Source organism: Hesperophylax consimilis, chromosome 20 (genome assembly GCF_061612785.1).
Source record: "Hesperophylax consimilis isolate HC1 chromosome 20, BYU_Hcon_1.0, whole genome shotgun sequence".
NCBI lineage: Eukaryota > Metazoa > Arthropoda > Insecta > Trichoptera > Limnephilidae > Hesperophylax > Hesperophylax consimilis.
Genome location: NC_142855.1, coordinates 6014377 through 6086465, shown reverse-complemented (window position 1 = coordinate 6086465; position 72089 = coordinate 6014377). Strand labels below are relative to the sequence as shown.

The window sequence follows — 72089 nt, the reverse complement described above, 5'->3', positions numbered from 1 at the left end:
TTTACACAAACAATTTGTTCCTAGCACGAATAAGTACCTACATAATTGTCTCAACCAATTAACAAACTGTACGTTTTTGTCTGACATGTGGAAGTCAATGTAGGTAATTAAACTCGATCATTAAGTAACTACAAATGTCTGTTAGTATTGAATGATTATTTCATTTCGTACGTACTTTTAAATACTAACGTGACACGAAATTATTATTATTATATTTTAATAACAGCTGACAGCTGTCACAAATATTTTATCGTCGGTTGTTTAAAATCAAATGTCAAATTTGTTAATAGACGAAGTAGCATGCGGTCGTCTACTTACTTAAATTTTAAAAACGGGTTTGGAAACGAAATACTTTGAATAAATCGTTACATATTATTTTTCGTTCAAAAATTGACTACCAAAAGTTAAGTCATTGAATAGTCAATTATCTGTATACTTAGATGTGAATTATCTTTGTAATTATTAAAAACATAAGGGCAGGGTTGCCACCAAAATTTTGTTTTAAATTGAAATCAAGGTTGTCTCAAATCAATAAAAAATAAACAATTTTCTTTTTTAAAAATAAATCAGGGTTGCCAGAATTTTTTTTTTAAAATTGAAATCAAGGTTGTCCCAAATCAATAAAAAATAAAAAAATAAATTCTTTTTCAAAATAAATCAGGGTTGCCACAAAGTTGAAAGTTTATTCAACTTAAAATATTTATAATTTTTTTTTTTCAAAAATCAGGGTTGTCAAAAAAAAAATTTTTTTTTTTTAAGAGATTTTTTTTTCTTTTTTAATTTATTTTCCATCCCCGCGCATAACTTTCATCATGTCTGGGCCAATAGAGAACGTCAACGGGAAATCAAAGGATGATTTAAGTATAGAATTAACTACAAGGAATTTAATACCGGCTAACACGTTAGAAGAAATGCGTCTTCAGGCTAGAAACCATAATAAATCTTTAAAAGTAGCTCAAATCGTAAAACAAGTTGAAGACAATACAAATACAGATGAGGACAGTGAATCCAGTGCCAAGGTCATCAAATATACTAAGATCATTTATAATGAATCGCATGCTCCAACAGTCACTATTAATAATTGGAATATAAAATTCAACGGTTCAACGTGTGTTTGGGAATTTATTCAACAAATCGATGAGAAATGTAGGACAAGAAACGTCGATCATAAAGATATTGTTAGGTGTTTTCCGGATATTTTAGAAGGCCTAGCTCTATTATGGTTTAGGTCCATTTATACCCCTGACCTAACCTGGGATAACCTGAAATTACTCTTGATCAGACAATGCGAAGGGAGCAATAGACAGATAGCACTTAAAATAGATCTGTTCAATATGAAGCAATCGTCCGGAATGTCGGCTTTTGCATTTATTCTTAGAATGAAGGCGCATAACAATATGCTCGACTCTAAATTATCGGATAGTGAGTTGCTCCAATTAGCAATGAGAGCCTTGTTACCTATGTACACCACCTTACTCGCATCTCGGGAAATAAATACCTTCGAAGAGTTGAATGATGCAACAAAAAAATTCGAATCATTCTCAACATCCGATACAGTAAAGCAACCTACTCCTTCGTCTTCTTACGCAAGCAAGATCTTTCCAAATGATAATTCGAAATTCAATAGACAACATTACAATAAATATTCTAATAATAATAAGTTTAAGAACAATCAAGATCCTCCTTTGTATAATAATAGATATTATAACCGATCGACAAATAACAACCAAACTAATTTTGGTCATAATACAAATCCTGCAAAACAGTACCAACAGGGACCTTCTACTAATAATAAACAAAAAGAGACGGTCCATGCACCGCAAGCTCCTTTAAACAATAGGATTATTTGTAACTATTGCAAGAAATTAGGGCACAAAATGTCGGATTGTAGGAAGAAAGCTTCCGACAGTTTTAATTCCAAAGTAGGGTCTCTTGGAAGCAATAATAAAAATAATAAAAACAAGGATGCGGAAAACTAGGATGGAGTCGCTCTAGACACGCACCTTCCCATGCGCAAAGGAAGCGTGAGTGGCGGAGTTGGCTCCAACTGGTTAGACAGTTTCTTTCTGTCTCCGATTCTAACGTAGTGGGCCCACTGCCACAGAATTCTGAGATAGAAGGAGATAATCGACCGTACGCCAAAATTTTTATTATTAATAAAACCTGCAGGGCGTTACTTGACAGTGGCGCTACTCTTTCTTGTATAGGGGGGAATTCTTATAAATATTTTCTAAATCTAGGTATTAATTTAGTCAAAGTAGATTTTAGTGTCTCAACAGCAGACGGTACAAGACAAAAGGTGCTAGGGACAGTGACGTTGCCAGTGACGTACAAGGGAATCACTCAGGACATTCTTTTTTACGTCATTCCGTCTTTGTCGCCTGATTACATTTTGGGGGTGAACTTTTGGAAGCAGTTCCAAATCGCGCCGGAACTTTTTTCAGGAGTGCCCAGCCAAACACGGGCAGAACAAATTAACGAGGTAAGGGCAATCCGGCCAGCCTCATCGTTGACTCCTATGGAAAATAGAAGTCTATTAGAAATAATTAAAAAATTTGAATCGATTTCTTTTGAGAAAAAAGGCTTAGGTGAAACTCATCTTGTAAAACATAAAATTGTTACCACAGGTCCTCCAATAAAACAGAGGTATTACCCTTTGTCGCCCGCTAGACAGAAACAGCTTGAAGCAGAAGTGGATGAGATGTTGAAATTAGGAGTTATCCGTCCCTCGCGTTCTCCTTGGTCTAGTCCGGTATTGATTGTAACTAAAAAAGACGGTACGGGTCGTTTTTGTTTGGACTCGCGGAAAACCAACAACGTAACAATTCGCGATTCCTATCCCTTGCCATATATATCAAGGATCCTAGATAAGCTTGGCGGAGCTAGGTACGTCTCGTCCATTGACCTCTCCAAGGCGTTCTGGCAGATTGCCTTGGATAAAGACTCCTGTCAGAAGACTGCATTCGTAGTTCCTGGTCGAGGACTATTCGAATTCACTCGCATGCCTTTTGGACTCAAAAACGCACCAAGCGAGCTCCAAAGACTGGCTGACGCCTTGTTCGGACCTGAATTTGACGAAAACGCTTTCTGCTACTTAGACGACCTAATTTTGGTGTCAGAAGATTTACAGTCTCATTTCAAATTATTAAACCGTGTCTATGAACGACTACGAGACGCAGGTCTAACCATAAACCTAAAAAAATCTGAGTTCTGCAAAGCCGAGCTCAAATACCTTGGCTATATGGTTGATTCTCAAGGTCTTCGTACGGACCCTATAAAGATAGAAAGTATTCAGAACTTCCCTGTACCCAAAAACGCAAAGCAAATACGAGCCTTCGTTGGTTTATGTGGGTACTTCAGGAGATTTATAAAGGGCTTTTCAAGCATTGCCGCCCCTCTTACAAGACTCACGGGTTCCAAGAACGGTATCAGTAATTTTGCGTGGTCACCAGAAGCCGAGACCGCCTTTGGTGATTTAAAAAAAAGCTTTAACTACAGCTCCGGTTTTAAGTTGCCCGGATTTCACAAAACCCTTTGCAATACATTGCGATGCCAGTTCGGCTGGGATAGGCGGAGTTTTGATCTAAACCATAGATGGACTAGAACACCCCATCGCTTATTATTCGCGTTGTTTAAATACTCACGAACGCAACTATGGTATTACGGAACGTGAACTTTTGGCTGTGTTAGATTCGGTTACACACTTCAGACCGTATATAGAAGGTGCACATTTTAAGGTTGTCACCGACCACTCGAGCTTGAAGTGGTTGGGGTCTTTATCTAACCCTAGTGGCCGTCTCGCACGGTGGAGCTCACGATTATCACAATTTTCTTTCGATGTAGTTCACCGTAAGGGAACTCAACACGTTGTACCGGACGTTCTTTCGCGAATGAACTTAGCTATACTATCAGGAACTGTTCCTAACCACACCACTGAAGAATGGTATATAAAAGCTTGGGAAGGTTGTGTGACAAAATCACGTTAACATCACAATGGCATCTAGCTCAGAATAATACTTAAATATATTGCTGTTCTTATACTTACCAATTCGTATATTCTGCCTTCTCGCCAATTCGTGTCGCTTGGATGGGGACAAGGGAGGTGAATTTAATTAATAACATCTATTAATTATGAGTCTCTATTATAATTAGGTTTGTCAAGTGTTAATACTAAATCTAAATTATACTTAGATCTACTTACATCTATAACTTAACTAGTTGTCATATGGTTCGGATTACTTCTTCACTATTCGCATTGTCATTGTTCACTGTAGCTACACTGTTGTCACTGAGTTGATTTTGTTCGATGGCCTTAGTAAGGCCGAAGTCCTAGGTGGCAGCTTCTGCAGTTCTGCAGCTCAGGCCCTCCCGGCCGCGTCTGATCACCGCACTTTCTTCGTCTCCCGCCCAACATTACGTCGCCGGGCGGAGGATAACACTTGAAAATCACTTTCTCTAACTCGACTGTAACTTCTTCATCCGCCGCCCAGCATCACACCGCTGGGCGGGGAGCGCGTACTTCACCACCACTCCTGTCTCGGTCTCCTCTCTCTCCCGCCTCGATCTTGAATGTCTTTCTTTCTTGAGCTCGTAGGACCTGTCGCCCTACCCCGCACTTCTCACTTCTTTCTTTACAACCCCCGTCTGTCAACACTTTCTTTGTCTTTGGGCGCACACTGCGGGACATACTTAGTTTAACGTTCAAATTTATTTGTGACGAAATTTGATTCGTCACAACACCCCCTTCGTTACAAAAGAAAATTATGGTTTCCTACAAACATAATTTTCTATTTCCCTTTTCCCATATGACAACCTTCTTAACTCTAAACATGGTAAATCTTAAATTATAAACAATTCAATATTCTAAATTTAACATTTCTTATCATTACTTATCCTCATCATTTTTTTCTCTTTTTCATCATATCTCATTTTCAACGACAATCCTTTTCGCTACACGCTCTTTCAAACCCACAACAAAACTCCAGTCAAAACATTTAGCCTATCAACATAAAATAACATGAAAACAATAAAAGTGACAATAAAACACATTAAAATCAACGATGAATACTAACACCTCGACTAACATAACACTTCTTATTTTAACCAAGCGATCCAATCCTCTCCAGACACTTGAGGATATAAACCCTTTCAATTTTTGTTTACAAATTTCTTCACAAGCATGTGACCAAAAACTAATGACAAGATTTTAAATGACAACATGAAATGACAACATAATTAATGACAATATTAATGACAACATAAAATTTTCAAAGAATCAGGATAGGGAAGGAGTTGGGAATTCATACCTACCACTTCAGTTTAATCTCCCCTCAGTTCTGCTGGCATGTCTGAAGTATAATAGAATTCCATACTTACATACGCGTAACTCCTTATCAATACACGTTGATCACTTTAACCTAAACCTTAGTTGTACTTTGCAAAAGAGGCCGTTACTAATCTTTATTCACTCCTCATTTACCTAAATCTATTAACGCCTACATCGTCGATAACAAAAACGAGAAATCTTGTGTACATACAAAGTACATCTGAAATGAAATGAATGATAAAAAACTAAACAATATATGGTAACAGAGTTGTAGTGTATCTCCCGACGTGGAAATACACAATGGAAAATTGAGCGCCAGATAGTTTCTATTACACGGAGAAACCACCAAAACCGGATACTCTGTCTCTCATTCAACCGCTTTTAAGATGCAACCTCAACATGTCACATTTTATCATTCCTGCTGGCTAATGCTTCAATGCATCATCCCATTTTATTTAAATTTTTCGCACTTTTACATTTTTTACGGTCTTTTATCACGCGCGCAGAATTCTTTTCAGATATCGAGACTTTTAGGTACACACATACTAATTTCAACGAACGCGCGTATTTGTTCCACTCGAATCATGGAACGTTCAGTGCTCGCTTTCGTTTTCGCATTTTCGCTTGTGGACGCACTTCTACCAATACCGGTCTTTTATCACGCATGCAGACTATTCAGATATGGAGACATTTAGGTACTCTCATAGTAATTTCGTCAAACATGCATATTTGTACCACTCAAATCGTGGGACGTTCAGTGCTCCTTTACGTTTCCGTTCGCATTTCACATTTTTTAACTTGTGGACGCACCTCTACCAACACCGGTCTTTTATCACGCACGCAGATTACTTTTTAGATATGGAGACATTTAGGTACTCTCATACTAAGTTCATCAAACGTAAGTATTTGTACCTCACAAATCGTGTCGGTGGTAAGTGCTCCAATTCGTAACTAACGCAGTTCGTCATCACATTCGCACGCGCCCTTTTATTTTCTCATCTGCGCAGACTACTATCCGAAACATTGCGAGACTTTAGATACAAGATAATGTACGGTTTCGCCGAACGAAGATATTTGTTTTCCTCAAATCGCGTAAAGTGAATGCGCCTAACCCTTTCTCTCCCCTCTCTATCGGTCGCCTTCTGCCATCAATTTTTAATTATCGGATTTTTACCGAACACATAAAATTGATCGAAATTGTGGTATGAAAATGAATTTCTCCGAATGACATATAGAAAATACATCGTTATTCTTATGCCGTTCATACACAGCAATTCTAGATTTGCTGACTCAGCTCACCTCACCTCTTTGATTTGATGACCTTTGTCAACGGGACAAATATATAATCCTTACTCGGGGTCAAACACCCCTGCCTAAAACTCAACAAAAAATGAACTCGAATGGGTACCCTAAAATCACTATCATTAATACATTTTAACAACAAAAAAATTAGCCACTTGACATCTCCGGACTTACTTGTTTTCTAAAAAATATAACATTCCTGAAAATATCTATCGGTGATGAGAGGATTAACGATCTCCAGGTACCTACAGTCCCGAATGTGTCAAAATGAGAGTTTGTTTTATAATGATTTAACTGCCCCCCGACAAAAAATAGCACTTGACATGAGACTTCATCACAGAACATTTGTTTACGCTATACAAAAACGAAACACCCAAACATCGGTAGACTCGAGACAAAACATGACAAGGGCGAGAAACAGTGCAGAAGATTAAATATAATAAGAACATGCAAATATTTACCTTGTTTTCAGGGATGGGTTTTAACTCTTAAACCCTACCTGGGGTACTGAAGTACCCCCCTGGTGTTTAAAATATCAACAATTTTAACAATATCGCACTGTTGCAAAAATCGCTCTAGCTAATCTACTCTCGATAATTGGAGCGTAAGTACGTCTGAAAGCCGTGACCGCCCGGCAAGTGCAGTCGCGTCCACAGGTGTTCCGGGGTACCCCAGTACCCCGTGGTAGGAATAGTGTTACTTCTTCCTTCCAGTTATACTTGAAGTACTGAAGTTGTTTTTCGACATCTCTCTGGTAAGTTTACACATTATTTATGATTTACTTTATTTTGTGATAATGGTTAGAGTACAGTGTTGATAGGGAGGGCCTGCGCCCAATAACGAGACATTCATGGACTAATAATGTGTTATGAATGTAATGACAATGTATGCAGTGTAATGAGATATGACAATTAATAATTGGTTCACGTCTATACCCACAGCCAAGAAATTACTGGAAAAAGGGATAACATTAGTTGGAACTGTAATGAAAAATAAACCAGAAATTCCTCCGGTTTTCTTGGACACTAAAAATCGAGAAAGATGCACATCAATGTTTGCCTACGACGGACCATTCACACTTTTGACGTATTGTCCTCTGAATTCAACTAAGAAGAAAGTTGTAATCATGCTGTCCACCATGCATGACAGCCCTGACAAGGATAATGAAGTGTACCTTCCAGAAATAATACATTTCTATAATTCAACCAAATGCGGAGTGGATGTTCAACCAACTTTGTAAGAAGTACTCGACGTCCAGGAAGACCAAAAGGTAGACCATGTATCTCTTCTACGGGTTGCTAAATGCTGTTGATGTCAACTCTTGGGTCTTATTCAAGCTGTCAACTAACATTGATAAAGAGAAAATCACCAAGCGGCGTGAATTTCTAAGAGTTTGACAATGGAACTCATAAAGCCTCATATGAGAGCAAAATTACAAAGGCCAAGTTTACCCCGGGATTTCAGAGAAACTATACGTGCAGTCTTGAATATTTATATTGAAGATCATAGGCCGGTCCCTGATAATCCCAAACCTGGTCGCTGCTGCTTTTGTCGGCGCACATAGGACATAAAATCTTGATCTGTCTGTAACACTTGTCGCCGCCATATTTGTGCTGACCATCTTTACAAAATCAGTCCTTCATGTAAAGGCAAATATGTCTATTAGTTTTTATTAATAAATTTTATTGTCTTTTCATATTGTTTTGCCATAATAAAAATAATATTTAAAGAAATATCAAAAACTTCTATTTTATTAATTTTTTTTGCGCGGGGTACTTCAGTACCCCGTGGTAGGAATAATTACATTCCCAGAGTGGTAGGGTTTAAGAGTTAAGAATGTCAATAACATTAGTGATAGATATAATAAAATATCTAAAACCGCCCCACGTTGGGCGCCATTGTGACAAAAATCACGTTAACATCTCCTCCGGCATCTAGCTCAGAATAATACTTAAATATATTGCTGTTCTTATACTTACCAATTCGTATATTCTGCCTTCTCGCCAATTCGTGTCGCTTGGATGGGGACAAGGGAGGTGAATTTAATTAATAACATCTATTAATTATGAGTCTCTATTATAATTAGGTTTGTCAAGTGTTAATACTAAATCTAAATTATACTTAGATCTACTTACATCTATAACTTAACTAGTTGTCATATGGTTCGGATTACTTCTTCACTATTCGCATTGTCATTGTTCACTGTAGCTACACTGTTGTCACTGAGTTGATTTTGTTCGATGGCCTTAGTAAGGCCGAAGTCCTAGGTGGCAGCTTCTGCAGTTCTGCAGCTCAGGCCCTCCCGGCCGCGTCTGATCACCGCACTTTCTTCGTCTCCCGCCCAACATTACGTCGCCGGGCGGAGGATAACACTTGAAAATCACTTTCTCTAACTCGACTGTAACTTCTTCATCCGCCGCCCAGCATCACACCGCTGGGCGGGGAGCGCGTACTTCACCACCACTCCTGTCTCGGTCTCCTCTCTCTCCCGCCTCGATCTTGAATGTCTTTCTTTCTTGAGCTCGTAGGACCTGTCGCCCTACCCCGCACTTCTCACTTCTTTCTTTACAACCCCCGTCTGTCAACACTTTCTTTGTCTTTGGGCGCACACTGCGGGACATACTTAGTTTAACGTTCAAATTTATTTGTGACGAAATTTGATTCGTCACAGTTGTCAAAAGTTTCCACAACGGTTTCAAAATTTTCAAGTTCGTGACAACGAATTATTTCGTCATACTAAGACTGATTCAGCTCTCTGCGAAGATACAGCGTGGAAAAAAGTTATCCCTCAAGAACTTAGACAGGAAATTTTATCAAATATACACGAATCTTCTCTAGCTTGTCATCCTGGTATCTTTAAAACGTATAAAAAATTGCAGTTACGTTACTATTGGCCTAATATGTATAGAGACGCCAAACAATTTGTGAATCGTTGTCAAACCTGTAAAGCACATAAGATTAGTACGGCCCCTCCTAATGGTATATCCTCAAACCATAAACGAGTTACAAGACCTATGCAAATGTTGTCCTTAGATTTGGTAGGTCCTTTACCTAGAAGCTACTCCGGTTTCACAGTAATATTGTCATGTGTGGACGTCTTTACTAAGTATACTTGGCTATTTCCGCTGCGCAACGGCTCCGCAAAAAGCATCGTAAAAAATTTAGAAGAGAACGTCTTCCTTGTTCATGGAGTACCGCGTACAGTAGTCTGCGATAATGGCCGTCAATTCATCGCGAAGGAATTTAAGGAATTACTACGTAATTATAACGTACCACAACCTTTTTACAACTCACTGTATACTCCTCAAAATAATGTAGTAGAGCGTTATAATCAAACATTGGGAACAGCACTCTCTATTTTAGTTGAATCGGATCACAGGAATTGGTCTAAGTTTCTTCCTCAAGTTCAATCGGCTATGAACAATACTGTCAACTGCGCTACAGGATATACTCCTTTCTTTTTGATGCATGGTAGGGAGCAGATAATTGACGGAGATCTCCACCGTAATCCGCTAGCAGATGGAGATATCAGTTCCCGGAATGATGTTCAACCTGAAGCGTATGCTCAAAGGTTAGATAAATTATCGGCAGTGTATGAACAAGTCTCGGATGCACTTCTTAAAGCCTACCAAAAGGGAGCTAATCATTACAACCTACGTAGAAAACACGTTACTTACCAGGTTGGGGATGTGGTTTGGCGTAGAAACTTCGTCCAGTCGAATGCATTGAATTACTTTGCACAGAAGTTAGCTCCGCGATTTGTTAAAAATATAGTTGTGAGAAAGAAATCAGATCTTATATATACGCTGGCAGACCTTAAGGGTAAAGAAACCGGAGACTTTCACGTGAAAGACATCGTGAAATCGGACAATATTCCTTTATAGTCCTCTTATCTTCAGTACCTTGTAGGGTCTGGCCATCCTTGCAAGGGCTGACATCGTTAACCGATTACAAAGTGCTCAGACCATTCAATTCGACCTGATCAATCGAATTGTTGTGGTCAGTATTTTGTCAATATGTCAAATTCTATAAAATACTTCAAATTTTATGCCTCCTAAAGAGTACATAATTATTTTTTTTAACTCTGGTTTAAAACCCGAGTTGGGAAAGGAACATTGGTTCTGTATACACATCTAAAATTAAATTTAAGTTAAATATATATTTATATACCTCTAGAATTAGGATTGTGGATGCTTGCACATGGAAACAATCTCGTTATTTTAATTTTAAACTTGGCACATTTTAATTTTATCTTGTTTTTACCTCTGTCTAGTTTTAAGTTTTGTCAACTTGGAATATACGACGATATTGTATATATACCCTCTTGTATTCCAAGCATATTTTTTTTGGTTATATAGTAAGCTTATGAAACTATAATTGGAACATGCAGAAGTGACGGCCCATCATTTCTTCATGTTCCATATTGTAAACCTAGGGAAACTATTATTGGAGCATACAGAAGTAACAGCCCATTATTTCTTTGTGTTCTGATTTTCTGTTTTTAAGAATTATGAGATATCATGTTATAAGAATATTCAGCATTTCTTGCTCAGTTGCCTGTTTTGGCACTACTCGTATCAATTTCCTAAAAATTTTGTATTACATAAAATTTTGAAATATGTTATTACCGCATAAGCTAGTATTAGAATAATATTATGTTAAATGATATTTGTTTTCTCCTTCTCATTTCCCTTGTTTGGGGATATTATTATCACGTCTAATTTTGATTAGCGTCGTGAGCGGCGCATAACAATCTACTCATATGTATAGGTTTGTATGAAACCTTAATATTTGTATATATCAAACAATTAACCTTACCAGTTGCACCCTCCATCAAGGGTCTACATTACTTACTATTGGCACCATTCATTGGCAATGGTTGTTTACTTTTTGGCACCATTCATTGGCAATGGTTGTATACTTTTTGGCACCATTCATTGGCAATGGTTGTTTACTTTTTGGCACCATTCATTGGCGATGGTTGTTTACATTGTTTCATTTAAGTATGATCCAACCTATATTCTTTATATAAAACTAAGGTATAGTGATTAAACTGCTGTATAATAGGTGTAATAATCATCACCCCCAAAAAGACCGAAGTTAGGAAGTATAGTTAGGGATACTCTTCGAAGGAAGTTTTTTTTTTCCCAAAGTGGAAGTAAATTCAGTGTAAAGTGTAGATGGTTTACCATCTGAAAGTGTTGCCTGTTGAGGCTCTTAAAAAAAAAAACAAAAAGTGTTTCCGTAATTAGTGACGCCTAGTGCATATTTAATGTTATATTACATTAATGTCATAGTATATAAATAAATTTATAAGGTATTTTAGTATTAAGTATTATAACCACTATATTTATAAGTTGATGCCCTGTTACAGATGCTACGTGTACGGTAGTCCTTGAGGAAATCAGTATTACAGCACCCAGCATCTTATATGCTGAGGGTGTTTGTAGACCCCGTCCACGTATCACCTTATTGAAGTATGTTTATTTTTAAGTTTTATAATATTAAGCTTTGTTTTTTTCTGTTTACCAGCACTTCTAATGGTTGCGTCGCGAATTCATCCACCATGCCTTGCGCATGATGGGCGCGAGTGACGTTGCTACACAATCATTTGCAAGTTGTCTGTACGAATTTCATGCTTATTAATCTGTTATATGTTTATATATATGTACTTCGCTTTACATTATGCATTTCTTTTTACACATGTATGCTGTTTGTTTCAGTAGCCCCCATCAGACCAAGTTACTAGTCAATAGTATAGAGATTTTTCTTTTTAGTTTGTTTTGGTTTTGTTGTGTGTTCGAGGGCAAATACGTTCGGAGCGAGCGGGGTATTGTTATGAAAATATCTAGAAACATAACAATTATAATTAGGTACTAATTATTATTTTGATTTTTGTCTATGGTTATTTTGACAGCCATAAAATCGGCGCAAAATAACGGGAAAGGGTTATTCTTGCAAGGTTCCACACTTTCCAACGGAGCCCAGTTGGGCGAGGACTCAGTTGAAACGTCAGGTGCCAAGTTTAGATGGAGCAATTTAAAAAAACGTTCGGAGCAAGTACGCGACGAATCTTAAAAGTAAAATCAGGCATCCGATCCTGAGATACGCGGAGTAATGGTTAAATGTAAAAAAACCCCGCGCCGAAATACGCGCAATGTCGGTCGACAATTTTAAAACCCGCGTGAATTAAACGAGTACCAAAGTGCACCGGGCCGCGTGTTCCGTTTGGGATGTAATCCACGTTTAAAGAGACAATCCTCTCTCGCTTCGTACATGCAAACCTTGAGTACGCTGAGGAATACTAGATCGTTCGGATGAGTATTGTATTTGGGTGCGTGAACGCCGCCTACCGCCATTCACACGCGCGCCTTGAAAGGATCCGTAATAATCGGGTGGATGGACACCGGAGACTGGTTTCCTGGCTGGAGACTGGACGAGAGGCGGAGCTGGTGGGCCGGTCGCCCGCGCCGAAGCAGACGTTCCCCTGGGAGGAAGGCATCTCCACTCATCCGCGTTTAGATAGTTAGATAGGATAGAATCGGTCTGATAGGGGGTAAGTCCTTTAAAATCCCTTGCTTAATGTTTACCCTGTTATCATGAAATAGAGTTCAACTTATATGTACAGAAACTTGTCTTTTACTCTGATTTACTTGTGAATAAGCCCATATGCCCACCACCCTGAGAAGGGTTCTTATGTCTCACCGCAGAGCTCGGCATATCTTGCCCCCGGCAAGATTTGGCGTCCAAAGGTTCCACATCGGAACCAAAGCCGACCACTGTGATGATGACCAATCCTTATATGCACCCATTTAACAAGAGGTGTTGACCGGCTACTACCCCTAGCCTCACAAAGTAGGTACAACCCCACTCACCAGCATATCAAGCTGCAGAACGAACATGAATATGGTTTTTCTTCAGTATGGGTAAGCATGTGACGTTTTAAATTTCCCTTTTCCAAACATGAAATGCTGCCGAAGGAACATGAATAAACCTTTTCTCCAGTATGGGATAGCATGTGAAGTTTTAAATTTCCTTTTTGAGAACGTGAGTAGCTGCAGAAGGAACATGAATAAGACTTTTCACCAGCATGGGTTAGCATGTGACGTTTTAAATTTCCATTTTCCGAACATGAAATGCTGCCGAAGGAACATGAATAAACCTTTTCTCCAGTATGGGTTAGCATGTGAAGTTTTAAATTTCCTTTTTGAGAACATGAGTAGCTGCAGAAGGAACATGATTAAGGCTTTTTTCCAGTATGGGTTAGCATGTGACGTTTTAAATTTCCCTTTTGTAAACATGAATAGCTGCAGAAGGAACATGTATAAGGCTTCTCTCCAGTATGGGCGCGGAAGTGATTTTTCAAATTTCCCTTTAAAGAACATGAATAGCTGCAGAAGGAACATGAATAAGCCTTTTCTCTAGTATGGGTTAGCATGTGAAGTTTTAAATTTCCTTTTTGAGAACATGAGTAGCTGCAGAAGGAACATGAATAAGGCTTTTCTCCAGTATGGGTTAGCATGTGACGTTTTAAATTTCCCTTTTCAGAACATGAATAGCTGCAGAAGGAACATGTATAAGGTTTCTCTCCAGTATGGGTGCGGAAGTGAAGTTTTAAAGTTCCCTTTCGAGAACTAGAAAAGCTGCAGCAGGAACATGTATAAGGTTTCTCTCCAGTATGGGTGCGGAAGTGAAGTTTTAAAGTTCCCTTTCGAGAACTAGAAAAGCTGCAGCAGGAACATGCATAAGGTTTCTCTCCAGTATGGGTGGGCAAGGGCTGTGTTAACATTGACTTGCTGTGGCTGAAGTAGTTGCAATGCGAACATGAATAAGGTTTTCCTCCAGGATGCGTCTTTAGCTCCGACATCAAGTCTGAAAAGAAGGTAGATAAAGCTCAGTAAGTATCTCCAAAGAAAATTGAAAAAAATAATTCAGAATAACCAAAACTGATTTTACCTCCTGCCTGGGTAATACTTTCAGAGTGGTCTAAGCATTCCTTTTTAACATTCAGCAGGTCTATGTCTATTTCCGTATAAGGAATCCCACCTTCGTCTTCTTCTCTGTGTCCTGCCTGGATCGGAACAGTCTCCACATTAATGCTACCTGGAATAACAAAACAACAATACAATGATATGTAAAGATCTGCTGAATGTTAAGCTGTTTGCAGTAACATAGCCTTTGCGGGTACAAATTTCAAAGTCAATAAATACAATATATTTTATAAAAAAGAAAAATTCACTTTTTCATAGTCATCACGTCATTTAACTTTAAAAAAAATAATAATGCCATCACCAAGTGATGACCGGTAAGAATAACTTTCAAACCGATTTTGTTTTTACAAGAACTTTAGCCTTTAAAAGATCCTTTCCGAGAAAGTGCTAGAAAACATATATTTATAATACTTTTTGTTATAAAATGACGATACCATTAACGAATGCATTAAAGATTATATTGAAAAAATCACGAAGGAAAGGGAAATAAGAAAAGAAATATAATATATTATCTTCACTAATAAGCATTACAGCAGATGGCCGCAGTAAGAACATATTCAGAGATTGTGTTCTATTCTTGATAATGTCTAGTTTATTAATGTCAATCGAATAATTATCAATTAACACTATCACATATATTTTGGCTCAATAATTGATAGAAATCTAAAATGGAACAATAATGTTACTGTGTTAATAAACAAAATACTGTGTTAATAACATAACATATCTATGGACAAGTGAAAACAACAGCTGATTCTGACAGATCCATATTTAATGACAAAAGTAGTGAAATTTAAGCAAATTTAGCAAGTAATCAAAGTTGAAACATATAAACTAGTGAAAAATTATTCAAAATAATAGTGTATTTCATGGTGACAGTGCGAAACAACTTTACATATTGCCTTGAAAAATGACGCATATCGAATTCACTGTCATTGTAAGCTACAACCACAGACAATTTATGTTTTCGAATTTTTAAAAAATTTTGAATTTTTGTCATAGACAAATAAGTTAAATTATTTTTAACTCAAAAAGGGGTATTTCTGAACAACTCTAGGAAACCTACCTACAAACTAAGAAATAAATCAACCAAAATGTCAAAAACTCGCAAGGTTTGCAGTGCAAAGAAAGATACATCTTCACCTTTAGCAATCACGTCTGGCCCTATTGATTCACCGTCGGCGCATCAGTCAATGATTAACATTGACACTGACTCATTAATCAATTTTTTTGAGTCGAATCTTGAAATCATGCGCACTGAAAACAAGAAAGCTATTGACGCTGTTCAGTTAAAATTAAATGAGCTGTCTAACGAGTGGAAGGACCAATACACAAATATTCTGGGATGTGTGAGCGTTCTCCAAGAAGAAAACTCAAACCTCCGGCAAGAAGTCCAGTCACTACGAGATGCACAAGATGAGATGGAGCAACGCAGCAGAATATGCAATGTAGACATCCATGGGATTCCCGAAGCAAAGGGCGAAAATTTGATGACATTAATAGATCAAATAGGATCCAATATTAACGTCCCGCTTCCAAGTAGCTGTGTGGTTTCTGCGCATCGCGTCGCTCGCGGCCACTCCTCGCCCTCCAACCGTCCACGCAATATAGTGGTACAGCTCTCCACAAAGCGACTCCGTGATGATGTCATCGCTGCAGCAAGGACTCGCCGCGGCCTTACCACGGAACAATTAGGATTTGGTGCACCCACCACCAATTTTTATATAAACGAGCACCTTACATTGAAAAATAAAATCCTATTTGCCAAAACACGAGCCGCCGGAAAAGCTAACGGCTTTAAATACATTTGGGTGCGGAACGGCAGTATTCTGGCGAAGAGGAACGATCTCTCTCGGGTTTTCACCATCCGCCGTGAGGGAGACCTTCAAAAGATAATCACACATGATCAGCAAAACATGTGACTAAAAACAAAACTAAATGACTTCAAAAGAAAAGGACTGATAAACTGTATGTATATGAATATCAGGGGAATGAGGATAAAAATTGATGAAATATACGAAAACGTCCTTATCAACGACTATGACCTAGTAAGCCTAACAGAAACATGGTTAAAGGAATCTATCTGTGACCAGGAATTAGTAGATAACCGGTATGAAGTATTTCGGAGGGATAGAGTTCACAAAACAAAAAAAGATGGAGGAGGAGTCATGGTTGCTGTATCGAGAAAACTAGAGGCGAAGAGGATGGCGCATTGGGAATCTCAAGCGGAGGACTTGTGGATCCAACTCAATATAAACCACAATAACAGGAGTATCAAACTGAATGTCTGCACCGTATATCTACCACCAACTGAAGAAGAATCTATTGTATGCTCATTTTTAAACAATCTTAGGAATGTGTACCTAACAACACCAAACCAACACATCTTAATATTTGGCGATTTCAATAAGTCTAACATTCATTGGATTACCGATGAAACAAGCAATTTATTACCTTTCACCACAAACACAAATACAATCACCTCTGACATCATCGATACACTATCATTCTGTAATCTTAAACAATTTAACGGAATAGTGAATCACCAATCCAAAATATTGGATCTCATTTTATCAGATAAAGAAGACATATCAGTAATACGTTCTTCATCTCCACTAAGCAAAGAAGATCCATACCACCCTGCTCTATAAATAAATGTTCCTTTTAATTTTCTACCACATCTTGAAACCCGTAACGTCCCAAGACCAAACTTTTATAAAGCCGACTATGATTCAATTAATACCGTTCTTCGTGAGATTGATTGGGAATTCATTAATCAGGGAAATATTGATCAATCTGTAGATCAGTTTTACAGTATACTCTACCAGATTATCTATTCTCATGTTCCCCTCAAAACGAACAAAAATCACTTTCCTAAGTGGTACTCAAAAGATCTCATTCGTTTGATAAAGAAAAAAAACAAATTTCATAAAAAATATGGTAATGAACTAGATCATTTATCATTCAGCTTGATTAGAACCAGAACAAAAAATCTGATTAGAGTTTGTTATCATAAGCATTTAGACTTAATCAAACAAAATTTAAAAGCTAACCCGAATGATTTCTGGAAATTTGCAAAAAGCAAATATAAAAACACAACCGATATTCCAAAAGAGATGCACCTAAATGACATAAAAACTACCCAAGGTCAAGTTATCTGCGGGCTTTTTTCTAAGCACTTTCAATCTGTTTATAAACCTCACAATGCAAACTATTCACCACAAATATCTGAAGATTTCTGTAACGAAAGCCTTGGTATGATCACTATTTCGCCCTTAACGATATTAGTCAAGTGTAAGAATTTGAGAACCAATAAGGGATCAGGTCCTTATGGTATCCCGCCAATATTTTTGAAAATGTGCAGAGATGTTCTTGCCAGACCACTTAGCCTTCTTTATAACAAATCATTACAAGAAGGTATTTTTCCAGTCAAATGGAAAACGGCTTTCTTAACACCTATATTTAAGAAAGGTTGTAAGAGCGATATAAAAAATTATAGACCTATCTCTAAACTTGACTTCATAGGAAAGTTGTTTGAGTCAATAATATATGACTGTCTATTAGCTCATGTAAGTAAATATATTATCATTGAGCAACACGGGTTTTTCCCTCGGCGTTCCACAACAACTAACCTTCTCGAATACTCCCAGTACATCCGCGATAGCATCGAAAAACTTTTACAAGTAGATGCCATCTACACGAATTTTTGCAAAGCATTTGACCAGTTAAATCAATCATTACTCATCAAGAAGCTGGAAAAGTTTGGCATAAATGGAAATACTTTGAAATGGTTCGAAAGTTACATTACAGAAAGAAAACTGCAAGTGGTTGTAGGAGGGTACTCCGCGGATCTTTTTACTGCAACGTCGGGAATTCCACAGGGCTCGCATCTTGGACCTTTGCTATTTTTAATCTTTATAAACGACATAATTTTAAGAATAAAAACATCAAAATATCTCCTGTTTGCTGATGACCTTAAGTTGTACAAAAAAATTACTTCATTGGAAGATTGCACCGATTTGCAAAAAGACTTATCATCACTTCATGAATGGTGTACACTAAATGATTTATATTTTAATGAAAACAAATGTGCCGTAATTTCATTCACAAAGAACATTAATAAATTCTCAAACACATATCACATTAACAATATCCCTTTACTAAACACAACTTCAATCAAAGACTTAGGCGTGACATTTGACTCGTCACTTAGCTTCAATAAACATGTAGATACAATTTCAAAAAGTGCATCACAAGTACTAGGATTAACGCTAAGAATCACAAATTGTTTTAAAAGTACAGAATTAGCTTTGACATTATATAAATCAATTGTGCGAAGTATTCTCGAATATGCATCAACAATTTGGTCTCCCAATTATGAGATTCATAATTATAGGATTGAATCCATACAAAGGAAACTAACCCGTGTAATTGCTTATCGTGAAGGTTTATCTGATCAATTTGGAACTTATAATGACCGAATTTTGCACTACAAACTACACTCACTGACGGTCAGACGTAAACTTTCTGACGTACTGCTCCCACACAAAATTATACATGCATCAGTTGATACACCAAACATTTTATCCCAAATTAACATCAATATTCCATCAAGAAAATCAACAAGGAGGATGAACGACATTTTCTATATTAAAGCCTACCACACAAATACAGGATATTTTTCCCCTGTACCGCGAACATTAAGAAATTATAACATTATACATGGCTCTAATAATGTAATAGACATTTTTAATGACCAATTTAAACACTTCAAAAAAAATGTATAACCTTTAATCATATGAAGCTGATATTGTGATGAAACCCTTTATTTAGTGAGAAGCAACATTGTACCTACCTAAACAGTGTCTCACCAGTACAGGTGTGACAATAACAAATCGTTTATGAACATATTTGTATTTACCTTTTACTACCCATTCTTATCTGTTATTTACTTGCATATTTAGATTACATATTATTATAATAGATTAATATTAATATTACTTACATTTTCCTTTTGTTACTATTTTTGTTATTTTCATTTTGTTATTATTATGTATTTAAACATCCATGTGTATAAATTTTTGGGCACCAGGCCTGTTTTATGTACTTAAATTAAAAAAAAAAAAAAAAAAAAAAAAAAGCAAGCCTACATCTTCAAGACCCTGAGCAATATATTGGACATAGTTACATTACAAACTGTATACTACGCGCTTGTTCAAACAATGCAATATAATGTTGTCTGTTGCGGTACTTGTCACGCGACTACCCTAGAGCCTTCAAATGTTGCACAAAAAATAATTTATAAACTGTATTCGTCACATTTATTCTTTAGTGAAAGAAAAATTATATCAGCAAGTACGTTATGTATTATGGTTCTCTGTAAATTTTTAACAACATTGATACTCCCAAAAGATCACAACAAGTGCGCAACACCAGATTGGGTTCTTCTTTAATGTATCAGTCGGTGAATAACAGAACATTCTTTGGACAAATGAATATTTCTTAATGAGTTCCATTGCTTTATAATATTCACAGCGAAATATAAAAAAAAAACTATAGGTTCGTTAAATCTATTCAATGAAATGTTCAAAAATTCCATCATAGCTTCTGTCATTCAGTCTTCATAGCTTAGAAAGCCCATATTCGATATAATTCATCGATGTATGTATTATCTAATTTACTTATTTGAATAAATATTATTGTAATGTGCTCATCTCGACTCAGGAATTCCCAAGTGAGATGAGCAGCGGAGGGAAAAAAATTCCGATATCACCGTAATAAGTCATGATACAAATGTATTATAACACAAATATACATTTAACATATTTATCTTAAAATCTCAAATAATTATTGAAATGGAGAACATTAAGAAGAGATTCCTTATTTTAGTGGTAAAATATGGCGAGGCAACAGCTTGAGGAACTAGGAATTGTTTGCGGGCATTATAAGTTCACGTTTTCTTAGTTCGACAGTTTCCTGCAAAGATATATTACAAAGGTAAAATAAAAAGTACTGATGGACCACAAGAGGTGAAGGAGAAAATAAGCAACTGTCCTGACTGCGTCGTCTGAAACTCCTTTGTGATAATATATTTAATGCAACTTACTAGTTGGCTGAACACTCTCAGCATACTGCAAACATTCCTTCTTTACATCCGGAAGGTGGATGTCTATATCCATATACGGCATTTCACCAGCGCCTTCTTCCTGGGATCCTGGTTCCTTCTTGATGGAAAAATTCTCTTGGTTGGGAAGGTCCATGGCACTGCTGTTATGTGATGGTAATTGGTTAATTAATAAGTCCAACAAAGCCCTTATAATAAGGGAGCTTGAACCCACTGATTGCGTATTCGAAGAATCCTATATTTAAAAACTTATTTGTGAAACATTAATGGCCAAGTCATTAACAGTCAAATCAACCTAAATAGAAACCCAATAGTTAGGTTGTTCCCTATTGACAAAGACCACTATCTTCCCAACCCCCTACCTACTCCTACAACCTCTGCCACTGGAACTCAGCACAATTCCATGCAACCAATATAAGTTGAATATATTGATAACATATATGTTACTGGTAGATTGTAGATTTTAAAGTTCAATATAGTATTTTACAGCCCTGTCGAAGCTTCAGTTTTAGCGAAACCGGGTCGGCATTAAGTACAAAAAACGAAAGTGGTATTTACAAGGTTATGGTTTTATTTTGAAATATAATGTCAAATCACAAAGTATCTGCTTCATATGAACAAATATAAATTAACTATGAAAAATCCCAAATTTAAAACAGTTTTTTGGCTTAGATTAAGTCAGGCTCGGTTTGGTTAGGTTAGGTTATGAATCCTCATTTCATCAGTTGCTGTTCTGGAGAACACACGCAGCATGCCTCCCACTGCATAAAATCAAGATTTTGCGAACGCTCTAGTAGCTTTTTAACTATAAACACAAAATTAAAAAACAAACTTCTGCACAAAACTGGCTCTTGGATTCAATCACTTTGTACCAAAAGAAGACAAATTTGCTTTTTACGATTACAATCGCTGCATCCTTTTAAATACATTTGAATTATAACAAATCGATAACAAGAACTTTGTTCCTGGTATCTTTATCAGAGTATATCTTGCTTGTAAATCCTTATACATATGATGTAAGAAAATCCGTCAAACTTTAAGCCAAGTTTTATTTATTTTGATTCGTTAAATGAACGCTTACAAACAATAACTCACGACAGCTCTCTAGGCCGACTGAGAAAATTTGATCCAACCGCTCAATCACGATACATACGAACCAACTTGGGACGACCGAACGTTTGGGGGGTGGGTAGCAGTTAGATACCATGGCGGTACAACCGTTCTACTTGATAGCCACTTCAACTTTACGTTCAACTCAACCAGGTTGATACAACCGCTCAACTAAATGGAATGGTCCTTAGGGGATATTGCGTAATGAAGCACATAACCTCAATTAATTTTAACACGAATAACGAATGAAAAAGGTCAATGACATATTTAACTAATATTCTGAAATAACTCTCGGGATAATATTTGAAGATAAATATTACTCACATTATCTTCTTACTCACAGGTAGCTTTTCAATAATCACTGGAAATGCACATTTGGAATTTAAAACACACCGCGCTGCATAAAAGCGTCTTGTTCATTTGACAGCTAGGCCATAGATGTTTGTTATAATAGATGGCCAGTTTATGACATTTGCAATACGGTAAGTACTAGAGTCTAGACTGTCTAGAGCAACAAATGTGTGTCCATTTCGCGCATCAATTCAAATATCCTCCCATTTCACTAGTACCTACAGACTTTACTTTTTTTTCTTAGAAATTAACATTGACGTACAATATATGAGACAGCTGTGTATTAGTATTTAATGAAGCCGTTCATTAGCATTACCTCACACCTCAACTCTGGGCACCTCAGTACATATAAGGTGGGATACATCAACACCTAATATTTAAATTCTTGTTTATTTTACTCTCAGTGTGCAATAATGTGAAAACGGATATTTCTAATTTTTTAAATTTTTATTTTGACAAAACGTACATTAATTTCATGAACAAAACAGATCTTGTACGCTAGAGGAGATTTAAGGCTAAACCGACGGCTAGACCCATAAATATACCACTCTCTAGATCGATATCTTCGGGCTTTTTGTATACAACAGAATTATACAGTACTTAACCACAGATATACAAGCAGTACCTACCGTGCGGAAAAGAGCAGTAGACAAGATAGAAAAAACTCAAGGTCATCTAAAAGTAAGATGCAACCATAGACAATATAATTGCTCTCGGCCTACTCCATTCATTCACTAGCCCAAAAAAATATTTTAAAAATAAAAATGTCCTTGAAGCAGAAAAATGTCGAAATGTTTTCCAAGGGCAAGGTTCATCTGACTAAGAAAATAAACTTTTACAGTGCATTTCCTCAAGATGAAACTTGTTAATCTGAAAAGAAGAAACCCAAAATGACAAGAAATTTGCAACAACACTGAAGAAAATTTCCAAAACATGATTGTCCGACAGTACGGCGAAGAATTCCGACATTTTTTAGCCTCATGAACTCATGGTTACATATGTTTAAAAATCTTTAATTTCACCAAAACAATAAGATAATACAGGATAACACTAATCAATAACATGAATAAGTTGGTCGATATAATAAATAACATTTATACGTTGTGGAGGAAGACATATGCCAAGTATGTTACGTAATAACCTAAAAACTGTCAATTCACTTTAAACTTGAACTTACGTAGGTAGGTTGAATATATGTTTGTAACTCGCTAACACTATACTGGCTTATATTGTATTTTTATCACGAACAACTTTAAAACGACGGAAATGATAGTATTTCGGCAGCAAATGACAACCCGCGTGTATAAATAAACCACTCACGGCAAAATTCCGTCATCTCTTTCTGTTACACGAGTCATTATGGTAGAGAGCGAGAGATCAAACCAACCCTTCTGCTCTCACCAATGAGATCTGAGATTTTAGCCATATTATTCGTTTTCTATAAGAATTTTGAGGTGGGCGTGGCGGTTTCAAGGCCAAAGCTGAGAGAAATGCCCCTGGCTAGACCGCTGGAGGCGCTGGATATAGAATGAAATTATTTGCCGCGCGTATACAATGATACCAGCCTCACAAGAATGTGGGTAAAAGTAATGTTGTCATTATTTTTGGGAGATGTAATCTCCCTATAATTTACCCTACATACCTCCCCTTCAGCGTTATACGCTATAAAACATAACAAAAAAAGAATAATGATTATAATTAAATGATACATGTAATGAACAATAATTTTAATCATTGATACGACTGCGGCCGGAATGTGCCGTGGCCGTTTGAACTGTTCTCATTGTTGTTATTTACAAATATTTCACAAAGTTTTATTTTACATAATACAAGGTTAATACTTATGTCTATGTTTGTATTATATTATAAAGATAAAAAAAATTTCGTGATTTGAAAATCTTACAGCTATTTTGATTCAATGTTTGGTTGCTACTATGCATGATGTGAGCATTATTGTATGACTGACATATAATATTGTATTTGAAAAATAAGGTTGAGCGTGCGTGTGCTCTTAAACTATACATTTAATAAAGCTGGTAGCTGTTTACATTGTACTATTATATATACTAACATTAAGAATCATAATAATAATAATTGCAACTTCATTTGTTTATTCTCGGCGGTCGAGCGACAGTAGGTTGATTAGGTTACGATGAAGTCAGCACCGGTCCGGAGCGAGACGCTCGGATTTATCAGTTCATCCCCAACACGGATGATGTGGCAGCAAAGGTGTACCCTCAGATCTCCAGACCTGGGGTGAAATTCAGCTGTCTGACGATCAGGGAAACCAGACGTTCCATGTCCACGGTTTCCAATGATATACCATTGTCTAGTAGAGTGGCACTATCATAGCAAGGAGCGAAGCGGGCACGTGGTTTATAATCATGCATTTAGAGTTATTCCGGTGTTCACGATTCCGGAGAATATGATATTTAGAAGGGAACGGTCTCAACGGCTATTTACGGTTGACGACCAAATCCATCTAGACACGGATTGTGGGATTAACTCTTTACTCGGCTTTTACAGAATTATAACATCCCCCAATGGGAATTTAATAACATTATACGCCACGCGTATTTTTGTTGATTGTCCGACAGTACGACGATAAATTCCGACATTTTTCTGCCTATTTTGAACTCATGGTCACAGATTTATTTGCAGACGCAGAAGGAAAGCATTTTCGTGTTCGGAGTGTAGTTTTTACTAAAATTGGGGAGTCTGTCAGTGATTCACTTTTAAATTAATAGCTGTTTTGTGTTTAAAATGAAAAGATACAATAATTATAATTAATGTGTTTAAAATGAAAAGATATAATAATTATAGTTTTGGATCCATTTGCGGACGCATTTCGATGGAAACCATTCTCAGGAAAAGTGGTTATATATTGTTCTAGTTGCAGTTACATGTTCTACAAAAATTGGAATAAACCATTTTTAATCAAAGCTGGGGACTCGCACTAAGGTCCATTCTTAAATGAAAATTAGTTTCGTCTTCTAAACGAATTGTTAAAATTGCAGTTCTATATTCATCTTTTGGCGCATTTCGAAGGAATCCATTCGCATGTTCCGAGTGGCGCATAAATTTTAGTTTCAGACAATATGCTGCGAAATTCCGAGGAAAATCATTTGTTTTCTCCTCATGTAATTATTAGTTATGCTCGTGGACTCAAATGCACATAGTAACTCATGTTAAATTGTTCGATTTAAGCAATAAAAAGAAAACCAAACTTGCGTTCCGGTGGAGTTATATTTTAATAGATACATATGCATTTGTGAGTTGTGGGAACCCATTTTTCATCGAAGAATTCTCTGTAGTTGTAGTACAAAAAAATCGGTCCGTAGTAAAATAAGGTTATCTTAATGTGGAAGATTTCTCTCCCCCCTCCCCCCATACTTTGTAGGAAGGTATAAGTGAAGCCCACGGGAGATAAATACCAGTCTTTGTTAAAAGGAATCCAAAAATTTATTGCTTAGTTCCTAGGGAAAATAAAATTTACATAGTGTAAGAATATTTAAATAAAAACGTTGATTTATTTATTTCATGAGTATTAGAACTGCAAGATAAATGTAAAAATCTAAGTTTATAGTAAAAATATAAAGTGGATCTATTTTAAGTTTAGTAAATAAATTGAATAATTACATTACCTATAACACAATGACGGTGAGCAGCTGAAGGAGCTTTATCCATAGAAACTGAAGAATTAATGAAATATCTTGATTTTTGGATTAACTCGCAGTGCTGCCATTTTTCTTCACCTGCGATTGCGTCTATGAAATTTGATGATTATTAAGTAGGAACCTATATTTAATTTCTCTGAGATTTCTGAACTTTTTATTTGTCTATGGTTAAGTTATTTCTGACAGCTCTGTGTCTCCATCGCAATAACTCGTTATTTGCTATTCTGAATTAGTGCCAAAATCATGACATCTTTATCTAACAAGGTTCAATTAACCTTTTTCCGGGGACAACTCAACTACTTCTGATATAATATTATGTTCCCCATCATTCAAACACATTGACGGAAAAACTTTGTGCTTCGCCTTGTAGGTACGTGTGTAATGTAGTTTTCCTTTTCCTTTAGTTTGTAACCTAAAATTCTTGCGTTTGCATTTGTTCCAGCGGTCGCTAAGTGAACTCTTTACAACACTCTGTTTTAAATTTCACTGCGCTGTTTCAAGCTGTAAAATCCTTCCGCTTATTCTAAACTGCAAGTAAACATACGGTAACCATGTGAAGTCGAAGTCGCCGGAGAATTTTAATATTTCTAATCGTGGCATTAAGTCTGCCGGTTTTTCACCTTTATTATGATTTTATTTAACAGATTTACTTCCAGCGGTAGTGTTTACTTCCTGCGGTAGTGTTTTGTCAAATTTTAGGCAAATTCTGAATAGTATTTTCCAGGAAGTTCGCTGGATTTTAAATTTAATTTGAATTTTTTTTTAAATATAAGGGTAATATTATTTTATTATTTATTGTTAAGGAAACAAAAATATTTCGCTCTCTTACTACACAATTCACAGCCTTTTTCATTAGCTCTACACTGAAGGTCCTTGGGGAAAATAATTTCTCTCAGGGCTTATTTCATCTTTAGGGATGCCGTCTGAAGGGGTTTTTTAAGGAAAGGAAGGAGAAGAAGATCTGGGAAGGAAAAGGGGATGAGGGGTGGGTAATTATGTGGGGATTAGTGTGTCCAGGAGTGACGGACGTTTGTATTCTTCTCCCCCATTGCGGTGCAAGCCGATGGGTCGAGAGAGTCCTGTTAGAGAGGTAAAACGTTATATTTTAACCGGTCTCTCCGAATTCGGCCCGCCACACAATAGGTGCTGCCAAGACTTATGCAATCCTCACCCCTTGAACCCAGGCACCCCTGCCAAGTTACCAAACGTAGCGGACCACTTGGGGTGACCTATGGCAGAGGGATTGGTTTTCCAATTAATTGTTTCCAGGGCGGCAGTACCTTCCAAATTATTCCACGTTAAAGTTCATTATAATTTTGTTCATTTGAACTGTTGTTTTGTATTTTTCGTTTTGTGGCTATCGGGAAGTAGATTGTAAATTTGCATACACTCTTGGCCTGTGCTACTCTTAACACTTTTAGTGTTTACTGTTAATAGTAATGTGTACATTTTATTTTGTTGCATTGTGTAGTATTCGTGTGTTAGTGATGTTTTTATAAATGTTGTGTTCGTGTATTTAAGTCCATTTTGTGTTCGATAGATGAAAAGGCATATGTTATACTATATTAATAACCTTCTCTAATAACATAACTGTTTATTTATAAAGTTGCAAAATACATTCGAATAGAAAATTTCAATTTTCAAGCGGTTTTTTCTACACGCTCACAATAACATGATGCATTCTCCTGGGAGAGGTGAGGCCAGGTTAAGAGGAAATCCAGCATAAAAAATGCTATTATGACCATTTCGATAGCAAATCAATCTCAATTTTATAAAATAAATAATAAATAAATGTTTTATTTTCATTAATTTTTCTAACTTGCTTAGATAACGATTGCCTCTTAAAAACAGTATGTGATTTTATGTTTTGAAAAAAAATTATAAACCTGCCACATTAACGCATTCAAATGTTGTATTGGTTTCAGAAAACAGGCTTCTTTACGCAGCAGCATGAGTTCCACCACCATTAAGTTAGAACCAGGCACAAATGCGGAAGACGAAGTCGCTGTGGTGTTTACGGAAATCGATGTAGACTTTACTTTTATCAAAAAGGAATGTTCGGAATCCATGTCCGAAAATAGTTCAGGTAATTAAAAGGCTTTATTTTGGTACACAACTGTAGTGTTTTGTGTTTACTACACTTTTTACTGAAGCTCAAGGTTCGTTGTGTGATTGAAACTATGATGGTTCGTATTCAGATTTATTAAAATATAATGCTATTACAACCGAGCTGTACAATCTTAGTTTGGTTACGTGTGCTCGCTAGCAGGGTAAATTTCCGTCTCTGGCGTGGCTCCGCGCAGCGCTCGCTATTTACGCGACTGGATCGGAAGCGCTCGGCCTGTTATACAGTCGCAAAATAGAAGCGAAAACAAAACTGCGTGACCGTATTGACGTATTTTTTTTTAAATTTGGTTTTACGTCCAGACGGGCTTTTACATTGATTTTAAGAACAGAGCTATCGAAGACTATATACAAAAAAATAAAGCATGATATAACAGTTAATTGAATATGAAACAATATTAGTAAAACATGTAACAGGAACATAAAATAATATAGGAACTAGAACAATACTACATATAAGACGAGTCACTAAAATTACATTACCAACGCTACTATAATTCGAAGGATTCAACAAAGTGCTGGTATAGATTACGCTTAGTTCTATAAACGGAGTCAATACATACATAAATAATGCCCCTAAACTTTTGCCCAGATCATGCATCCTATTGGTTAGTGACTTTGTCTGATATTTGGTTGTGTAAGTATTGCAGAAGATTGTTACATTTTTCTTATATTCCTAGTCCGCACATGGAATTTAATAGTGGCATCGATGGCAGGACTGTCAATTAAGTTGTTAATGACTCTGTGTAACATAACCAGGTCTGACATAATTCTCCTGTCATACAGTGTTATAATATGCAATTTTCTCATAAAACTGATGTACTTAATGTATTCAATCGCAATTTTGAGCATAAAATTTACATGCCTTAGAAATGTGTGCTGAAATCTTTCTACGTCGTTGTGTACTTTATATAAAGGGTACCAAATAGGTGAATTATATTCCACTTGACTTCTGACTAATGAAATATAGAGGGTTCTTATATAATCTAAGAACTTGAAATCAATTAAATTTCTGCAAAGGAAGCCAAGCATCATTAAAGCTTTATTAGTTAAAAAGTTAATGTGTGCAGTGAAAGTCAAGTTTTCATGGAATATTACACCATTTCACGAATTTGTGACTTGATTTAATATTATTTAATGCATATTCATGTATGATATTATAATGTTTTTTGGAAAAACGTATTACTTTACATTTCTGAATGTTCAAAAATAAAGTATTTTTTTCACATCGTCGATGAAGTTGAACTAAGTTCGTCTGTAAAATGTGTAAATCGTAAAAATTTAGTATTTTTTTATATTTTCGTCAGCAAATAGCAGGACTTCTACACTATTAAATATGTCATCATTGTCATTGATGAATAATAAGAAAAATATTGGGCCAACGTGGGATCCTTGAGGAACACCACTTGGGACTCAAATATATAAGATTGTACATAATAAATACTTACGCTGAGCATCCTATTACTAATATAACTGATAATCCAAGTCAATAATTTACCTTTGATTTCCATAAATCGGAGTTTATATAAAAGTATGTGATGTCGAACCTTGTCAAGAGCTTTACTAATATCAGTGTATATACTCTCCACTTTTTGTTTGAGACCAAAGGACTCAGGTATTTAATTTCCACAAATCATTAAATTACTTTAGGTCGCACTACCTGTGATGAATCCATTTTGGTTAGGAACAATAATATTGTTCATAGGTTTTACAATAATATCTTGAACTAATTTCTCAAAAAATTTACAGACATTATACAAATTGGTCTGTTGTTTGATATATGGCTTTTATCGCCTTTTTAAGAATAGGTGTTAAATACCTCTTTTTTTTACTTAGCCGGAAAAAACCCAGAAGATGAAGACTTGTTAAATAGTTTATAAAGGGGATATATCAGTCTACTAACACAGGTTATGAAGAATATTTGAGGAATACTATCTGGTCCAGCAGATTTATTTATTTATATCTTTATGTCTTCTATTTTGATGGCTTAGATTTAATGACACTTCCATTGAAATATCGGGAACAGTATTTACAGGAATATCTGTGTTTTAAACACTTTTAAATGAATAAGCAAAGAGATTAACTATACCTTCGATACGGTCGGCACATTTTTCTTTTAAGTAAATGTTATTGGGAAATCCATAATTTTTTGTCTAGTTTTAGAAAAATATCATAATTTTGCTACACTTTGGTATACCTCGTTTTCTATTATGCTAACATAATCACTATAGCATTTTATTGATAATTCTTTACACTGTTTTCGTAATTTAGTAAAATTTATGTAACCATTAGGATTTCTGGTATGTTTAAATGTTCTGTGGATATATATTTTTTAATTAATATATTTTTAAAATTCCCTTACAAACGATTTGGGTTAATTAAATGGTTTGAATTTGACCCAGGGAACAAAGCGTTCTATCGATGTATTTAAAATATTGTAAAATTGTTATAAATGATTATTTAAATTATTTTCTAAAAATGACCAATCTGACGAGGTAAGGTAAAAAAAACATTCATTATTCTAGAGCAAAACAAAAAGTCGACAGCTGTCATGTACATGTTATTGTTTTCATAATCTATTGATTGCTAGCTGGACCTTACTAACTTTAGCCAACAGCTTACATATTATTTTGCATTGCTCCATTTGGCTGATTCATATAAGTTATGTTTTATCTATGAAGTTAGGTATGGGGCATGTCCAAACGGTCGTGAACATTTCGGTACGGGTTCATGCATTTTCTATTGTATTTTGCATCTGTATACCAGTCAAGTTCATCGAAGCCAGAGTCAAGTTAGCCCCTCAGATGTTGGGTGTACTGTACAGAGCATATATCAGATACTGTAGACAATGTAAATCAACACAATTGCTGGCCCTGTACTTATTGAAATTACGTCACATCGTTGAATTCGGCAGAATCCTTATCTGGAGCCCCAGAATACTTGAAAAGCTCTGGACTATGTGCAGAAACGAGTACTTCGATTGAGTGTTTCTCCTATCTTAACAAACGGACTGCAATCTCTGGAGCACAGTCGTCAAGATAATACTGTCCTTGTTCTACCGGTATTTATATGGAAGATACTTCGAGGAACTAGCGTCGTTGATCCCTACGGCATCGGTGCGTCGTCGGAAAATACGCCAATTCCGCGGCCAACATTTTAACACTGTTGAAATTTGTCACAATAGAACGGGTCGTTTCTACGACTCGTTTTTGAGGTTAATAGCTTGATTGGAGAACGATTTACGGGTTTATGTTTTTTCTCTATCTTACAATATTTGTTACATATAGCTTAACGCAACAACTGTTTTGTTATGTTTAAATAACTGGGGCCCTATAAATTTATTAATCATTCGACATAACATAAATATAATATTGTGGTGACATTTTGTAAATTACCTCAGGAATCATCTTCCAGTTCCTGGGCACCCTTGAGATTTAAATAAAAATAAAATTATTATTGATTCGTTTAATAAATTCACCCTTTCAATAAATTTTATTTCGTTTTCTAGATCTTGGTGTTTCTTTTACTTGGCTATTACTAGCATTGACCTATTTTATTATTGCTACATTTGAAACTCGGCGTGATTACCATTGCTTGATTATTCCATGCTCGTTACAACCATAGTTGACGAATTTAGTAATATTGTGTTGACAATGACACAGGGTTTATCGGTCGATCGTTCTAGACCTCCCGAGGGAAATTATTTTCCTGACCTCTTCCTTGTTAATGTTAAGTTAATGTAAAAAATGATAACGCATTAGAAGAATGTCGTTTACTAATTCCAGTTTTAAATAAATTTTGTCTGTTGGCAGAGATAATTAGTACAGGGGAGCATTCTAATCTAGATGGAGGCACTATCAAAACAGAACCAAGTACTAAAAGAGAGGAAGAAAGTGAAAGTTCGAATACAAAAGTTGATACTGAACTGCCGGACATTAAAGATGAATACTTTGAGCACTCGGAAAAAAATCACAAAACAGCGGGTAAAATCATGTTTAAGTAAATATGTTTAAATAAAATCACAAATCCATACGCTTCAAATACAATCTACAGACTAATTAAATGATGTATAGTCAAAGAGGCTTGTAAAATCCTTCATTGTTAATGTTGTTAAGTTTAGGGTTATGGGCATAAGGCGAATGTTCACATTTTTGGAATGACCTGCAATGTAGTCTGGCAAGAAACTGGTTTTATGAACGTTAAATATAATCAAAAAGATGTTTTAATTATAATTAAACACTTAAAATCTTAGAAAACTAGACAGTTTCGTGTGGAAATTGCTTCAGAGTCTCATCCAACATTCGTTCTTATCAAATCACTTATTGATATCTTGTCGGTTACTTTAGACAGATGATCGTATTTTTTAATCTGACACTCAGCAGGTGTTTACGTATCATAGTATTGTTGTTTTGTTTTTCCAGTTAGCATTAATGTGGAGACTGTTCCGATCCAGGCAGGACACAGAGAAGAAAACGGTGGTGGGATTCCTTATACGGAAATAGACATAGACCTGCTGGATGTTAAAAAGGAATGCTTAGAGCATTCTGAAAAGACTACAGGTAATTTAGGGTTTTGTTTATCTGAATTTGTTTTAATAATTTTCTATTTTCACTATTGATACATACTTATTGAGCTTAATCCACTATCTTTTTCAGACTTAATATCGGCCCTGAAGACGCATCCTGGAAGAAAATCTAATTCATGTTCCCATTGTAACTACTTTAGCCACAGCAAGTCAATGTTAACACGGCACTTGAGCACCCATACCGGAGAGAAACCTTTCTTGTGTTCTTACTGCAGCTATACGTGTTCACAAAAGGGAAATTTAAAACGTCACATACTTACCCACACTGGAGAAAATTCTTTTTTATGTTCCCTCAAGGAAAGTGTCAAAAGCCATTTGCTTACTCGTGCTGGAGAAAAACCCTTTTCATGTTCTTTGTGCAGCCATTCATATTTTCAAAAAAAATCTTTGAGACGTCACATGCTTACCCATTCTGGAGAAAAACCTTACTCATGTTCCTGCTGCAATAATTCGTTTACAGATAAGAGAACCTTAAAGCGTCACATGCTTACCCATACTGGAGAAAAACCATATTCATGTTCCTTATGCAACTATTCATGTTCTGAAAAGGGCAATTTAAAACGTCATATGCTTACCCATACTGGAGAAAAACCTTATTCATGTTCCTCATGTAACTATTCATGTTCTGGAATGGGATCTTTAAAACGTCACAAGCTTTCTCATTCAGGAGAAAAACCTCATACATGTTCCTTATGCAATAATTCGTTTTCAGATAAGGGAACCTTAAAACGTCACATGCATACCCATACTGGAGATAAACCTAATAAATGTTCCTTATGCAATAATTCGTTTTCAGTTAAGGCAACCTTAAAGCGTCACATGCTTACCCATTCTGGAATAAAACCTTATTCATGTTCCTTCTGCAGTTATTCGTGTTCGCGAAATGGATCTTTAGAACGACACATGCTTACCCATACTGGAGAAAAACCTCATTCATGTTCCTACTGCAGCTATTCATTTTCTCTAAAGGGACATTTAAAGCGTCACGTGCTGACACATTCCAAACGTCATGAGATTCAAGTCAGTCAAATGTGACGCACATTATTGTTCTTTTTCTCAATTTTTTTTCTATAGTTATCATGTCATGATGTCAACTTTATCTAATTCCTACAAATTAGAATTTCGTATTATCTTTTAAATATTACCAATGTTTTTCCTCCCTCAAATAATCTGGGCCTCTGAAAGACCCGCATCAATCAATCGCTCCCTACGGCCCCTACTTTAACCCCACCCCCTCCCGATAGAGAATACACAACACTTTATATTTAAATTTGAAAGTTCCGACCGCCATTTAAAAAAAAGTGGATATCTCGTTGATAATTGTCATAAGAAACAATGCAAAAGAGATTTGAGAAATCAATTTTTCGTGTTTGAGATGGGTAGTAAGGTCATTACAGTTTTAATTTAAGTGCAGAATATAATGATACAATGTTATAATAATTTTATACGACATAAATAAAATAATAGGGCACATAGATGACAATGCAACGATAATTTATTGTGAATGAAATAAAGGCATACAGGTTACAATGTATTTATAAAATCTGTTATGCAAGCCAATGTAAGGTTATTATTATAGGTATATATTAAAGGTAATGTATTTTTTGCTTTATGTAAATGTAATGATCAGTGTGACGTTTTTTCATAAGGATTTATTTATATTACGATCGATAATTATGTAAAAGAAAATACTTTATCCGCTTTTGAAATAGTTCATGTTTAATTGGTTCTTTTAGTTTACATTTGTTATCAGATGATAATCTTTTTAACCATTTTATACGACAAAAAATGATCTTAAGCTGTAGTGGCTCTCAACATTGGGATGAATATGAATCCCTTTGTTTTGAATTTATCTTTAACGGAATCCAATGGATAGATTTTTTAATGGAATATTCTTTGTGGATTTGGAGAACGTCATTTTGTTTGTATAATTTTGTAACTGACGACATTTAGATTCTCGAAAAAATTCTAGGGTAGTGAAGTCATGTAGTTTTTTTTGGATGATTTTTAAGTATTTTTTAGATAGTTATTAATGTTTGTAGGTTGTAGGGAGGTTTTAAATACCCCTCCCCACCCAATAATTTCATTTTATAAGAGCGATTGCACTAAACCATAATATATCAGTTTAATTGATGTACTTATTATTATATTTAAAATAATGCTTCGAATAAAAGAGAAAAAAAATCTGTAAAATTGCTTCAATTCTATAACAATACACATGTCATAATTAACATAACTTTAAATAAATAAATTTTAAATTTAACAATAACATAATTTATTATTCCTTGCCTAAAATGACTCTTGAAACCTTCAAGGCCAATGCTGAAAATGTCAAACCTGGATATTTCATTTAGCAGCACCAAACGTTTTGTCATGCAAAGCTGGTTCAGAACGTCCGTTCTACCAAGTGGAATACAGAGCAAGTCGGTGTCGTCCCGGCAGTAATAATTGTTTCAATTTATATTATTCCAGGAGGTATGGGCTGTCAGTAAAATAATTTATTTTAAATGTTGTAACTGTAAAGGCCCCATTCCTCCTAGACTGGAGACTATCGTATCGCGTTTCAGAGAACAAATCCATGTGATATATATATAAATATACTTATGTAGCGATGCTACTAGAATATTCGGGAATGTTCGCCCATGCAAAACGCATCGTAGCAAAACTCTTTAGATAAAATACTAGCATTCGGCGCATCTACCTACAAGACCGAGCACCGAGACGTACTTAGTCAGTCATTCAGGGATGAGTCAGCAGTTACAACTGTGAGCAATCTACGGGCCCTGCGAGTCATAAATAAACCACTCTCTAGATCGATATCTTCGGGCCTTTTGTATGGCCCCATTTTGTCACCCCCCTTAACCACAGACGAACACAGATAGAACGGTCGTTTGGTCCAGACAGGTTAATATATCGTGGACCATAAAGAATCTCAAGGCCATTTAAAAAAGTGCATACATAGACAATATAACTGCACCCAGCTAACATCGTTCATTCACTAGCCCAAAAAAATTATATTTTAAAAATAAAAATATTGGAATGCAGGAAAAGGAAAATTAAAAAAACCCACAGCTATGCACACATAAAAATACTTTTTATTTTCAAAAATACAATGGACAGTAATACGAAACAGGGTCAGTACAACCGATGTATTGAGCATTGATTTATCATTGAAGTAGAAGATAATACTTATATGTCTAAACAAAACATGAAACAGAACAAGACACAGAAAAATAAAAAGTAACGGTCTCAACTAGGAATCGAACCCAGTCTTACTGCAACAACTTAATAGGATTTAATTTGACCTTGCACAAAAATACAAGAATATATACACAAAATACATATTCAACGTGTTGAAAGATATTCATTATGTCAAGTAATAGTAACGCCTTTTGACTTTTACATGGTATAATTTAAATCATAATACATAAACCATAATATAAGAAATAAAAATCGTGTACATAATAAAAAGTGACCTTGTTTGATATAATCGTGGCTTTGTTTAGCAGTTTTAGCATCCTAATACGTGGTATAGTATCGCGTCGGAATACGGATAGGTCTGAAAAGGAAAATTAATTAAATTATTAGCCAATGAAGTACATTCAGAAATCAGGAACATTGTAACAAAGAACGAGAGGTTAGTACCTGTATTTAACAACGGGCTCGGGTCCTTCTTTCAATTGGTGGAGATAGACCGGATAACACACTTTAACACAACACAGCAATAATTTATCACCTTGAAGAATTCTAGCAAACAACATTATTTTTAGATGGTTGAAAGAAAATTCAAAATATTTACGCTAAAAACTTCAACTGACTTCATGCTTCAATTTTTGAAATGGCGTCTTGGAAATTACAATTAATTTTTATCGCAGCAAAACCCATGCTTAGCTTCTCTTTCTGTTACATAAGTCGCTATGGTAGAGAGCGAGAGATCAAACTACAATTTTTGGTCTGAGCCAATGAGATCTGTGCTTTCAGCCACAACAGCTTGGTCTGTAAGAATTTGGGTTAGAAATAACTCCTCCCATCAAGGGTTACAAGGTCAGACGGGAGTTGTACGCCCCTGATGCGAGTACTGCCTACCAGGGGCATTTAACTTAGCTCTGGCCTTGAAACCTATTTGAAACCGCCACGCCCACCTTCTTATTCGTATAGAAAACGAATAGTGTGGCTAAAAGCTCAGATCTCATTAGTCAGAGCAGAAGGATTGGTTCGATCTCTCGCTCTCTACCATAGTGACTCGTGTAACAAAAAGAGAGGATGGAATGTTGTCGTTTGACTGTTTTCAAATCATTCAAGCAAAATGAGAGTGGTTTATTTATACACGCGGTTGTCATTTGCTGCCGAAATACTATAATTTCGACAGCAAAATTTTAGTGTTAGCGAGCTATATTCAAACATATTTTCAACCTACTGACTAAGTTCAAGTTTAAGGTGAATTGACAGTTTTAAGGTTATTCCTTCGTTTCGGTTTTTTGTTAAAAAATGCTTCATAGATGGCATATATCTTCCTCCACAACGTATAAATGCTATTGACTTATTCATGCTATTGATTAATGTATCCTGTATTATTTTATTGTTTTTGTGAAATTAAAGATTTTTAAACATACGAGTTCAAAATAAGCAAAAAAATGTCGGAGTTCATCGTCGTACTGTCGGACAATTGTGTTTGCAAATTTGCTGCAGTGTTTTTGAAAATTTGTAGATATTTTTGTATTCTTCTCAGATCTCTAAGTTTCACCGACAAAGTTTCATCTTCGGGAAATAAACAATAAAAGTTCATTTTCTTTATCAGATGAACCTTGCCCTCAGAAGACATTTCGATATTTTTCTGCTTTCTTATCTGTGGTGTGTATTTACTACATATTGCTTCTAATAACTATAACTCTATAAATATAATAAATTCTGGGTTCAGATTTTAGGTATTCCTTCGTTATACATTTATGCACTGAATTAAAGATCAATATTTTACATAGTTTCCAAATTCAATTAAAAATCAGAGATTTTCGTTAAAAATCGGAAACAAATACACCAATACAATCAACCGTATGATACTGCTACGCAAAGAGTGTGTGAGGAAATGACACCCTATGATGTCCCGCTTTAGTTCGCTTCGCGGGAACATGAAAAATCCACACGTCCGCAATTGTATTTTCATTTAGACCATCGATACCTACGACCGCACTGCTGTGTGTGTGTATCAGCCACCAGCCGCCAACCAGTCGGTCGCGGATCGTCGTTAGATGTGGACTCCTCGCACGTTTTTTTAGCATCTGCCGATGGTTTTTTCATGTTTTCAGCAATTAAATTACAATTATTATCACTTTTGATATAAAATATAATAAACATAAGCGATTAGCTATGAATATTCATATTTTTCCGATATTAAATTGCCTATTTTGAAATGTGTATTGACTACACAGCACCGGAACGCGTGGATTTTTTAAGCACAGTAAGGGAAAGTTAAGGAAATTTTTATTTTTAAAATAGTTTTTTGGGCTAAATAATGAATCGCTCATTGCGATTATATTGTCTATGCCTATGGTTGCACCTTTTCTAAAAGGCCTTGAGTTTTTCTACCTTGTCTACTGCTCCGCTCCGTACGTCAAGTACTGCTTGTATATCTGTGGTTAAGTACTGTATATAATTTTTGGATGAAAAAGGCCGAAGATATTGATCAAGGGAGTAGTTTATTTATGCTGCCTACTGAGTAGCCGGCCCCCTGCGTTACTTTAGGCCACAGACCTACTCACCAAGCCCGCTTTGCTTTCAATGTTGATCGTCTTATGCTGTCAAACATGTATCTAAAGTTGTTGCAAAAATTAGTAGCTTTTCTTTTGTTCTGAGCACCCTTAAAAATATCTTAAACATCGAGTTAGTAATCACCGCATAGGTACTATGGATACGTAAACTCAATGATAAAATACGGAATAGTTTTTTGGGGAAACTCAGTATACGCCAAAGATGTTTTTATCATCCAAAAGAGATGCTTACGAAAAATTACAAACTCATCACGGAACACAAACAGATCACCGGGATTCATGTAGACCAATTTTTAAAAATCTTAAACTTCTGACAGTGACGGACATATATATATAATGGAGTGATGCCTGTTAGTACGATCATCTCCAGAAAATTTCCCACAAAAAAACTCAACACATAAACACGCTACAAGGTTCACAGAAAACCTATTAATCCCAAAAGCAAACAAAACTATTTTTCATAAAGGACCACACTACATGGCCATTAAAATATATCACAACCTTCCACGTAGCATCAAACAAATAACCGACACACTTAAATTTAAATCAACACTAAAATCATTTCTTTTCTAAACCTTAGGTACATGAATTAAATACCTCTGTTTTTTTTATTTACTGTTATTTCTTTTTATTTATTTGTTAACATGTAATTGTTGGGTTATGTGATATAATGTGTATTTGTTGGGTTAGCTGGAAGAAAAAGGATGTAACCTATAAGTTATAACCTTTTTACTCTTTTTGTGCAATAAATATTTTTTGAATTGAATTGAATTTGAATTGAACATTGGTCCCAACTGCTCCCAACCATTTGGAACTGGTGAGACTACGGCAACCCAGATTGGGGTATGTTGTGAAGCTGAAGGTGTTGGGGAGGGGAAGGAGTTGGGATGAGGAAGGTGGGAGATTGCATGGCTTTTTATATCTGGTCACCAAACACGACTTAAGCCATTTCAAGCAACGCTTCAATTCTGAATGGTGGTCTTACAACAGGGCTGTATATTAATTTAAACTGTGGGTGTGGTTGTGAGAGACGATAAAACGATGAAGGAAGTTCAGTGCGGATTAATTGAAGTAGTCAGAATATATAGAATAGAGAATGTAGTAGTGGTTTGATGCTGACGATGAATGACATTGTAGTGGTTGGTTGGTGTGAATCCCGATGGGATGCATGTAGGTCACACCTCAATGGGATGTGCTCCATCATCACGGGGATGTAGTCGGTAGCTTGACAGAGACCAGACTGAGTGATCTTCCTGATGCTCCAGTGAGAGAGGTGCCGAAGATGCAATGGAACTTGACGGTAGGTGATGCGACCACGCAGGGCTCGTAGTGCAGGCGCAGACCGGCCAAGTGTTGTATTCTGTGTGAATGACTAATAAACACTACTCCGAAGTATTGATCACTGTATGGGATCAAATGTGACTCGAACAGCCCCTTATGGATTTCACTGAAGACAATATTTCGTCATTCAGCTTATAATCGAATTTGGGTTTTTGAATCTCGTAGGTATGGGTCGTGGCGACAAATGCACTTGAGTAAAGTTTCTTAGCATCGGCCCATAACCAGAAGCGGATGTCAAATTCAACAGTCATCAAAAGTATGTAATGGTGATGCATTCAAAGAATGTAGTGGTGTGTACAAACTTATACCTGTCATGTATACCTATACATCCCTAACTTTTTTGACAATTCAGTACGCACATTGTTCATGTTAAAAAAAACATTATGTCGACTTTTATTCGACACCTTGTGTATTATCCTACATAGTGTTTCTATAAGCGAACCTCGATAAATATATTTTCTACGAACCTTTGGGAAAGCAATTGTCCCTCTGACTATTCCTAGAGTTTCAAAATACAAATTAAAGAAGGAAACTGTCCGATGCTTACTTTGGTGATTACATTCTTTAATTTTCTGTTGTCTATGGATATGTCAAAATACTTCGACCACTGTCATTTGGTGTGTGGTTCATTTATGGTAATTTGCTTCCTAAAACCTTAACACGCAGTTATTGCTACTCCGCCTTTCTAAAATAATATCTTATAAACTACCCAATCATTGTATTAAATTTATTACATTTTTATTGCAAGGTTTTAAAAATTCAAGCGCCTCAACTTTTCTAGTGACGTTTCTTCAAGACTTGAATTGACCGCTGTGTACGTACTTCATAAGGTTCCTTCTACATTGACTTAGTAATAACTAAACTTTTTTTTTCCTTAATTATTTGTGTTAAAAAAAGTAGTTAGTTATTTATTTCTTTCGAACAAATTTACAATCTGTATTTTAAAAGTTATGTGTGTGTGACTTGCAAGAGCATTGTGTTGGGTTAGGTTAGGTTAGGTTTCTTGGGTCGCAGGTAGATACTAAACAACAAACACGTGTTCGTAGATCACTGCATGTGTACCGGTATGCACACATATAGAATTCTCTGATTTGGTCGTCAAATTGAAGGAAACGTGCGGAAACGAATACAAAATATGGGATTGGCTTGAGGAATGGACAATCGGACGATCCAGCTTTTCGAGATGGTTCATTCGGCTCTTGCAATGAAATTGTATATTTCCTTTTTTGCAGTAAGCTACAGATAATTAACATCCCTTACTTAGAAAACCAAAATTACTGCGCTTAAAAGAGAATACTACAAATATATTGTGTCAACTTTTTATTTATTTTTTTATTTATTTAAGTACATAAAACAGGCATGGTGCCCAAGAATTTACATACATGGATGTGTTAATACATAATAACAACACAAATAGTAACAAAATGAATAAACTTTTCAAGTAAAGTAGACTAAAAATAAAGAATAAATGTCAAAGTTTGATGTAACATCTCTATCTGACTAGAGAAAAAAATGAGACGCCATGTTCAACGTAGGTTAACCAATTTGAAACGGAAAATAATGCGTTGTTTTCACTGTCTATACTCTATACCAAAGAAATTTAAAATATGCTGTTTCATTTGACGTCGAACTGTGATGATATTTAAGAAAATATGTTTTATTATCGACCTAGAATTGCCACAGTTTTTAAAATATTTTTAATGGTTGTAAAAATATGTATTTTAGAAATACCTAAAATACTGATTAATTTGTATGTGCTTTTACGGACATATGGAAGATTTAAAGACCAATATAGACCTTCGTTACATTATGGAAGCGGCCGCGTTAAAGAACATAACTAAACTAAGTGCACAATAAACTGTTACACATTGAAAACATAAAATATAATTGAATATTTAGGAATAATAATAGCCAAAAACCTGAACAGGAGTGATAGAATCAACCTTACCGTCAACAAAATAACAAATATAAATGATATATTTTTGAAAGTTTGAAACATCTCTCATTGGAACATCTAACGTCAATCTACCACGCTATAGTACAGTTATCAAATCTCCAATACGCTGTAGAGTCAGCTGGGGAGCTGCATACAAAATAAATCTACTCCCTGTTGAAATTGTACAATGTCTAGTTATAAAAACCAAGAGATTATACAACACATCTAATTTTTTAATTTAAATTATTAAAAATTTATGATCTTCGTCCGATAAATACCTAATGATTAAAATAATAAAAGAAAAACATAAGCAGAACTTTTTAACTGATAGTCATACTTGTCAAAAACATACACTTCCAACACAAAAATGTAACACCACTTTTGCTCAACATCAATGCTTCAAAAAATGCTTCAACAGCCTACCCGAAAATATCAGAACAATCGAAAACGATGAACACCCGCTAAAAGCGATTTAAGAGAAATTCAATGTAAAAATACCAAATTGATGAAATTATCTTCATAAATGATGTAAATTTTAATTTGTTTATTTACGAGTACGTATATATTTTTTAATAATCTTATTTCCTAAATTGATAATTAATTAAAAACACTTATTAACACGAGTGCCTGCTTCTATAGAAGAGAAACATAAAAAAATCAAAAGCGGTCAAAAGTAACTTTACGAATTATTTTAGTAAATATAAATGATATTCTGTGAACTCATTAATTATATTTAAAAAAAATATTGCCTACGAATATGAATAAAGAATTAGTATTTTAGTTATTATTGCTAAGCAATAGCTTATTTCAACCAAATAAATAAATTAACGTTATCTACGAAAACGTAGATTATAACGAGCGTTGTGTTCCACAAAATAACAAAGTGCATTTCGATACAATTCGAAAATACTTGTTTGACAACAAATTCATTTTTGAAATCAACGTAGACAAACTTGAAAGTCAAATCAGTTCATTATAAGTTGTTTAAATACCTACATAATTCATGGTAAATTCTAAGGTTGGGAACAAAAATGGGTTTCTATAATTAACAGCCACAATTCTTAGATGTACAATGAATGTACGTACAAGTTAATGTATGCTGTTGTTATTATTAATTTTACGATCGTAGAAATTAATGTGAGAAATATTATTTATATTCTTAGAATTATGCTGGCAACGAAATCGCTATGGGTTTTATCTTATCGCTTAAAAGGTTTTTTTGCAGAGTATTAAATTTCCCTTCAGAGTGGAGGAAAAGCTACAGAATGTAAATTTATAATTTTTTTTTTTAGTATGGGTAAGAATGTGAAGTTTTAAATATCCCTTTTGAAAACCTGAATAGCTGCAGAAGGAACATGAATAAGGTTTTTCTCCAGTATGGGTAAACATGTGACGTGCAAAATTTATCTTAACTGAACATGAATAGCTGCAGAACGAACATGAATAAGGTTTTCCTCCAGGGTGCGTCTTCAGGTCCGATATTAAGCCTGAAAAAGTGGTAGATAAAGCTTAATAAGTTATATCTTCAAAAAAAAAAAAGAAAATTATAAAAACAAATTCGGACACACCAAAATAATTTTACCTGAAGTCTGGGCTATACTTTCAGAGTGCTCCAAGCATTCCTTTTTAACATCCAGCAGGTCTATGTCTATTTCCGTATAAGGAATCCCACCTTCGTCTTCTTCTCTGTGTCCTGCCTGGATCGGAACAGTCTCCAAATTAATGCTACCTGGAATAACAATACAATGATATGTAAAGATCTGCTGAATGTCCAGCTGTTTGCAGTAACATAGCCTTTGCGGGTACAAATTTCAAAGGCAATAAATACAATATTTATTTATTTGAAGAACATAAACAGTCATAGTAATACAATATACATAAGAGGATTACAAAAAACAGACCAATTATTAATGTTCACAGATATATATATTCAGAAACATAAAACTAACCTGTAAACGATAAACCTATAATATGCCTACCATAAACAGCAATAAATAAAAGTGATTATATCTATACTTAAATAGACTTGGGTTGGAACGGAAAAGGGGAGGAGAGGGATAAGGAAAAGTTGCCACGCAAGTAATATTAAAATATTAGTTACAATCAATTTAACAGTCGTTAATATGAGTTAGAATGTGATACAATGAGATTCTGTAGTGATAGTAACTAGCAGTGTATATGTCAGCACGAGTGAGCAAGAGTGTCTATATTTGCAAATGTAATATCATAGTAGTTACATGTCCTTTGCATAAATTCATTTTGGTTGGAATTGGTATTGCATCTATCAATGTAGAAAAGGGTATTTTGTCTGCTGTATCGAATTGGCGCATGGATATTTATTTTGTTCAGCAACTCCGGGCAGTCAACTTTTGAGTTAATAATTTTATACAAGAACATCTGATCAGCGACAATCCTCCTGTTGAGTAGTTTCGTGATTCGAAAATGTATCTCGATTTCGTCGTAAGAGTTGTATATGTTAAATGATTTAAAATTGAGGAATTTGAGAAATCGTTCCTGAACTCTTTCTAACCTGTTAACATAAACAATATAGCGCGGGTTCCAAACCGGTGAACAGTACTCCAGGTGAGGACGAACATGTGAATTGTAGAGAGTCAGATATGTCTTAGTATTTTTGAAAATTTTGCACGTTCTCAGTACAAAACCTAGACTTTTTGATGCTTTGGTGACAATGTTATCAACGTGTTTATCAAAGGTAAGTTTAGAGTCCAAGAAAACTTATAATTTATTTAAAAGATTAATTCCCTTTTTCACAACAAAACAAATAAAAAATGTCATCCCCAAGTGATTACCTGTAAGAAAAACTTTTTTTTGACAAACATATTTGTTTTAACCAGAACTTTAGACTGCAAAAGACCCTTTCGGAGAAAGTGCTAGAGAAAAACTAAATTAAAAAAATTTTGTAATAAAATGACAATACCATTAACGAATGCATTAGATATACTATTGAAAAATCATGAAGAAATAGTAAATTAGAAAAATTAGTAATTATTTTCTCTTTTTAACATTAAACATTGTCTGTTGGGGTATAGTAGCTGAGAGGGGTGAATTTGGATTACTCTTATCGTAGCTTTTGTCATTCGGTCATCATACCTTAGAACAGTGTTCCGCAAAGCGTGCGCCATGGAACACTGGTGTACCGCGGTCATCAGTTGGTGTGCCGCGGAAAAAATTCAAGGTATTGTGAAGATAATAAGAAAGCAAATGGGAGCAGATGAGAGATAATATCAATCACTTAAGTTTCATACAGAAGTACGATGGCTATCTTGCGGGAAAGTGCTATTTCGGATTTACTAGCTAAAAAATGAGTCCTAGACGTTTTAAGAGGACAAGGGTTCAGATTTTGCTTCTGTGTTTAAAAGAGAAGAATAAGTATTAAAACTTGCATATCTGGCGGACATATTCGCTCATTTAAATGAGCTCAACAGAAAAATGCAAGGCAGTAATTCTTATATTTTAACGTCTTCGGACAAAATTGAAAGCTTTCGCGCTAAGTTGCTATTATAGATTAGCCACACTGTCAATGGTAGTAATGAATTGTTTCCAAATGTCATGGCTGCCGATTCAGAACAAAAGGAGGCTTTGATAGTGAAACACTTGGAGCTATTAGTAGGAAAAATTAACTGTTATTTTCCTAAGTGTAACCTACAACCTTTATGCTGGGTACACACTGGGTATAGATAGCACATTTTTGGCTACATAAAAAAATGAGTTTGCTACTTTCAAAGCTTGCTGTTAAAATATATATCCATTTGCCACAACCTAGTTATGCAAATTGGAATTTTCAACTCTCACTACTATCCATGAAGAGATGAGAGCAGCCGTATCAAAGATTGCTCCAAATTTTGATCGCCTCTGCTCAGTTAAACAGGCTCACATTTCTCACTAAACATCGTTTCATATTAGGTATATTGATTTTAGTAATAAATAAACATTCCTATTTTTTTGGGTGTACCTCTAAAATTTCTTGTTTTGATAGGTGTAACTTGAACACAAAAAGTTTGCGGAACACTGCCTTAGAAAGCCCATATTCGATATAATCCATCTTTGTATGTTATGTAATGTACTTATTTGATTAAGTTCAATTAGAATTGTAATGTGCTCATCTCAACACAGGTATTATCTAGAGACATGAGCAGCGGAGGAAAAAAAATCCGATATCATCGTAATAAGTCATGATACAGAATGATTCAATTCAATTCAATTCAATTTGTTTATTCCTTTAAAAACATTACAAAATTACATTTTATTTCGTTCTTAAGTATATTTGTAAAATGGTGTTACATAATAAGTAAGCGGTGTATAAACTATACCAGCATCAATAGAGCTTGCCTTTTAGAGGCAGCTTCACCGATGCTAAATATGTCGATATCCGAATTGATTCTGTTCAACAGCAAGACTTCTCTCCCCACCGGCATGACCATCGGCAAGTTAGTCCTGCAGGCCGGGAGATAAAACAGTCTATGCTGTCGGTGACGGAGATAACCATCAGGAACATAGAGACTAATTCTCTCCATGATAGTCGGATTTTCAAACCATCCACGAATCAGTTTGAAGAAGTGTGATACAATATGCACATCTCTTCTGACCCGTAGATGGTTCATACCGAGCATGCCCAACAGAAAGTCAGTAGGATAGAGCCACGGGTAGTAGCCATACTCCCTCAGGTAGAGGAATCTCAGAAATTTCTTCTGCACTCTCTCCAACATGAGGGAATACTTCACCTGATGTGGGCTCCAAACCACCGACCCACTCTCAAGCCTACTCCTAACTAACGCAATGTATAGCACTTGAAGAACCCGGGTGTCTCTAAAATTCCTCGCAGTGCGTAGGACGAAGCCCAGCATTTTCAGTGAAGCACTACACGTCATTTCGATATGAGTATGAAATGTCAGCCTACTATCAAACATGATGCCAAGATCTTTCATAGTGGAGACACGTTTTAAACTTCGGGCATTTGTGGTATACCGGTAAAACCAAGTATGACGTGCCCGTGTGAAAGAAAGAATGAAACATTGAATTCGATCCGATTCCGTTTACTCAAGTCAACAATTCTATTAATGTCCGATTGGAGTCGAATGCTGTCTTTTAAAGTTTTAATTTCCAAGAATAGTTTTAGGTCATCAGCAAAAATAAGTGACCTGGAATGCAGAATATTTTCTGTAATATCGTTAATAAAAATCAGAAAGAGGAGCGGTCCTAAATTAGAGCCCTGTGGAACGCCTGAGAGCACAAGGGATAATTTTGACAAGAATATTCCATGAGATACAAATTGCTTTCTTCCAGTAAAATAGCTTTTTTATTTATTTATATATATAATTTGTACATTTATTTATAACAATTACAGGTAATAAAGCCTAAGACGTTATAATTGTACCATTTATGCAGTGTATATGCAATGCCAAAAATCTCGTAAATGCGCTATAGGACACAAAAAATAAATCTAATTTCTTATCTACCGCATTCAAAAAGCACGTAGCTCTCCCCACAGGTGAGTTCATTAATAAATTAGTGCGGCTTGCTCTACTATATAGAAGATTGTGATGACGTCCTCGAGAGTGAGACTCTGGTACAAAAAAATTTAATTGGGCCAGTATCTCATTATTAGATAAGTGACCGTTTATTAGTTTGAAAAAATATTCAAGCAAAGCAATACCTCTACGTGTCTCTAGGGAGTGGTAATTGGTCATGCCTAATATATAAATCGATGGGTAAAGCCAAGGGTAACGTCCATAGAGCCGCGAGAATAAAAACCTTAAAAAAATTTTATGGACTCTTTCAATGCGTAAAGTGTATGTTAATTCATGTGGAGCCCAGATGATCGAGTTTGATTCAAGTACACTTAGGACTAGTGTGTTATATAATAACGTCAGTGTTTTTGTGTTACGAAACGGATATGAGTTTCTAATTACGAAGCCGAGAAGCCTGTATCCTCTGCTTATTAAATCATCGATGTGTTGGTGAAAGGTTAGTTTGCTGTCGTAAATAACTCCTAGATCTTTGATTTGATTTAGGTGTTGGAGAATAATTTCATTGATTGTATATTCAAATACATGCGGTTTCTTTGATCTTGTATACGAGACGATATTGCACTTGGGTGTACTGAAGTTCAAGCCATTTATTTTGGCCCAGTTTGAGACGCAGTCAATGTCACGTTGAAGGAGAATACAGTCAAGATGGTTTTTTATTGAACGATATAGTTTCAAGTCATCTGCAAATAGTAAATACAGCGAATGTGTGATGACTGAACCAATATCGTTGATAAAAATCAGAAACAGAAGTGGTCCAAGGATAGACCCCTGAGGAACTCCAGAAAAAACTGTGAATTCCAAAGACCTGGAACCCTTATAATAAACAAACTGTCTACGATTTCGAAAATATGAAGCAAAAAAACAGAGTAGTCTTTTGGAAAAACCAAATGAAGCTAGCTTATTTAGAAGAATGTCGATGTCAACCTTGTCGAATGCTTTTTCCAGGTCGAAATAAGCAACATCCACCTGTCCCCGATTGTCGAGAGTTTGTGATAAGAAATCTGAGATGCATAAGAGGTTTGATGTTACTGACATCTGGGGTCTAAAACCATATTGACGGTCATCAAGAATTGGATTAACGTGATTAAGTATATATTTATGTAGAATTTTCTCGAATATTTTCATGATGGAACATAGAACGGCAACTGGTCGATAATTCCGGATATCGCGTTTATCTCCCTTCTTGTAGATAGGGGTTATTTTAGTTAATCTCCAGATGTCTGGGAGAATCCCGTTTTTTAGGCAAACATTGAAGAGATGACATAATGGTGGTATTAAAAGGTCGGAACAACCCTTTAGTATAAATGTTGGAATATTGTCAGGACCGATGGAGTGAGGTTTCTTTAAATTTGAGAGTGCCTCCTTAACATCTTTTTCTGAAATACTGACCAGGTCGAATGAGGGCCCAATCTGTACAGTGTGAAGGGTAGAGTCAATATTGAGAGTTGGTTGGACATTTTTATAAACAGATGAAAAAAAGGTCGCAAAACTATTTGCGATTTTATCATCAGTAGTCAATTCCTCTCCGTCAAGAATCATAGACTTAAATGAGTTGTTGGATTTTTTTAGATCCTTAATGTACTTCCAAAACTGTTTGGGATCGATAGATAATTTTTCTTCCATTGAAGTTAAATGATTTTTAAAAGCTTCACTGATTTCATGTTTTACGATGGAGCGATAGGCTGAAAAACTAGCATAGTCCAAGTTGTGACGTGTTTTTTTTCCATCGCTTATGAAAAATATGTTTAATTTTAATATTTGAAATAATACTATTGGTGTACCACTTAGGATATACTCTGTGTGCCGTAGTGCGAGGTGTGGAAATGGGTATACACTTGTCGAATATATTGTAAATTGAATTGTAAAAATTTGTACATAATGCATTTATATCTGTTGAACTTTGGCAGACCGGTTGCAATGAGCATTCAGAAAGCAATTCATATAATAAGTGGAAATTTCCTTTGTTGAATCTCCATGCGTTTATGGTTCTAGCTCCATGATAGGAGGGAACTTCTATTGGACTTGGGTTTAGACATGAATTTGCAACACCTGAGTGAGTTTCACTAATACTTATAGACAAAGCAGGGTGGTGCTTGTCCTCGTTTGTAATAGGGTCATGACATTTCTCAACACACTTTATAAGATCCTTGGCATTACATAAAACTATGTCCAGAGTGTTATTATAATCATTACATATCAAGTTATATTCTTGCAAACCGTAGACACATTTAAAATAGTTAAACATGTTCACAATATTGGAGTTACAGGAAGGGAGGTTCAAATCACCTAATATTAAGATATTTTTGTCACTGAGAAGATTATAATTACTTTCTATTTTTTCGAACATGTTGTAGTATAACGAAGTTGAAGAACGAGGTGGCACATATATCACACATACGAAAACAGTTGAAGATTTCAAGGATAGCTTCACCCACAGGGATTCAGTGTCGGGGAGGTCCATTGAAGAAATCCTCTCAGCATGGGTTACAGAATCAGCACGAACAGCCAGGACGACACCCCCCGCTCGTGTGAGGCGGTCACGACGAAAGACAACATAATTTTCTGGAAATAGCTCTGAATTATGCACACTTGGTTTCAGCCACGATTCAGTGATTGCTATTAAATCTAAGCTATCTCGAGCAAATAGGTTGTTTTTAAATACTGCCAATTTCGTATTTAGCCCTCGAACGTTTTGGTAATAGATAGAGAGGTTAGAATTACTTCTCACTCTTAGAGTGTTTCGTTTTATCATTGGTTGCAACGTTTCTCCGAAAAAACCACTCATTGAATGCAACATGATTTGGCCATATGTTCGGGTCCATAAAAAATGAAAGCTTCGATTCCGGGACTCCAATCCGGAAAGAGGCGTAGTCAGCTTTGGCTGTCAATTTGACAACATCGTAAACAATTTCTTTGTTTATATTGAGAAGGAAATTTACAATATCCTCGACCGTAGTGTTGACATCGAATTGCCAGGCATGAATATACTTGCGCCTTTCAACGGCTATGAGGCCTTTATGCTCAGTCGCGGTACCATGAAGTACTGGTCGTCTTTTTTTCCTATGCGTGACTCGGCGCCAATTGGGGTTAGCCGAAGTGGAGGTATAGGCTTCTGTTTCCGATTTGGATTCTGCCGTATCGGTTTCTGCAGTCTTCGATGTTATAGTATCGGTAGGTTGGGCAACGGGAGTTGACATCTTCTTCGGTTTAGATGGGCCGAACATTGGAACCGATGGATCTGGAACAGATGATGCCATTGAAGCATATGTTGTAGCAGGTTGAGGGTCTACTTCCGATTTTCCCTTTTTTGTAGCAGATCTCGTGGTAATCTTACGAGCGTTGGGGCAGCCGACTAAGGCAGCTTGGGTTGTGGCAGGCGGTGGGCTAGCCGCTCTGTTTGTCTGTACGTCGCTGGGCCCCGTTGTGAGCTGCGGGGCGGAGGGGGGCGAGCGTAGTAAAGTAGTGACCGCTAGTGCGGCGGCGGCAGGCGCGGCGGGCAAGACGCGCGGGTCCGGGGGGATCGGACCTGCGGCGTTCGACGAAGAGACACTGCATGTACATGTACACATTTTAACACTACCGACATACGTTGTCAGTAAATTTTTAAGGGAATTCTGTTCCCTTTCAAAAAACAACATTTTGTCACTCAAACTTTCAATCGTTTTCGTTAGTAGGTGAAGCCCAATCAAAATTTCGTTACTGTCACCCATTTCGGTTAATTATCAAGCGCTGATAATAGGAAACAGAAACAAAATTTTAGCGCGACAAAAAAGACGTGCGTTCCGGGCGATATAGAATAATCGTGTTGATTAATCGAGCTAGCAAAGAATATGAGAAACCGTAAAGAAAAACCTATAGTTGACAATTTATTTAATAATATGTCATGGTTTACGGTATCAAATTCCTTCGAGAAATCATTATATGAGCAATCTACTTGGTAGCCCTTATCTAAAGATTTGGAAACATAATCTGTGAGTACCAGTAGGTTAGTATCTGTTGATCGACCTTTTCTAAACCCATGCTGTTCCGATATTAAGAAAGGCTCTACTTGAAACAGCACATGTTTATGAATTATCGATTCGAATAACTTAGCCGGGGCGGAAAGTATTGCCACTGGCCTGAAATTTTCGACAGATGTCTTTGATCCACTTTTGAAAATAGGACAAATTTTTGAGACTTTCCAGGAATCAGGAAATATACCAGTATCTAAAGATAGGTTGAATATAAAACTTAGTGGCATTTTTAAAAATTCAACACATCCTAAAAAAAAAAATACTGGAAGAAAGTCTGGCCCAAGTGAATGTGTATGTTTCATGTTATTAATTGAAGATTTAACATCCGATTCGTCTATATGACTTATATCAATGTTTTGGGCTCCATTCACATTCATCTTGGAAGCAGAAATGGGATTTAGTAATGGAGGCTCATTACTGTACACTGATTGGAAATGAGTTGCAAATGCATTGGGTACATCCGCTCCTCTAACTTCCCGATCACCATGCATCATGATGTCTGTTATACCACCATCCTTGCGCAGTGATTTTACGTAGTCCCAAAATGCCTTGGGATCATGTTTGATATCACTCTCTATTGAGTCGACATACGTTCGGAATGCTATATGAACATTTCTTCTAACAACTGCTCTGAGATTACTGAACATTTCATACTCATTTTGGTCACCAGTAGCGTTCCATTTTTTATGGTGAGCATGTTTTATCTCAATGCTCCTGATGGTATCTCTAGTGAACCACTTCGGATATCTACGTCCACCTCTGTTGGGAGGTTTCCTAGGGAAGCAAGCGTCAAATACATTATATATACATGGTGTAGCGCCTCATTAACGGTATCGAATTTAGAAAGTTCATGCCAATCCAATTGTCTCATCATCTGATAAAGTTTGACAAAATCACCAAAAATCCATCCCCGCAAAGTGCCGTCTGTAGTTTTAGGTAATTTGGTAGTCTTCGGAGGCTTTTTACAAGAATACCGGAACTCTAATGCTGGGTGATATTTGTCCTCATATACGAGGGGAGAATAGCTATGTATGACATTTAATTCAATGTTACACAAAACGAGATCCAACATCCTCAACTCAGAATTGGGAATACCATTATGATGTTTTATAATACAAAAATACACTTTACATACATATCTTCTAATCTCAAATTATTTTTGGAATGGAGAACGTTTAGAAGAGATCTTTATTTTAGTGGTAAAATATGGCGAGGAAACAGCTTGAGGAACTAGGAATTAAATTTTCACGTTTTCTTTGTTCTACAGTTTCCTGCAAAGTGATTTTTTTTAAAAAAGTTTCTTTATTCTATGAAATTATTAGTTACATGCATTGAGGAATTTTTCGACCACCATGCTAGGCACATGCCCGTGTTATGGTGGTCGAATTTAAAAAATAAAGAAGGTAAAATGAAAATTACTAATGGACGACAAGAGGTGAAGAAGTATTCAAGCAACTGTCCTGACTGCGTCGTCTGAAACTCCTTTGTGACAATATACATAATGCAACTTACTAGTTAGCTGAACACTCTCAGCATACTGCAAACATTCCTTCTTTAAATCTGGAAGGTGGATTTCTATATCCATATACGGTATTTCACCAGCGCCTTCTTCCTGGTATCCTGGTTCCGTCTTGATGGAAAAATTCTCTTGGTTGGGAAGGTCCATGGCACTGCTGTTATGTGATGGTAATTAGTTATTTAATAAACATTAATTAATTAGAATAACAAGGCCCTTATAACAAGGGAGCTTGAACCCACTGATTGCGAATTCGAAGAATCCTATATTTAAAAATTTATTTGTGAAACATTGATGCCAATGGCCAAGTCATCAATAATCAAATCAACCTAAATAGAAACCCAATACGACGTTTGTCCCTCTTTAAAAAAGACCACTAGGCTCGGTTGGGATAGGTTACGTTATGTTATAGGTTAGATTATGGGTCGCCATTTCGTCAGATTTTTTTAATCTGGAGAGCATATACATGACTCATGCTTCATAAAAAAAATGTGACCGCTCTTGAAGCTTCGTTAACTATAAGCATGAAAGGAAAAAAAACGAACCTCGACACAAAAATGGCTCAAGGAACGAATAAAATTCTGTGAACGAATAAATATTACATTCATATGGTTTCATTCGCTACATACTTTTAAATACATTTGAACTTTTCCAAAAACTATAACAAGAACTTCGTTCCTGGCATCTTTATAAGAGTAATTTTTGCTTGTAGTATACCCAAAGCTAGTCAAATCATTATACATATAATCTCAAAATATCCGTCAAAACTTCACGATCTTTAGTCATGCCTGACATTTTTATTGTATTTAATCAGTTAAATGTACGCTTACAAACAATTACGTACGACGGCTCCCTAGGCCGACTGAGAAAGGTTGATTCAACCACGATACAGATGATCCAACTTGGTTAAACGATTGTGTGATTGGATGTTCTAACCGTTCTCCTTAATAGCCACGCCACATATCACATACAACGCATCTTCACATGGTTGAACATTCGGCTAAACTCAACCAGATTGATACAACCGCTTAACCAAATTAAATGGTATGTAAGGCACAGTGCGCGAAGACGCACATAACCTCAATTAATTTGAACACAGAATATGGAACACGATCGATGGCATAACTCTCGGAATAATCCAGTAATGTTTAAAGTTAATGGGTACTCATATTATCTTCTTACTCACAGTTAGCTGATCAATGATCACAATGAATTGCACATTTGATATTTACAACACATCAAATTGTGTTGTTCTTGTTCTTTTGACAGATAGGCCCATAAATATATCACTCTCTAGATCGATATCTTCGGGCTTTTTGTATCCAACAGAATTATACAGTACTTAACCACAGATATACAAGCAGTACTTACCGTGCGGAGCGGAGCAGTAGACAAGGTAGAAAAAAGCTCAAGGCCATTTAAAAATATGATGCAACCATAGACAATATAATTGCTCTCGGCCTATTCCATTCATTCACTAGCCCAAAAAAATATTTTAAAAATAAAAATGTCCTTGAAGCAGAAAAATGTCGAAATGTTTTCCAAGTGCAAGATTCATCTGACTAAGAAAATAAACTTTTACTGTGTATTTCCTTAAGTACTGTATAAAATTTTTGGATGAAAAAGGCCGAAGATATTGATCAAGAGAGTAGTTTATTTATGCTGCCTACTGAGTAGCCGGCCCCCTGCGTTACTTTAGGCCACAGACCTACTCACCACGCCCGCTTTGCTTTCAATGTTGATCGTCTTATGCTGTCAAACATTGGTCCCGAGTAGTCAGAATATATAGAATAGATAATTTAGTAGTGGTTTGATGCTGACGATGAATGACAGTGTCATTGTAGTGGTTGTTTGGTGTGAATCCCCATGGGATGCATGTCCTCAATGGGATGTGCACCAAGATCACGGGGATGTAGTCGGTAGCTTGACGGTATCGATGCAGAGACCAGACTGATCTTCCTGATGCTCCAGTGAGAGAGGTAGAGAGGTAGGTGATGCGACCACGTAGGGCTCGTAGTGCAGGCGCAGACCGGCGAAGTGTTGTATTCTGTGTGAATGACTAATAAACACTACTCCGAAGTATTGATCACTGTATAGGATCAAATGTGACTCGAACAGCCCCTTATGGATTTCACTGAAGACAATATTTCGTCATTCAGCTTATAATCGAATTTGGGTTTTTGAATCTCGTAGGTATGTGTCGTGGCGACAAATTCATTTGAGTAAAGTTTCTTAGCTTCGGCCCATAACCAGAAGCGGATGTCAAATTCAACAGTCATCAAAAGTATGTAATGGTGATGCATTCAAAGAATATAGTGGTGTGTACAAACTTATACCTGTCATGTATCTCTATACATACCTAACTTTTTTGACAATTCAGTACACACATTGTTCATGTTAAAAAAAAAACATTATGTCGACTTTTATTCGACACCTTGTGTATTATCCTAAATAGTGTTTGTATAAGCGAACCTCGATAAATATATTTTCTACAAACCTTTGGGAAAGCAATTGTCCCTCTGACTATTACTAGAGTTTCAAAATACAAATTAAAGAAGGAAACTGTCCGATGCTTACTTTGGTGATTACATTCTTTAATTTTCTGTTGTCTATGGATATGTCAAAATACTTGGCGTATAACTCCCGCATGACCTTGTAACCCTGATGGGAGGAGTTATTCAATACCCAAATTCTTATAGACAAAGCTGTTGTGGCTGAAAGCTCAGATCTCATTGGCTTAGAGCAAGAATTGTAGTTTGATCTCTCGCTCTCTACCATAGCGACTTGTGTAACAGAAAGAGAAGCTAAGCATGCTTTATGCTCCGATAAAAATTAACGGTAATTTCCAAGACGCCATTTCGTAAGTTGAAAAGTCAGTTGAAGTGTTTAGCGTAAATATTTTGAATTTTCTTTCACCCATCTAAAAATAATGTTACGTTCTAGAATTCTTCAAGGTGATAAATTATTGCCGTGTTGTGATAAAGTGTGTTATCCGGTCTATCTCCACCAATTGAAAGAAAGACCCGAACCCGTTGTTAAATACAGGTACTAACCTCTCGTTCTTTGATACAATGTTTCTGATTCCTGAATGTACTTCATTGGCTAATAATTTAATTAATTTTCCTTTTCAGACCTATCCGTATTCCGACGCGATACAATACCACGTATTAGGATGCTAAAACTGCTAAAAAAAGCCACGATTACATCATACAAGGTCATTTAAACCTTTCCAGAATTGCATCATGTAAGTATTCAGATTTAACCAGCATTTTCCATGATGTTTGCTGACGACAAAGCTGTGGAAATTATATGAAACCCTTGCAGGAGAATTTGAATAACTTCTAGTGCTGTGGCAATAATAATTAACACTTAAATTTTTTGAATATGTATATTTTCTTGTATTTTTGTGCAAGATCAAATTAAATCCTGTTAAGTTGTTGCAGTAAGACTGGGTTCGATTCCTAGTTGAGACCGTTACTTTTTATTTTTCTGTGTCTTGTTCTGTTTCATGTTTTGTTTAGATATATTAGTATTATCTTCTACTTCAATGATAAATCAATGCTCAATACATCGGTTGTACCTGTTTTGTATTACTGTCCATTGTCTTTTTGAAAATAAAAAGTATTTTTATGTGTGCATAGCTGTGGGTTTTTTTTATTTTCCTTTTCCTGCATTCCAATATTATTATTTTTTAAATATAATTTTTGTGGGCTAATGAATGAACGATGTTAGCTGGGTGCAGTTATATTGTCTATGTTTGCACTTTTTTAAATGGCCTTGAGATTTATTTATGGTCCACAATATATTTACCTGTCTGGACCAAACGACTGTTTTGTCTGTGGTTAAGGGGGTGACAAAATGGGGCCACACAAAAAGCCCGAAGATATCGATCTAGAGAGTGGTTTATTTATGCCACTGTCATTAGGTGTGTGGTTCATGTATGGTAATTTGCTTCTTAAAACCTTACAACGCAGTTATTGCTACTCCACTTTTCTAAAAGAATATCGTATAAACTACGCAATCATTGTATTAAATTAGTTTATTATCACTATTACATATTCATAGCAATTTTTTAAAAATTCAAGGGCTTTTACTTTTCAAGTGACGTTTCATCAAGACTTTGGAATTGTACGTACCTACTTAATTAGGTTCTTTTTTTGTAATTAGTTTTTGGGTTGTTATGCCGTGTTGCGCTAATTCTCCTTTAGCCAACGTTTCGGACAACGTTGGCTAAATAAGGAGTTAGCGCAACACGGCATAACACCCCAAAAACAAATAACAAAAATACTTTTGGCCGTGAAAATATTAAATCATATTTTACTTAGGTTCCTTCTACATTGACTAAGTAATAACTAAGTTTTTTTTCCTTAATTATTTGTGTTTGATGATCAGTTTTTACAACATTTGCCGTACAAGACATTATGCTCCCAAAACCAACCAGATTAACACGTGACAGACGAGATTACTGCATTGTTGTTTTACGGCCGCTGTCACTAATTATAACTAAGCGGTTAGTTAGTTACATTTCTTTGTAATCTCTTTTGTCTTGCATTTTTATTATATAATGTTTGTATTTTTAACAATAAGTATGAAATATTAAATGTAAGGAGAATTTTATAGATTATCATTCCTACATACCTACCCGAAACCTGGCCATGAGACATAGGTATGTTAATTAATATCTATGGTTCAAAATGTGTAACAAAATATCCGTCTAATGAGTGACATCGCTGTGCAATATTCTGATGAAAATATTCATCTTCAAAACCACGCCTGTTATAATAGGAGCGTTGTGATTAGTGAGGTGCCTTTTTGCTGTCGGATGAACTGAAACTACCATTGCATCTATATGCCCTAGAGAACTGTAAATACAAGTACCTGCAGTCTGGTCTTATGCCATCCTCTTGTTACAATTTACCCTTTGGTGTTTCTAACAGAGAATATATGACGCAAATGTGAATGGTATCAGAAGTCGGGGACTCTCGAGGAAGACATGGCACGATCAAGTGAATCAGATACTTGAGTCGGGCCATGTCAAGAGTCAGAATAAGAGAAGACTATGTATGAGACGGCTTATGGATGCGAATGAGGCAATTAGTGTGTGCCAAGTTGTCTGGCGGTCCGTCTGCTTACCCGTGCGATGGTTAGTTCGTTAGTTTGTTTATGTTTACATACAGTATTATAATTCTTAACAAAAATAGCCTTTCCTCATCACAAGAGACAAGGCTCTTGTGTTTGGTAATTTAAACTCAATATTTTAGGTTTATCCTTCATTCGTAAACCAATGATGTTTAATTAAGGGATTGTTTTGGTTAATATAAACTTCATATATGCGACAACTGGTTTGACCCACGCTCAACTATACCAACGTCAAGTTGACATTTCTGCTCTTTGTGTGGAAAGTGTACCGTTCAGCGGTAATTATTTCTGCTGGTGAAATTTGTGAAGCAAATATTACATTTTGTCTGTCAATTCCTAGACTCGGCGGTCGCTCTTACATTGTTCCATTGGCAAAAGCGGCCAATTATTGTTAAGTGGTTTTGTTCGTAACAAGTTGGTTCTTTCTAAAGCGAGGTTTGAATTTATTTTTTAAAATCACCTCAACGGCGCTTTACCGCAAATGGATTTAAATCTATTTAAATCTCCAATATAACTTATTAAATTGGACTAATGAATCAACGTTTTATTTACAGTTTTGGTTTATTTTCAGCTGAGACTAATTACCATCACATAATGTGAAGCTATCACAGCAGAGCCATGGATCTTCTCAACCTAGAGAGTGTTTACATCAAGACGGAACCAGAGTTCCAGGAAGTAGGTCCCAGGGTTCCCGATGTAAAGATGGAGTGTTTGCAATATGCCGAGAGTGTTCAGCCAACTAGTAAGTTGCACTGCTTATATCAAAAAGGTATTTCATATTAAGGACAGCTGCTTGTTTTCTCGTTCCCCTCTTGTCTTCCATCAGTACTTTTGATTTTACCTTTGTAATGTTGCTTTGCTGGAAACTGTCGAACTAAGCAAATGTGAACTTATAATTTTTATTTTTTTTTATTTTTTTATTATTTTAATTTAGATCATAGTTACATTAATACATACATATTTTGCAATATATCATATTTAGGTACATAGTTGGTCATGTATACCTTATCAGAAAAGAGGAGCTCTTGTGCCTGATAAGGGAGCCACGATTCTTACTTAGATTCAATGTTATGTGTAAAATATAAATATAATATATATATATATATATATATATATATATATAGGTCCCACAACATTTATTGCGTCCGTGCGTAAATCCGTCTTTGGGCGTCCAGCACTTCTAGTTCTTTTTTTTAGATTGTTTTTGTGAATATTGCACTATGTTTTACTCACGATAATCGCTAATATCATATTTTTTTAATATTCATAATAATGCAGGTTTTGATGTTTATTACACTTTCATACATTTCTAGCGTCACGTACATACTCACGTCCGGGTGTATATTTTTTGTATATTGAAGGTTCCTTTTAATATAGGTTTCACGTCCGTTCACTCTAATTTAATTGTTACGTCTTCCGTATATTGCTGACTATTCTAATAAAGTTTTCACGTCCATACTGAATAATTTATTCTGGCGTCCGAGTGTATATTATTTGTTTGTTACATGGCGTTTTGAAGGTCGATTTAATTTTTACGTCTTCCGTATATAATGCCCTTAAGACTCTTGGATTTGTTTTGAGAGTTTCAAAAGGTACATTTAAGCCGTTGTTATGCCCCTTATATTATAAAACCTCTTAGGATTACATGACTTATTCTGATATGGGAGATATATTTCACCCTAAAAATAATCAATATAAATATTGTTTATTTTAATTCTTTTATATATCGAGACAAATAGACATCTATAATTTTTGCAATCTTTTGTTTATTTTGAATATCTACTTATGTGAGACTTCTTATCATGTTTACCAATGTATCTTATTTTATTATACGCTTTTGTTGTAACATTTTATTTTTTTTCATCGTATTTTGTTTTCTCTATTGTTTTAATTTTGAAGAATTTATAACTGCGATACTCAACTATTAAACTAGAATGTAAACGTCTATTAGGTGTAATAAATAAATTAACAAATAAATAAACAACACAAAATATTTCTTACTTTTCTAGTGAAGTTTTCACGTTCATAGTGAATTAATTAATTAATTACAGCATCTGTGGTTGAGAGGTAAGACTCTCGACTCGCAATCCGAAGCCCGTAAATCTGACGGTCAAACCCGGCGTGCGCAAATAAATTTTTATTTGTTTGTGTTATTTCACAATAAATACATTAAAAATAATATAAAGTGTGTTTGCAGCATGTTCCAGAGTGAAATATACTCTCAGTATCGCCCTGATGTGAGACCACCATTCCGAATGGAAACGTTATTTCTAAGCTTTTGCCGTGTTTGGTGACCAGATATAAATAGCCAGGTACTTTTCTACATTTCTCTTCCCCATCTTCTTCCCCCCCCCCAATACCTTCACCCTAGTACTCAGATTGGGGATGCCACAGTCTCGCTGTTCCAGACGGGAGCGGTTGAGACTCTTGTGCGGTATATAAAAAAATATATGTATATATATATGTTTTATTTTTTTGACATCCAGTAACACACCAGACCTGACAAAAAACTGTCTATTGATAGTGAGAATTTTGAATGAATATCTTGTTGCATCTTGTATACAAAAGTATCTACTGGGCGCAGGCGTGCGACAATCATTTTTACAACGATATCCTGAATAAAAATGTATCATTTCATAATTCGCCAGTTCGCTCCATTGCAGAAGGCGGTCGGACCTTTTTAGGTCGGGACATCAATTTACCGTCTACTGTAAACCATCTTACAAAAATGTCCACCCGCGCATGGTGATTTTTAATTCTGAGTGCTACGTGGCATCGTTGTAAATGAACTGAATGTTGCCAAATCTACCGTTTTGCTTCACCAAAGGCTCAAACAATACATAAAAATGTATATATTTGCAAACTGACACGAGGACGCAATACTATCGACGTAATGCGTGGACGCAGCACGGCCGTCGTTATGTATACAAAATAATTTCTACTCGTGATCGGTCACGAGGATACAATACCATCGACGAAGCACTTCCGTCGTTACGTATTCAATATAATAATATCTGTGTTTATATCTAACTTAATTAGTTCAACCTCAAATTGTAATATTTTAATTAATGAGTTAAACTTATTACTATCATTAAGTTAAAAATAAATTTATTTTTTTATTTTTTTTTAACATCTATTTCTTAACATCTTTATCGTTACAATATTTACTACATAATATTATGTAATATTTCAATCACTTTTCTGATAAATCAGATGCTTGTGCTAAGGAGAGGACAACTATATATTTTTACATATATTTATATTGCAAATATTATTACAAAAACTCTTAATAACCTTACAAGAAAATACAATAAAAGTAATAAAAACAGGTTAGATATAAATAATACCAAGAAATGATACGCAGAAACATAATATGTAGAGTTTATTAAGCAGAATTGATTTGAAAGTACCTACACGGCACACACGCTCATGTAATCTATTTAAAGAAAAACACTGTAAAACCAATTCAAATAAAAATGCTTGTCTTAGAAGAATATGTTCAACATATGTATAATAACATTCTCTCTGATTCTATCTTCAATGTAACCAAAATAAATTTAAAAACTCAATTTAAAATGTATTAAACGTGCACCAAACTGCATAAAATGTAATTATATTATGTAATGACTAATGACATATAATATGTTATAATAACCTAATGTTATAATAAGCTCCCTATTGAATAACGTTATATTTTTTACAAAATAAAACCGTACTTTGTTTTAAACCACTTTATATTTATTTATCACAATATTTGTGATTGAATCCAAACCGGTCAACGAAATATAAATTAAAATAGATACTTTAAAAAAAGGATTTGTTTCATTTTGTATAATGTCAAGCTACAAAGTGTTTGTTTTCTTCGATAAATTTAGTATTTTTTAGTTCTTGTAAGTATAGTGTTTAAATTTTTAGATACATAATAGAATAGTATATTGAGGAAATCTGTAATTGGTTTCTTAGTTAGGTAAATTTCACATGTATTAATGAACCACATTGTAAACTGTTGATTTCCCTGAAATAAAATAAATAATATGAAACAATAAGAAAAGTTATGAGGTGGTATTAGAGAATTTTAAATCGATTTTCTTTGCAATTAAATAATAATTTAACAATAACTTTGTAAACACCACTTTTATTTTTTATATTTTGTTTCGACCGGGTTTCGCTACCACCGAATGTTCTTCAAAAAACAATATTGTTTCGTTCTTCGTTCGATAATGATTTCAATGTAAAATAGTGTGTTTGTGTAAACTCCGCTCATACGAGTTTTGAAAACATAGTGTAGAGATATAATATAAAATAATAATCATCCTAGACATGAAGAAAAGTCAATAGGTGTTGCATATTAGTAAAAATTGATAAATGTATCCAAGACACTATCCAGATAGCATTTAGTTCGAGTTGAATCCTGCAATGATACATAAAGATAGCAGCAAATAAAAATATGCGTTAAGAAAATAAAGATTAAGTATGTTTTATTTTTATAGTGAATATCTCACAAGAGTCCCAACTGCTCCCGTCTGGAGCTAGTGAGACTATGGCATCCCAAATTGGGGTATATTGAAGGGGAAGAGATGGGGAAGAGAAAGGTGGGGAAGTACCTGGCTATTCAGATCTAGTTACTAAACACGGCTAAAGCCACTTGGAGCAACGTTTCAATTCTAAATAGTGGTCTTACACCAGGGCGATACTGGGAGTAACTTCCACTCTGTTGGTAATTCTTAGTCGAAGTATATTACAGTAAATATGACCGAATCAGATAGGGACACATTATCTCAGTTGGTAGGGTCACGGCTCGGAAATCCAAAGGCCCTGGGTTCGAGTCCCAAATGTGACAGTGCCTTTTTCAGATTTTTCCGTTTCAAATGTTCGATTGAATTTCGCTAATATTGTCTTCATTAATTAAAAATAATACCTTATCTAGATCGGCAACGGGTACGCAATACTATCGATGTAATGCGTGGATATAGCACTACCATCGATATGTATTAAAAATAATGTCTATTCGTGAACGGACGCAATACTACCAACGTAATGCGTAGACGCAGCACGATCGTCGTTATGCATTAAAAACCACGCAGGACGCTTCTTAGTTCTGAATGTCAAGCGGCATCGTTGTAAATTAACCCAATGTTGCCAAATCTGATGATTTACTCAACCAAACGCTCAAATAATACATAAAAATGCACTCGTGAATGGCCACGGGACGCAGTACTATCGAAATAATGTGTGGACGCAGCAAAACCGTCGTTATATATTCATAATAATATTTCAGCGTGATCGGCCATGGGGACGCAATACTATCAAAGTAATGCGTGGATGCAGCACGACCGTCGTTATGTATATTAAATAATATCTACTCGTAATCGGTCTCGAGGACGCAATACTATCGACGTAATGCGTAGACGCAGTACGATCGTCGTTATGTATTGAAAATTATTTCGACCGTCGTCGTATATTCAAAATAATATCTACTCGTGATCGTTCACTGGGACGCAATACTATCGACGTGATGCATGGAAGCAGCACGATTGTCATTATGTGTTCAAAATAGTATATTCTCATGAGCGGCTACGGGGACGCAGTACTATCGACGTAATGCGTGGACGCAGCAAGACTGTCGTAATGTATTCAAAATAATATCTACTCGCAAACGGCCATGGGGACGCAATACTATCGACGTAATGTGTGGATGCAGTACGACCGTTGATATGTATATAAAATAATATCTACTCGTAATCGGTCTCGAGGACGCAATACTATCGACGTAATGCGTAGACGCAGCAAGATCGTCGTTATGTATCGAAAATTATATTACTTCGTGGACGCGGCAAGATCGTAGAAATGAATAAAAACATACACTGCTCGATATATACATTGTGTAGCGAACCTGTCGGCAAAATGTCAAACGTTCAATATTCGTTTCCAGACATTCCGAGAGATTTTTTGCTTCCACAAAAATTTTTGCCATACGATTCTACATGGGGTAAGCATCGTTCTGGCCAATTTTGACGTCAAAACATTGCAGCGTCCGTATATCGGACGCTGTAAGTCGGTGGACGCTACAATGCTATGGAGTTTTTAGGGGTCGGACGCAAAAAATGTAGCGGGATATATATATTTTTAATATGAGTTTTTTTGGAAAAAAAGTTTGATTTTATTTATTTGTTCTTGTTGGTTCGTAATACAGCGCAATTCGGAAGGGAGATTATTGTAGTTTTTTATGGCTTGGTAAATATAATGGTTTTGCATTTGAGTTAATGCCAGCAAGCAATTCCTGGTTCCTCAAGCTGTTGCCTCGGGATATTTTACCACTAAAATAAAGTATCTCTTCTAAATTCAAGAATAAATTCTCCATTTCAAGAATAATTTGAGATTATAAGATAGGTATGTGAAGTGTATTTTTGTGTTATAATATATTTGTATCATGACTTGTTACGGTGCTATCAGATTTTTTTCTCCCTCTGCTCATCTCACTAGGGAATTCTTGTGTCGAGATGTTCAGCTATATAATTATATTTAATCAAATAAGTAAAGTACATAATACATACGTAGATGGATTATATCAAATATGGTCTTTCAAAGGGATTTATTTATTTGTTTGTTCACGCCTTGACCGCTTTTACATGCGAGGTAAATCATACAGGAGCATTATAACAGGATGATGACCATTATGAGCATTATAATAGGATGATGACCGAATGACAGAAGTTACCATAAGGGTAATCCAAAATCTCCACTCACAGCTAATACTGAATTTTTGACCATTTTCTTGAATAGATTTAACCAACCCATAGTTTTATTTTTTTATTTTCACTGTGCATATTATGAAGCAACGGAGCTCTATAAGAAATATTTCTTTGTCCAAAGAATGTTATGTTATTCACCGGCTGATACATTAAAGAAGAACCCAATCTAGTGTTGCGCACTTGTTGTGATCTTTTGGCAGTATCAATGTTGTTGAAAAATTTACAAAGAGCGATAACACATTATGTACAACTGCCTTGCTTATATAATTTTTCTTTTACTGTACAATAGCTGTGACGAATACAATTTTAAAATTATTTTAATGCAACAATTGAAGGCTCTAGGGTAGTGTTGTGACAAGTACCCCAACGGACAACATTTTATGAAAGAATTGTTTTAAAAAGCGCGTAGTACAGTTTTTAATGTAACTATGTCAAATATAATTCTCAGAGTCTTAAGATGTAGGCTAGCTTTATTATATTGTTTATAAATAAAGTTTTTTATTATTTTATTTTTTTTATTTTTTTTTAATTTTTTTATTTTTTTTTTTATTTTTTTTTTTTATTAACGACAATTATAATTACAAAGTTAAGTATATTATTCGCAGTCCTCCTCACTAGGTATTCCTGTTCCGAGGCGGACTGTAGGTTTTTGTATAGGTGTAGATCGTGATTTCCTTGTTAATTTCTACAAAAAAAATTTAAAAAATTGTCTTCACATTTGTTCAGTTCATAATTTTATTGATTTCCTCATCTTCATGTTTACTTAGCCATAATTTGATGTCGTTTTTAAATTTTTGTGTCTCCGTTGTGTTTTTGAGTTCAATTGGGAGGGCATTATATAGTTTTGTAGCATGGAAATGATGATTTTTCTGGCCAAAAGACGTATTTAATTTTGGGATGTTCAATAGATTTGAGGATTTCTTCCTTGTAATATAGTTGTGTTGGTCAGCAGGGTACTCATATTTTTCTGTAAATTTGATTAGAGCATTTTTTTAGTATAGTTTTATTATACTGAACACTTTAAAATTTTTAAAAATGTCTTTTGATGGAGTTCTTATGGGTACTTTAAGGATTATTTTTATTATTGCTTTTTGAGTTTTAATAAGCTGCTTCATGTGGATGTTTGAGGCAGATCCCCATCCAATAATCCCATATTCTATGCGTGATTGACAGAGAGCATAGTATACCTTATATAAATCATTTATACTTAGTATATTGCGTATATTTCTAAAGTAGTATATAAGCTTTGTGAGTTTCTTTGTGATACTATTTATGTGGGAGTCCCATCGAAGATTTTCATCAATTTCAATTCCGAGATATTTTATACTTCTAGAGCGTGTTATGGTGGGGCAGTGGCATGATTGCGTTTCGTTTTTTCCTTGACAATCATGTAATTTGAGAGTATAATCCTCAGCTGGTTGTCCTCTAGCCGTTATAGAAAACGTTAAATATTTAGTTTTGTTAACATTAAGTGTGAGTGAGTTTTGCATAAGCCATTTTTGCAGAAGGATAAGCCCGTTTTCAGCTTCTTTGTAGGTGGTTATCCAATCACTTTCATTAAATAAAATGACAGTGTCGTCGGCAAAACTAATGATTTTTCCGTTGGTGTGTAAGTTGCAGATATCATTTATATATATCAGAAATAATAAAGGTCCTAGGACACTTCCTTGCGGTACACCCTAATTGATTAGGAGAGGTTTACTTTTACACTTATCAATTTTAACACACTGTGAACGTTCTGACATGTAACTTATCAGTAGATTTAGAGTTGTGTTTGACATCCCAATTGTTTTAAGTTTCTTGAAAAGGATTTTATGGTGTCAAAGGCCTATTGCAGGTCTATAAAAATTTCCAAAGATTTATTTCCCTGGTCTAAGCTTTTTGTGATCGTATTTATGATATCGTCTATGGCGTCGGCAGTACTCAAGTTTTTTCTAAAACCGTACTGAGATTTCGATATTAGGTTATTATCTTCTAGGTACATCATAAGTTGTTTTTTTAGTACTTTTTCCAATATTTTAGAAAAGGTACTGAGAAGGCTTATTGGTCGATAGTTATTGATATCATTTTTACATCCTTGTTTATAAATAGTAACATTATTGTTCCATTTAAGATTTCTATCAATTATTCAGCCGAGATATCTGATTGTAAAATTGATAATTATTCGATTGACATCAAGAAACTAGACATTCTCAAGAATAGAACACAATCGGTGAAGATGTTCTTACAGCGGCCATCTTTTCTTACCTTCGTGATTTTTCAATATTATCTTAAATTTTATTTGTAATGGTATCATTATTTTATTTCTAAAAGTATTTGAATTTATTTTTTCTAACACTTTCTCGGAAACGGTCTTTTAAAGTATAAAGTTCTTGTAAAAACAAATATGTAAATTGTGGTTTAAAAAAAAGGTTTTTCTTACCTGTTATCACTGTGTAATGGATATATTTATTTTTTAAGGACTAACAATTAAAAATAAAGTGATGTTCTTTGTCTTAATAAAATATATTGTATCCATATAATTTCGTTTTTTAATATAAATTTGTACCCGTAGATCGCAAGCCTACACTCAAGCAGATCTTTGCATATCATTGTGTTGATGTTTTGTTATTCCAGGTAGCATTAATGTGGAGACTGTTCCGATCCAGGCAGGACACAGAGAAGAAGACGAAGGTGGGATTCCTTATACGGAAATAGACATAGACCTGCTGGATGTTAAAACGGAATGTTTTGAACACTCTGAAAGTATTACGCAGACTGCAGGTAAAATTAGTTTTAGTTTGTATGACTTTGTTTTTATAATTTTCTGTTTTCTTTGTAGATTCATACTTATTGAGCTTTATACACCATCTTTTCAGACTTAAGATTGGACCTAAAGACGCATCCTGGAGGAAACACTTATTCATGTTCGCATTGCAACTACTTCTGCCACAGCAAGTCAATGTTAACACGGCACTTGCGCACCCATACTGGAGAGAAACCTTATACATGTTCCTTATGCAGCTATTCTTGTTCTCAAAAGGGAAATTTAAAACGTCACATTCTTGGCCATACTCGAGAAAAACATTTTTCATGTTCTGACTGCAACTATTCATCCTCTCTTAAGGGAACTTTAAACCACCACATGCTCTCCCATACTGGAGAAAAACCTTATTCATGTTCCTTCTGCAGCTATTCTTGTTCTGAAAAGGGAAATTTAAATCGTCATATGCTTACCCATACTGGAGAAAAACCTTATTCATGTTCATTGTGCAGCTATTCATTTTCTCGAAAGGGAACTTTAAAACGTCACATGCTTACCCATACTGGAGAAAAACCCTATTCATGTTCCTACTGCAACTATTCATGTTCTGACATGGGAAATTTAAAACGTCACATGCTTAACCATACTGGAAAAAAACCCTATTTATGTTCCTTCTGCAGCTATTCATGTACTGAAAAGGGAAATTTAAAACGTCACATGCTTACCCATACTAGGGAAAAATCTTATTCATGTTCCTACTGCAGCTTTTCATGTTATGTTGAGGGCAATTTAAAACATCACATTCTTACCCATACTGAAAAAATTGTGTGCATTCTGTAGCTATTCTTCCGCTCTCCAGGGACGTTTAATTCATCCGGTCATTCAGGGACATAAGCGTAACCATACTGGAAAAAAACCTTATTAGCGATAAGATTAAACCCATAGCATTTTCGTTGCCAGCATAATTCTAAAAATATAAATAATATTAGTCACATAAATTTCTACGGTCGTAAAATGTATAATACAGTAGCATACAATAACTTGTACGTACATTCACTGTACATCTAAGAATTGTGGTTGTTAATTATGGAAACTCATTTTTGTACCCAACCTTAAAATTTACTATGAATTTTGCATTTATACAACTGATATAATCTGATTTGACTTTCGTGTTTGTCTACGTTGATTTCAAAATCAAGTTTTTATCAAACAAGTATTTGTGAATTGTATCGATATGCACTTAGTTGTGTTGTGAAAAATTAATTTAATTAACTACTTTTATATTTTTAAGGTTGGACGCAACGCTCGTTAAAATCTTCTTGTTCGTAATAAAAATTATAATAATATTTGGATGATTTGTATAGCGCTGTATTTGTGCAAAATCACCTCAAGGGCGCTGTATTATACATTTCTACAATGATCTTCTTATGATCATATTCAACAATCATATACTAGCAATCCCTTCTTAGTCTAAATTCTCATTCCTTATTTACAAACATGTGTTATTTACATTTATAGTGATTTACTCTTTCTTATTAAAACTGTTTATGTTTTACGCATGACTAATTTATCAATACCTAATACTGCTGTTTAAACTATTTTTTTATATGTTATTATTATGAGATTTAGACGCTACCATTTTGTTAATTTAAAGTTCCCACGAAATTCCTGTTTTTATGTCACTATATATGTAAGTAAATAAATATGGAATGCTCCATGTATATATTGATATATATATTTGTATAAATGTATGTGTATGTGTAAGCAAATATATGTACCCGCCTCAGAACAGAAATCTTCTAGTGAGGCGGGTTACTTTCACATTTGTAATGTATCATGTAATTGCAATAAACGCCCGGGTTTCCGGAAATTAATAAATAAAAAAACAATACCTATAATCGAGTGACAGCTGTGTTTTGATCTGCTCCCGAAATAAATAGTTAATAATTTGGTTTAGCGAGAAAATTTTCCCGTGGATGTGTCAGAACTGATGATAATCGTCAGTTTTACTACATCTGTGTTCGATTCGTCAGTGATTGATCAGTGAATAAAAAAATATCATTATTCAACAACAAAAAATTAACAGTACGTCGTAAGTCAACCAAAAGGGTAATCTAGGCAAAAGTGTTTGACTCACAGAGTCTACCAAAATGTCAAATTCAGAAAAAAATCTGAGAACCAAAGGGCAAACAAAAGCAACTAACCTTACATCTGAGCCCTATGCTTTAAACATTGACAATCTGCTGGAGAAAATAAGGATGAAGTTGGAAAAAATTGAAGTAGGTATTTAAACATGCCATATTAAAAAAAAATGAATGATGAAAATCAAAAACCAGGAGCGCAAGAGACTTCATCAGCCGTCAGAACGTTAAAATCCATCAAGATGGAGACCATAATCAAACTGGTTTCGGAAGTTGAATCAATGAGAAAGGAACTAACGGAAAAAGACAGAATTATAAAGAGCCAGGAAGTCAGATTGGCAGAAGTGGAGCAAGTAACTCACGAAGACACCCTTGAATTTGCAGGGATTCCAGTAAAAGAGGGTGAGCAGCCTGCAGAAGGTATTAATCGGGGGGCCGCAGTCACAGGTGTTGAATTAAAAGGCGATGACCTCCTCGACATCAAGAAAATGCCGGACCGATGACCTGGAGTCCTCCCAAATCTCCACATCAGATCTACCAACCCCCAAAAAAGACGACTGATTCTACTGAACAAAAAGCAACTAAACACAAGGAAACGGATTCCAGAAGATTTTTGTTAGTGAAATTCTTGGTCCCAAAGAAATTGTGTGAAATTCTTGGTCTTCAAAAGTGAAATTCTTGGTCTTTCAAAGATCTTCTGTGGAGGTCTAAAACAAAAGCAAAAGTAATGGGCTTCAAATATGTTTGGTACAAAGACTGTAAAATAATGATAAGGAAAAATGAAGGTGACAGGCAAATACACTTTATTGAGCATTCGGTTGATCTTTAAAAAAATGATTAGTTTCCTTGATTGAGAGCCTCACTCTTACCGGTCATTCACTGGGTCGATTCCCCCAATATTGGTGAGTCATATGGTCATATCTTCTTTGCTTATTTTTGCACTGTAACAATAATCACCTCCTACACTTTCCATAAAAGGTTTGAAATCAGTGATGACCACGGATCAGTGAAGCTCTCATTCATGGGAATTAAAGAAAACAAAAATCTTTTAGTATAAATTATATAATGGTTATTACCATCAATAATGTACAAGAAGAACAAGGTGACCAAATCAACGCTTTTACTATTTCGGATACCAAAATTTTAAAATATCTTATAGCAGAAGAAAAAAACACTTACTATTATGCACCAAAATATAAGGTTAAATAATAAAAACAAGCATATGTTATACTCTAGCGACATCTGACGGACTCTGGAGTAAGCTTTATGAGTAGCGCCATCTATCGCTCAAATACTCAACTTATTCCCATACATCACAATTATATTGATAAAACATAATTCATAACCATTTTATCCGTTTTATTTTTCATAAAAAAACCTTTTTTGCGCGCAACACTATTTATTTTCACATACATTATTACCTAGAAACCAGGGGCATTTCTCTCAGCTTTGGCCTTGAAACGAGAAACTTATAGAAAACGAATAATATGGCTAAAAGCTCAGATCTCATTGGTTTGATCTCTAGCAGAAAGATTGGTTTGATCTCTCGCTCTCTATCATAATGAATCGTGTAACCAGAGGCGGATTTGCCCTTAGGCCTATGTAGGCCCGGGCCTAGGGCGGCCAGATATTAGGGGTGGCCAATCGTGACAAAAAAGTCACAGATGATAACAAGAAATTACTTCCTAAGTACCTAAATATTGTACGTACGAAATAGCGATATGCAAGAGCGTGTTCACACACAGCACACAGCGCGCCCCGCAGCCGCCCTGGCCACACTTATCATGCTCCGTCGCTCGCCCGCTCGCGTATTTCCAATCCCTACCGTGATTCAGTTGCGCTAGTGACTGAACCGCGTTAGGTATTGTTATTCATAATAGCGTGTTCACACACAGCACACAGAGCGCCCCCACGCCCCGCAGCCGCCCTCGCCACACCTATCATGCTCCGTCGCTCGCCCGCTCGCGTATTTCCAATCCCTACCGTGATTCAGTTGCGCTAGTGACTGAACCGCGTTAGGTATTGTTATTCATAATAGCGTGTTCACACACAGCACACAGCGCGCCCCCACGCCCCGCAGCTGCCCTCGCCACACCTATCATGCCCCGTCGCTCGCCCGCTCGCGTATTTCCAATCCCTACCGTGATTCAGTTGCGCTAGTGACTGAACCGCGTTAGGTATTGTTATTCATAATAGCGTATTCACACACAGCACACAGCGCGCCCCCACGCCCCGCAGCCGCCCTCGCCACACCTATCATGCTCCGCCGCTCGCCCGCTCGCGTATTTCCAATCCCTACCGTGATTCAGTTGCGCTAGTGACTGAACCGCGTTAGGTATTGTTATTCATAATAGCGTGTTCACACACAGAGCTATAATATGCGTGGGATGGCGTATTTCAGCATATTGTAACTGCCAGATTTTTGTTTTGAGTTCAGTTTTATTTTTATGTTAGATAATGCTTTACGTAAATTTTTTTACCAACGTTTTAATTTGTATTTTAAGTTTAGTTATTATATTCGAATATGTACCTTAAGTTGATTTTTATTTAAAAGAGGTGATGATTTCTTTTATTTGTTTGGAGACTTAATAATAACTTTTTATC

At 35.5% G+C, this 72089-nt stretch overlaps 1 protein-coding gene across 1 annotated transcript; it reads left to right on the top strand.

The window, feature by feature from the left end:
* The first annotated feature begins 26078 nt into the window (after positions 1-26078).
* LOC149413977 (uncharacterized) lies at positions 26079-68213 on the top strand. The gene is made up of 6 exons (XM_089643954.1): positions 26079-26251; positions 27807-27967; positions 31818-31988; positions 67218-67364; positions 67460-67591; positions 68185-68213. Exons 2-6 carry the CDS (start codon positions 27832-27834, stop codon positions 68211-68213), a joined length of 615 nt encoding a protein of 204 aa, XP_089500080.1. The 5' UTR covers positions 26079-26251; positions 27807-27831.
* Positions 68214-72089: the final 3876 nt, after the last annotated feature.

What these genes read in the sequence shown, in the direction of transcription:
- LOC149413977 (XM_089643954.1), top strand. Translation starts at nt 27,832, where the DNA reads ATGAGTTCCACCACCATTAAGTTAGAACCAGGCACAAATGCGGAAGAC. An exon ending in CATGTCCGAAAATAGTTCAG is followed by an intron (nt 27,968 to 31,817) that starts GTAATTAAAAGG and finishes GTCTGTTGGCAG; the next exon opens with AGATAATTAGTACAGGGGAG. An exon ending in AAGTATTACGCAGACTGCAG is followed by an intron (nt 67,365 to 67,459) that starts GTAAAATTAGTT and finishes CCATCTTTTCAG; the next exon opens with ACTTAAGATTGGACCTAAAG.